Here is a 72,089-nt window from a genome sequence, read left to right as displayed (position 1 = left end):
AGGTCCCCCATATTGCAGACACGGTCTCACGTCCAGGTCCCCCATATTGCAGACACGGTCTCACGTCCAGGTCCCCCATATTGCAGACACGGTCCCCCATCCAGCAGACATGGTCTCCCATATTGCAGACATGGTCCCCCATCCAGGTCCCCCATATTGCAGACATGGTCCCCCTTCCAGGTCTCCCATATTGCAGACATGGTCCCCCATCGAGGTCCCCCATATTGCAGACATGGTCCCCCATCCTGGTCCTTATGTTGCAGACATGTCCCCCACCCAGGTCCCCCCCCCCATACTGTGCTCAGGGTCCCGGTCCCCCCCATACTGAGCTCAGGGTCCCCCCCCATACTGCGCTCAGGGTCCCCCCCCCATACGGCGCTCAAGGTCCGTCATCCCCCCCCCATACTGCGCTCAGGGTCCCCGTCCTCCCCCATACAGCGCACAGTGCCCACCCCTATACTGAGCACAGGTCCCCTGTGCTGTATTTCACATGACAGAAAAATAAATAAATAAAGATTCTCACCTGTCCTCCGTTCCCTCGGCGTCCTTTCTGCACCTGTGGCCCGCAGGCACAGACCCCGTAACAATCGCGGCTCTCTCCAGCAGCCGCGGACATCAGTGCTGTAATGCAGAGTATTGCCGCGCAGAGACCGGCTCTCTGCACAGCAATATCAGTGTCAGCCGCCGGCCTATCAGAGGCCAGCAGCTGACATCTGCACATGGCAGTGACGTCATACGCAACTGCGCTGGGATTCAGAGGTCAGCTGCTGGCCTCTGATAGGCCGGCGGCTGACACTGGTATTGCTGTGCAGAGAGCCAGTCTCTGCGCGTCAATACACTGCATTACAGCGCTGATGTCGGCGGCTGCTGGAGAGCCGCGATAGTTACGGGGTCTGTGCCTGCGGGCTGCAAGAAGCAGCCGGAGGGGCAACATGCGGCCCGCGGGCCGCGTGTTAGAAACCCCTGGTTTAGAAAGTGGAAGTTCATCAGTGGATATAGCAAGCCCTAATATCCCAAAGATCTTAGATTTTTTGCAAGCGGGGTTCAACAGAGGTCTAAGGCCAAGTACTCTAAGAGTTTAGATTTCAGCCCTAAGTGCAATTTTTGACACCCACCTAACTTCTCATCCTTGGATAGCCAGGTTTGCAAAGGTGGTTCAGAGACTAAAGCCTTGGGATCTTAATTTAGTGCTTAATAGGCACTATAAGCTAGATGTCCTGGCAGGGCAGGGAGTAGTGTTTGGCAGGAAGGTTCTCCATGCGGTAGTCCCAACCTAGGGAAATACTTTGGTATTCTCTAGGTTGCTGTCAGGGGGACGTCCTGGAAAGCGGTAATTAGACTTACCGGTAATTGTATTTCCAGGAGTTCATCCTGACCGCACAGTTAGTTTCCCTCCCTCGTTAATTTCTATGCATTGTGAAGTAACATTTGTATGTAGAGATTAATAAATGTGTTGCATCCATCCTGGTGTGCTACTTAGAAAAACACTGGAGGGTGGAGGGGGGGAGGGCTTTTAACCTCTCGTGTTTCCTGTCCCTGAAAGGTTTAGGAGGACCTCCTCCATGGTGCTGTAAGGATGGATGGTTGCCCGATACATTCCTGACAAGTCTCCCAGATCTGATATGTCATGTAATGCCACTGTCAATAATGTCAATGTCAAGCATAATAAAAATGTGTGTTGTGGTAAAGGGGAACTCAGCCACCTCACCCCGCAGGGTGATGCTGCTGAGGATCCCTCAAAGCGAGCCAGCATAAGTCCTATGGGCAAAGGGAGCAGGCACAGACACCAGGACGCAAGTCGTCCCGTCAGATGGTGACATGGTCAATGGTAGCTGCCCCATGACTCGCATGGCTCCAGAGGTGAGGAGCAGGGATGGGGAGAAACACAGGGATCATAGGGAAAGTGGTCATGTGCCGCTGACCAGTATCACGACGGACTGTGACATGGCCGGTCGTAGCTGTCCCATAGCTAGCCCGGCCCCCCAGGTAGCCATGAGGGGTAGAAGGGTAGCCCCCCAACCAGGCAAGGTAAGAGGGTGGTGTGTCCCCCTGTCTGTCAGGAGTATGGGAGGAAGGCACCCATAGCTGGTCAGAGGTGTGGGGAAAAGGTTTCCCAAACCTGTCAGGGTGAGCGGAAAGCTGAATCCCCAGTCGGTCAGAGTGGTGGGTGAGTTGGGTCCACGGCTTGCCGGATCAGCAGGAAGGGTGGGCCAGGAAGTGGTCTTAAAGGGTTGATCTGTAAATCACCCCTTACACCACCTCAAAGAGGGGGAGATGTCAGGGAGATATTAATGTCAGGGAGATGTTAAGAAAATATTAACCATTTCTCCCCCTGAAGCCCCCTCACCACTTGTCAGTGCAAAAGCTGTTTCCATGTAAATCTCAACACAAAAACCCACTTAACACAGTCATGAGTAAGGCCTTAAACGTTGGCAGCCAAGATGTGCCACCAAACTACTTTAAATGCGAGCATCCTTCTCCGTGGCAGACGCAGGAGGTGATTAGACACAGAGAGGTGGACGAAGCTCGTTAAGTTCAAAGGCACTCACAAACAATTCCCAGCCACCAGCCCCAGTCCGATCGGAGACGATATGAAATATGGAATAACTGAAGTTCCATAATTCTGATGATAACGGGACCCATATTTTTAGTGGCAGGGACAGCCAAGAAACAAGGTGCTCAGTTTTTCATAGCTGTAGGCCCCTCTGGGGGGCTGTGGCGCAAAAGTAACAAAATAGCAAATTGTAACTGTGCAATGTGTGGTCTCTAAACGAAGGTAAAATTGTAATAGAAAATATGGTACCACCTTTGGGCTTCTGGGATCACTCAGCGATTAGTTATCTCAAAAAACAGATTTTTAATACAAACATGAATGGTGGAGCCGAGCCCACATGATGTCATCACAGTCTCTCCCTTCAGCATAAGATAGTTTGCTGAGGCTTGAGCTGTGTTCTTTGTCCAGGAGTGTATGTTCATCATAGCAAAGGACCCTGTTCGATAACAGCTTAAGCGGAGCGTCTCCCCTCCACCTATATTGAATCGTCTCAGCGATCTGTATAGAGTAAGTCTTCTTTAATCCTGTTTATTTTATGTAACTGCTTATGTATTTTAATGTCTTTTTTGTAAAATCCTTTAATATATTTTTCCTAAACACTGCCTCCCTTTTGGATTAAATATAAAATTTAATAGTTCTGTTTCTTTTGTCCTCTAATCGTTCCCTCCCCCGAAGCCATATACGCTACCAGAACGCAGGCGTCCGCCCAGGCCTGTATTATATTTCATATATGTACAGTGGTGGCAGCGAATAATAATATTAATTGGGCTATCGTGAAGCTGACAGTGACCGTACGAAGGGCGTAAACACGTATTCCATGCATTGGAATCCAGAGGTGTGACGCCATACGCCCAGTGAGTAGTCTGGATCGTGTGCTCTCGATTCCGGACGAAATCTGTGACACAGTGACGGCACTGTGAGATATTGCGTGATCTCCCCGGTGTCGTCACTGAGGAATCCTTGACAACAACTATGAAGAAAACATCAAAAAAGTTTTGTCTATTGGAATAGATAGGGAAAAAAATTCTGGTTATTATGGCTAAAATTAACTTAGCCATTAAGGAGTGACAAGAAAAGAACTTTAAGGAAATCTGTTCCTCACCATTCTCCGGTTTCCTCCCATACTCCAAAGATGTACTGATAGGGAATCTAGATCGTGAGATCCAATGGGGACAGTGATGTCTGTAAAGTGCCGTGGAATTTGATGGCGCTGTATAAGTGAGTAAAATAAAGTTATTGTCTTGACTGAATAATTTCTACAAGTTTTTCACCCTTTTAGTTCTTTAAGCACAACCTATTAGGAGACGTGCAGATGAGCGTATTTTAGGTCTGCGTGTGATCTGACAAAACACTGAATTGCCAACGGACCAATATAAGTCTATGGGGCAGTGCACATGTCAGATTTTTGCCTCGGAGAGAGCTGGTCCGCAAAAAAATTGCTGCATGACTGAGCTTGATCCAAAATTCGTATCGCACTCTGCCATGCAAGTCAATGAATCCATGGAATTTCCAATGTCCAACGAGAATTTTTTTTCTCCATCTACTGATCAGGAAAAATCAGATCACACGGTGATCAAACTCAGCCCGATAATCTCAGATGAGAGACTATACGCTTGTCTATACCTGCCTTAGGGCTCGCTCACACATGCGATTAAATCAAACCAATGCAATCTGATTAAAAATCGGATTGCATTCGTACCAATTTAATCCTATGCTTGTATTCTCAATGGCATTTATTTTCCTGCTCTGATCAGATCGTGATCGGACGGAAAAAAAACGCTGCATGCTGCGATTGCATGTGTAGCGCCCCGAGGGTTCGGTTGCTACAGGGGTATTGCACCTCAACCAGATGTGTGGTATTCCACTCCCAGGTAAGGATGGAGTATGGACCAGGGCTCAGTTAGCTGCATACACCACACACACCCCATTTCTGGGGTACAGCTCTACGGTGCTCCCATTTATATATATATGTAGGCACATCTGACTATGTCCCTGGCTGGAGTGGGGAGGGGGGAGGAAAACCCAGTGGTGTAGGAGCAGAAGGGGACGGTTTCTGGAGCATAGGAAGGAGCTCATTGGTTGCAGGTCACCTGAGCTCAGACACAGTGAAGCAGATAAAAAGGTGGGGGCCATCTTAGGAGGGAGTTCAGTGTTCTGTGAGAGGAGAAGGCAGGGAGCAGAGCTGCTGCATGGGCTCTGCTCCCTGGGTAGGCCTAGCACAGAGGCCGGAGCCTGAGAGAAGAGGAGAAGGAGAAGGAAGGAAGAAAGGTGGAGAGAAAGAGGAGTAGAAAGGCTCCAGAAACAAGAAGGCAGAAGGGACCCTAAGAACCCACGAGATAACAGGTGAAGGGTCGGGCAGAATAAGGGTACCGGATTCCCAAGTTGGTGGAGGTAAATCATCCCTCAGCCAAAGACCGGAGGTCGTGATCATCTATTGGTGCGACCCCCTGTTACACCCACTAGGAAGGCACCACATAGGGTCAGGGAAACCGGCGACAGGTTTCACCAAGAGAAGGCCCGAGGCAGCTGGACAGAAGTGTGGTCACTGGTGCGGCACGAGAGGCCAGAGAAAGGACAGAAGGGGGTCCTGTGCCATACTCCTGAATTGCCTGGGGGTTGACCGAGCTCCTCACCTGGTGGACGCAGCTCGGCTCGGGCAGTCATTCCCTGCAGAAGTGACTCGGATAACAACTGTGAGTAAAAGACCCTGGACTGCATCACTGACTCTGTGTAATTTATGCTGCGCCTGCACCATCACCCCCAGCATCCTACTACACTGCCCTGAGGCTACACTCTTCCCGTGGGGAGTTATACTATCTCAGCTGCACACACCATCAGCCTCAGTGGACTGCCTTGCAGCGCCGGTTCATAATAGCCGCAATCCACGGGTGGCGTAGTCGGACATTAAATCATTTCAAAACCTACAAATACACTGCCGCAGCATTTGGTCTGACCACCCCGAGCCACGGGACCGGGTTGCCACTACTACCCCCAGCATAGCACAGAAGCCCGGTCCCGGGTACCCCACGGCCCAGGGGGCAAGTCAGCTTTGACGTAGTCGGCAGGATTGTGACCAACCCGCCACAAACGGGTATTGCGTGCCTGAAAAGACTGTATACGAACCTTAAAAAGAGATTTCCCGCCATCCGGAGCCGTTTCCCGCCATCTTCAGCCGTTTTCCCGCCATCGGACGCCATCTTCGGGATGCCGCGTGGGAAGAAGAGGGGCGTGGACGTCAAAAACGTGCGAAGTCCAAAGCCCCGCCCCACACGCTGACGCCGCACAAGGTCCTGGAAGGAGCCCAGCGAGCGCTGACGTCAGCAGCGCGCGACGCCAGGTCCTCAACGCAGACCATCGTCAGCGGACCTGCGGCCTACAGAAGAGGATCGCTGGAAGGTAGGCCACGGTTAACCAGGGGGGAGGAAGACATCAGGAACGGAGAGCAAGATGGCGGACAGGCAGCAGACTAAGCTGCCCAGCATCGGCAGTGCCCCAGCCGTCGCGGGCCCCGACCAGCGCCAGGAGAAGACGCGTGACACAGGAGCGGTCGCGGGAGCAGGTAAGAGGAGTCTCCCTGTCCCGGACGCTGCCAGCGTCAGCCTACTCCCGGGCCCCCTGGTGGAGCCGCCGATCCCGGGCGTCATCAACAGCGGCCCTCTCCAGGCCCCGCCGCAAGGCCTACTGCACCGCGTCGCAAGGGGCGGGTATGCCGTCAACATCCACCGGGTGGGCGTAGAGAGTCACACTGCTGAGGACCCGGACGGGTCTGAAGACCACCACTATGAGGAACAAGGTGCGTATGGAGGGTATCGCTACCAGTGAACAGTAGCATACCATTGTATATAGTTACCCGTCAGGGTAAAAGGAACTGTTTGTGTGATATAAAGTTGATGTGTGGTGCAAAGTTGATCCTGATTGAACTGTCACCTGGCTGAGGACTGAGAGCAGCCATCCCGTTCCCAAACTGGCCGAGGACTGAGAACGGCCGTCCCTGTAAATAGTTGCGCTTCTTAAAGCGCCCCCTACTGGTTTTATAAAAGAACTGCAACATCTACCTCGGGACGAAGTGTCCCGCAAGTTTGAAGTTTTGCACTTAATAGGAAGATGGACACCTGGTCGCAAGTTGCACAGTGGCCAGTGAAGAAGAGAATTTACTAAAATGTTTTATATGAAAAGTTTTATATGCTGCTAAAATAATAATATGATAGTAAAAATGTTTTATATAGTATATGACAAAAGAGTTCCGGTAGTGTTCAAAATATTTTATAAAGTCTAGTAAAAGAGAAGTGTTGAAAAAGAGAAAAATGTTTCTCATAAAGGGAATTGAATAATGTCGGTCGTTTTCTAATTGTAAAACGTTATTGAAAAAGTTTTGCATGTCTTGTAAATCAAATGTTTTTGCTCTTTTCCAGCCCGAGGACATGCTGTGGTTTACCAGGGGGGAATGTAGCGCCCCGAGGGTTCGGTTGCTACAGGGGTATTGCACCTCAACCAGAGGTGTGGTATTCCACTCCCAGGTAAGGATGGAGTATGGACCAGGGCTCAGTTAGCTGCATACACCACACACACACCATTTCCAGGGGACAGCTCTACGGTGCTCCCATTTATATATATATGCAGGCACATCTGACTATGTCCCTGGCTGGAGTGGGGAGGGGGGAGGAAAACCCAGTGGTGTAGGAGCAGAAGGGGACGGTTTCTGGAGCATAGGAAGGAGCTCATTGGTTGCAGGTCACCGGAGCTCAGACACAGTGAAGCAGATAAAAAGGTGGGGGCCATCTTAGGAGGGAGTTCAATGTTCTGTGAGAGGAGAAGGCAGGGAGCAGAGCTGCTGCATGGGCTCTGCTCCCTGGGCAGGCCTAGCACAGAGGCCGGAGCCTGAGAGAAGAGGAGAAGGAGAAGGAAGAAAGGTGGAGAGAAAGAGGAGTAGAAAGGCTCCAGAAACAAGAAGGCAGAAGGGACCCTAAGAACCCAAGAGATAACGGGTGAAGGGTCGGGCAGAATAAGGGTACCGGATTCCCAAGTTGGTGGAGGTAGATCATCCCTCAGCCAAAGACCGGAGGTCGTGATCATCTATTGGTGCGACCCCCTGCTACACCCACTAGGAAGGCACCACATAGGGTCAGGGAAACCGGCGACAGGTTTCACCAAGAGAAGGCCCGAGGCAGCTGGACAGAAGTGTGGTCACTGGTGGGGCACGAGAGGCCAGAGAAAGGACAGAAGGGGGTTCTGTGCCATACTCCTGAATTGCCTGGGGGTTGACCGAGCTCCTCACCTGGTGGACGCAGCTCGGCTCGGGCAGTCATTCCCTGCAGAAAGTGACTCGGATAACAACTGTGAGTAAAAGACCCTGGACTGCATCACTGACTCTGTGTAATTTATGCTGCGCCTGCACCATCACCCCCAGCATCCTACTACACTGCCCTGAGGCTACACTCTTCCCGTGGGGAGTTATACTATCTCAGCTGCACACACCATCAGCCTCAGTGGACTGCCTTGCAGTGGCGGGTCATAATAGCCGCAATCCATTATTAGATGATGAAGCAAACTCCTGTAGCACACATTGTAACTGAAAGCTATGTTTTCTGAATACTCAAACACATGGCGGCATGAGCCGGCCTTAAAAGGCCTTGGGTGATGTCAGATTTGCCGGATTGCCACAATAACCTGGCACAGACTAGTACGAAGAGAGGCGGCTATAGAGGAAGGAAGCAAAGGCCGGTGTCTGAGCTGGGACAGGAAACAGAAAGGTCCCTGAAAAAAAGTGTTTATTCATAATTATTTTAGGCATAGAATACTTTTAAGGTGGAAAATGAGAAAATATGGGTAATCTATCCTAAGGTAGATTACTTTTTAGAAAAGAAAAAAAGGAAAACCATACTTTGCCATTTGAGAGCATAGAAGAAAAAGTAGATTCTTCCATGAGAAAGACTTCCACGTTAGAGGGGCACAGCTTGACCACAGCAGTAAGTAATGCGGAAAGAAGAGTCTTTTGGCTTAGGAATCATGGTCACATTATAGAGGAACTAAGGATCACCAGGTTATGACTTGCCTACTGTGGACACATCATACGAAGACAGCACTAACTGGAGAAGGACATCATGGTGGGAAGACTAGAAGGAACCTGATGGCTTGATACTATCAAGATAACGACGGAGAAGACCCTGGTGGACCTATCTAGGCTTGCACAAGATCAATCTTCCTCGTATAGACAGGAAAAGTTGTTCATCCATCAAGTCGCCAGTGCTGAAGATCGAGCCGAAGGCCGTTAAATAAGTAAATTAATCACTATTGTGATTCTCCTGATGGCTTATTCTCAATGCATTACATTGGTTGAAAAAAGACCTAGGTCCATCAATTTAACATTCCTCCACCAATTGTTCATTTTGTCACTAAATTATCTATAACCCACAATGTTATGTGTATCGAGGAAATCATCCAGCCATTTTATAAAAGCTGTTATAGTGTGTGCTATTACTACCTTTTGTGGTAGGACATTCCACAGTCTGACTGCTCTAACTGTAAAGAACCCTTTCTTATTTAGCTGCTGGAATCGCCTTTCTTCCACCCGTAATGAGTGCCCCCTGATCCTTAGTATGGTCTTTGGAAGGAATAAGTCACGTGCAAGTCCTTTGTACCGACCACACATTTATTCTAGGGCAGCACGGTGGCTCGGCGGTTAGCACTGTATTCTTGCAGTGCTGGGGTCCTGGGGTCCCACCAAGGACAACATCTGCAAGGAGTTTGTATGTTCTCCCTGTGTTTGCATGGGTTTCCTCCGGGTTCTCCGGTTTCCGCCCACAGTCCAAAGACATACTGATAGGGAATGTAGATTGTGAGCCTCAATGGGGACATCGCCCATAATGTTTGTAAATTGTCTGAATTGTAAAGCGCTGCGGAATATTATTATACATGTAAATGAGATCTCATCTGAGGCATCTTTTTTCTAAACTAAACAAGCCCAACTTTTCCAACCTTTCATCATATAAGAGGCCTACCATCCCTTGTAACAATTAAGTTGCCCCCCTTTGAACTGACTCTAATTTCTGAATATCCTTTTTAAAATGTGGGGCCCAAAACTGGATCCCATCTTCTAGATTTTGCCTCACCAGTGATTTATAAAGGGGTAACAATACGTTGGGATTGCAAAATTTTATCTCTTTTTATACATCCTAAATTCGTGTTTGCTTTTGTGGCTGCTGCTTGACATTGAGTACTGCTGCTCAGCTTACTTGTAACCAGAATACCCAAGTCCTTCTCCTGTTCTGTAGTCCCGAGTATACTCCCATTTAATGTATATGCGGCAATAGGATTACTCCGTCCTAGGTGCATTACTCTACATTAAACCTCATTTGCCAAGTGTTTGCCCATTCACTCATCGTATCCAGATCGTTTTGCAATATTGTAATGTCAAGATCAGGTTTTAACATCTTACAGTAGTGTTCAAAATAATAGCAGTGTGTTCAAAAACATGAGTTAAGCACAAAATCTTTATACTGGTTTTTATTTCAATGCATTGGGAACATTGCACACTGTTTTCTAATTCAAAACATGAAGAGAAATGTATATAATTTTTAACTACTTTACCGAAAATAACAAAACATTAACATTGGGCTGCTCTAAAAAATATCAGTGTCTGCATTTGTCTTTACAAACTCACAATATGTACTCTATTTTTGAGGATTTTGCATTCCTGTGAATCACTAACCTAATATTTAGTTGTATACCCACAGTTTTTTTTTTAGAACTGCTGCACATCTATGTTGCATAGAGCAACCAACTTCTGGCACCTGTCAACTGTTATTCCAGCCCAGGATGCTTTGACTAAGTCCCACAATGTTTTGCCATTTGTTGGCTTTGCCTCAGAAATGGCATTTTTGATGTCACCCCACAAGTGTTCTCTCAGGCTTTCAAGGAGAAATGCATGTACAACATGTGCTGGCTTCACCTGTAAATAAGGGCCACCTGATTCACACCTGTTTCTTCACAGAATGATTGACCTCACTAATTGAACTCCACACTGCTATTATTTTGAACACACTCCCTTTAATTAATTATTCAAATACACAGACTCAAAAACCTGCAGATCATGAATGTTGAGTTTGTTGGTTTTCTCAGAATCTACGGCACCAACTGGTAAATTGTTTGACATGTGGTAATATAATTTATACCAAAATCAGTGATTAATCTGGTTAGTCATACTGGACTGCTATTATTTTGAACACTACTGTACATAGTTTGGTGTCATCAGCAAAGACTGATACTTTCATTCCCATCCACAAGGTCATTAATAAAGAGGATAAAACTAATCGGTCCTAGCACAGATCCCTTTGGCACCCCACTGCTGACTATATCCCATTTAGAGAATGTACAATTTGTGATGACGGTTTATTTCCTATCTTTTAGCCAGTTCCTTACCCTTCTGCATATAGTTTCCCCCAAGTCCTTGCTTCTGTAGTGTCATTATAAGGCTGTTATATGTTACGGTATCAAATGCCTTTGCAGGGTCCAGGTAAATCACATCAGCCACATTACCAACATCCAGATTTGCACTTACCTCCTCATACAAACCCAACATGTTGGTTAGCCACGACTTATTCTTCAAGAATCCATGTGTTCCAAAGTTGGACTAACTTCATCAGAACCACGATAATACACTGCTCAAAAAAATAAAGGGAACACTAAAATACTACATCCTAGATATCACTGAATGAAATATTCCAGTTGCAAATAGGGTTGAGCGAGTATGTTCTGTCCGAGTATGCTCGGGTAAAGATTTGCAACTAGTGTTGAGCGAGTATGTTCTATTAACCCTTTCGCCGAGTATGCTCGGGCCGAGTATTTATAGCTGCTTGGTGATCAGGTTAAATCGCTCCCGTGTGCATGATTTGCAACTGTTTGACAGCTTTATTACATGTGAGGAATGTGTAAGAAATAGCCATTCCTCACATGTAGTAAAACTGTGAAACAGTTGCAAATCATGCACACGGGGAGCGATTTAACCTTATCACCGAGCAGCTATAAATACTCGGAGCTCGGCCCGAGCGTACTCGGCGAAAGGGTTAATAGAACATACTCGCTCAACACTAGTTGCAAATCTTTATTCATCACATAGTGAAATGCGTTGAGAAGAATAAAACATAAAAATGATCAATGTAAATCAAAATTAATATCCCATGGAGGTCTGGATTTGGAATGATACTCAAAATCAAATTACAGGCTGATCCAACTTCAGTGGAAATGCCTCAAGGCATTATTGTGGTTCTCCTGGTGGTTTATTCTCAACGCATTTCGAAGTTGGACTAACTTCTTCATCAGGAAAACCACAACAATTATTGTAGCTCTCCTGATGGATTATTCTCCACACGTTACGAAGATGGACTAATTTCTTCATCAGGAGAACTATGATAATCATTACTGTGGTTCTTCTGGCGGTCTATTCTCAACTCAATTCAGAGTTGTACTAATTTCTCCTGATGAAGTTGGTCAAACTTTGAACCGCGTTGAGAATAAACGGCATTGTTCTTCTTATACCACGTCCTCTCGATTATTTGGGGGGAGGGGGTAATACCTCATCGCCAGTGTAGATCACCACTCCTATCCTCCCTTTCCCCCAAAATAATGGCATTATCAGAAACTGCCGGTGTCTGTATTCCCCCTGTGGTATTCCACTACATGATGGGGCACGACCGCTTCTGCCTCTCCTATATACCCCATTTTCAGTCACAGCATTCTGAGGGAAAAAAAGTTCTCCCTAAACAGCCTGTGCTGGAAGAAACTATCCCACAGGAGTTTACATGCGCCATCACTTTTTACCAAAGGGTCAATAATGATCATTTGCCGCCATTTTCCCCACATAAACGCGTCTATAAAGAGACGAGAAAAGCCCTCACACACTTTGCAAAATGGCGGCGATAGGCCGGGCGAGAGAAACACATGCACGCAGAGCTAGCGGGCAGCGAGTGAGGAAGCGAGCGCGCGTTTCAGGAAGGAGGCGTGTCCCGCGCTGTGATAGGCCAGGATGCGATATATTACCACGCCTCCTTCTTTTTTTCTCACAGCTCTTTCTTCCAGCACCTGCAGCTGATTGGCTTATTCACTGTCCTATCACAGCGCGTTATTTACGTCACGTCCTTTTCTTCAGACAAGAGGCAAGCCTTAGCCATCCAATCACAGAAGCCGTCTTACTAACCAATGAACGCTGTAAGTTTTTTTTTAGTGGGCGGAGTAACCAAGCTTATAAAAAGTCCGGCTGGTAACGCAAGCGCGCAGTCATCTTGGATGAAGGGAGGCTAGTGGTGACCGGGAAATGGGTAAGGGAGAGGCCTAGTGTGCACGACGTTTACGACTTGCTGACCTTTACTGCTGAACGCTTTCCTGCAGCTGATAATCTCGTATAAGTGATGGAGAACGACTTGGTTCTGGCAGTTGCAGGCCCTGGTGTGGCTGAAAGCAGCTGTGGCGCCTCCAGACGGGCTCAGCAGTGATACTTACACGTGTGCTGCTCCTTATGTGGTCAGGCATACAATAAAGCCTGCTGTTATGTTGTATTTCTTGTCTCTTGTTGCCATGGGAACTCTAAAAAGCTGATAAAGTAGGGACCGTCGTTACCACCGTCCAACTAGTGATTGTGTAGTCGCTTTGTGTTTTTGATGGCGAAGTGGATGGATGTTTGCGGTGCAACTTGAGGGTCTTCTTGTTGGACCAGTGGTTTGCATTGTCAGTCCATACGGTGATGCAGAACTGGTTGCAAAATCTTAATTTATTTTTAATTTTTTTTTTTTTGTTTTAAAGTGATTGTCCATTAAACTTGGTTCAAATTCAGTCATTTGACCCAGTTCTGCGACTTTGGAGCTTTCACATTGCATTTAGTCACACACTAAGGCTTACGGCTGAACGGGGGACATAACGGGATTCTGACATATGCCCTGATGGGGCGATAGACTATAATGATGCGGTCAGAGCGACCTTGCGCTCTGCCATGCATAATTTTCGAGCGTATACTCCTAGAGGTGGACATTCAGAAGTAGTGGGTGTCCGTCTTCACTAGAGGTATACGCCCAAAAATGATGCATGGCACAATAGACGTTCGCGCTGTCTGCACCGTTAGTCTATGACCTTATAGGCGCGTATGCCCGAATCCCGTTTTGCGGAGGGCTCAGACGTAAGCCCCGACAAGGCCACCAATCGTGTCCCTAGATGCAATGTGAAAGCCCCAAAGTCAATCTCCTGCCATAAGGGCAGCTTCCTACCTTCCGGTGTCTGCAGCTCTTCTTTTTCTTACCCATTGTCATGACGTGACTAATGGGTATTGTCGTGCCAGGTCGGCTAATCTAAAGAGCCGCAGATGCCGAGAGGTAGGTGGCAATTCTCAAGACTCCCATCTGAGGGCCCAAATTGATCGGGTCTTGTGAATCGATTTGCATCAACTATATTGTCCAAACGTACTATAAAATGAGTAAATTTGTTAATCCTGGTATGACAATTCCTTGTCTCATCGTGTGTCATACGTGGGATGTGAACGCTGCAGACAATATACTGACTGTAGCGGTGATGTATTGATGCCGCTGAAGGCATCGCTGTAAGCATTGATTACAGTGCTCCCATTTGTTGAACAAAAACCAGCATGGACATGTCAGTCCTGCAAATTGCCTCTTCAGAGAGGAAGATGACTAGAACTTAAGTGTCACCTATTGGAAGTAGCATTTCTAAAAGCCAATATCGACCCTTTAACGAGCGTTGCCATATGACTTGGGATAAAAGCCAAACAAATATCTCAATTTGCAGACATTGTGTTTTGGGGTGTTACCCCTCATTAGTGCAAAGTGTGAGATCTAGTTTGGCTGGGTGAGCTGTCTGACCGGCATCCAAGGGGTAATGTTTCTCCTTGTGGAGAGTGACGTGCCAAGGCTGTCATGCCAACATCAACCCTGGAACAGCAGAGCATACTAAGCTATTACTGCTTGTTAAAGGTACATTTAAACTTGCTAATTGTGCTCATTAAAGGGAATTTGTCATCATGGTGCTCCCCTTCGCAACTAGCTATACGGTTAGGTAGCTTTTATAACATCTGTGGCTCCTATATTGATAACATGTTTTTCCTTCACCCATGACAGAACACCTAATATATGGGTGCTTTCATGGGTTCTGGAAAACCCAGCTACCGGTAAGTAACCTTGGTGTTTTCCTTTCACCCATGACAGCACCCATATATGAGGTGTGCTGTCATGGGTTCTGGAAAAACCGGATACCTGTAAGTAACCTTGGTGTTTTTTTATCAATAAGCAAATAAGGCTGCAAGTGCTCTGGGCGTGCTTCTGGACTTATGTTGAGTAGACAGAGGCTTGGGAAGTGCATACTTACAGCACTTGTGGCCTGATTTGCATTTTAATATAACTGGATAATTTGATTGAGGTTCACATTTTTTTAAAAAGGTGTGGATTCACTACCTGATCATATAGGCAGTTTGGGTAGGTAGGGGAGCATAAATTACTGTTAAACTATTACTGTTCAGCTACATACAAAGCTGATGGTCAATTAATAACCTTTTTATAGACAGGCCGACTGCACTTCCATGTGCATAGAATATCATTATTTTTTGGCAGCACTTGTCCTGTTTGCCCAGGGCAATGTGCTGCCGAGAAAGGCACAAAGATCATTTCATAAGATGAACGAGCATATTGCATGTTCGTCAGTCAATTGGTAGCCTGTTTCGACAAGACGATTATTTGGTAATGAGCATTCCTAGGAACTCCTTTAGCCCATTTTCAACAAGTGTAAATACACTTCAATCGTCTAGCTTTTTAAATTGTATTTAATTAAAATGTTAAGGGTTATTCCTTTCACTATTCTCATCTTTATGTATAAGTTACTAATACACTTCTGGCTCATGCTCAGCATAGGAATATTTTGTGTAAAGTCTTAAAGGGGTTGTCTACTAATCGGACATCCCCTTCTCAATCCCTATGTTTCCCCCCTGAAAAATAACACTTCTACTCACCTCCATTGCAGGCTTTTGCGGCTCACTGAAACATAGGAATTCAGAAGGGATTGTCAGAGTAGTGGCCAACCCTGTTAATTGTAGTTTGCAAACCACTCAATACACGGTTGTGCCCATCTAGTCTGCATGTGACCGCATGTATGCAAATCACATACTTGCAGTCTTTGTTCCGGCACCAGAGAATCCTCACAACGTTCAGTAAGCGTTCTGTGAGGATACACAAGTCTGCAGACAGTGACTGCAGACTTGTAGCCTACAGCCAGACAACCCCTTTTTAAGACTGTTAACCATTTACCCTCTTACATTACACCATGAAAATTAGTGACATTGACCCCTACACTTCCTTCTTCCTCTTATTGCTTTCAAATATTTTTTTCCTCTATTTTCTCTTAAGCTTTTGGTTGGAATCTGGAGAAAAATAGTAAAACATGTTTCTATGTTCCCAGACTTTTCTCGGAAAAGAAAACGCAGTCGCTGGAACTATGAAACTCAAGACCAAAAGATGATCATTCCCGGGATGCCAACAGTAATACCGCCAGGCCTCAGTCGTGAACAGGAGCGAGCATATATAGGTAATGTCAGGTTTCCTCTTTCACCTTGATTGATTTTCAAAGTGTTAATCTTTATATGACAACAAGTGTTTTAGTGTTTAGTTTTCAGATATTCTCATAAGCATAATTCCATTCAAGAACAGGTTTCGTTTTAGTAACCAAATGTTTTGTTTTTGTTTTTTTTATAAGGTGATACCTTGTAATTTCTTGACTGTTTGAAAACACACAAGTTTAGTTTACGATTATTTTAGTTGGTCATGTGAGAATATGAAGGCAAATGTGAATTTAAACTAGAATCCAACACCAGAATGGTTATCATATATTCCTATAACTTGATGAGATTCACAAAAACTGTGGGTAAATTATACAGAAATTCTGTGTAGTAAAGGTACCGTGCAAGTAGCCATCAAGTGAATTGCCGACTGTGTACGAAGTGATCTTACGGATCAGAGCAAGACCTTCTCTTAGGGTATGTGCCCACGAAGCATTTTCCAAGCATTTATGCTGCGGAATTTACGCAGCGTAAACGCTTGGGAAACGCTTGGTAATCCGTCCCCAATGACAAGCCGCAATGTCGATGCCCATGCTGCGGATTTTTCCGCAGCATTTATGCTGCGCTCAAAAATCCGCAGCATGTCAATTTTGCGGACACGCAGCGTAATCGCCGCCATTGACTTGCATTGGACCGCGTGACAGCCGCATCACTGCATCTGCACAAGCGGATATCACACGGTTAATGTGCGGATGGTACCCAGGTCTGGAAGAGAGGAGACTCTCATCCTCACCTGGGTACCATAGAAACTTTAAAAAAAGAATAAAAAAAAAAAAGATTATACTTGCCTTCCGATGTCCTCCCGGTGTTTTCTCCCCTCCGTCTGGTCTGCTCTATGGGTCGCGGTGGTGTGAAGGACCTGCCATGACGTCATTGAGTCATGTGACCTGTCACATGACTCAATGACGTCACCGCAGTGCAAGAGACCGGACGCGGCGGAGAAAACACCGGGAGGACATCGGAAGGTAAGTATAATCTGTTTTTTATTTTTTACCACTCTTATTCATTTTTTTTTTTTTTTAATAAGTAACTTGGTCAAACTACTATAAATCCATGTCGGCTGCATGGATTTATATAGTGTGAACAAGTTGTCAAGCACTTTTCCAAGTGATGCTAAAATCGCTTGGTAAAGTGCTTGATAACCCTCATGCAGAAATGCATGCAAAAACGCTTGACAAACGCTTCTGCCTGGTGGGAAAAACGCATGTAAAAACTGCATGCGTTTTTCCTACCAGGGAGAAGCGGAAAAAATATGCAGCATTTCTGCATCGTGGGCACATAGCCTTAGCCCTGCTCTTCCCTTTGGACTTTGAGTTTTCATCTTTTTAAATGAGTAAGGGTATGTGCACACGGTGTGGATTTGCTGCGGTTTTGACGCTGCTGAATTTCTGCACCATTTCCGCACCTAATATGCAAATTAGGTTACTGTGGTTTTTGGTGTGGTTCTGCCGCATGCAGATTTTGATCCGTTTTTTATGCATGCATTTTTCATGTTGAAATTAGAGAATAGGTTTTTTTTTTTTTAAGCAAACTTTATTGACCGCTGCGGAAACGCACACAAAACACACCTGCGGCTTTTACGCATGTGGATTTTCCTTATCTAATGCCAGTCTATTGGGAAAATCTGCATGCGTTTCCACAAGAGAGAAATAGACATACTGCGGATCTGAACAATGCACCTCATTTCAGTTTCCGCAGGTGCACAAAAACGCATAGTGGGCATGGGATTTCTAGAAATCCCATCCACTATGCTGTAACATCTGGCCGCTGCAGTTTTGATGCAGCATAAAAACGCAGCGGCAAATCCGCACCGTGTGCACATACCCTTAGAGTGATTGTTTAAAGAAGCAACTTTGCAATTTACAGCTTATTAAAATTCCTCTCAATTCCCAAGAATTGATTCTGCAGTCTGAGATTGCAAGCTCTTTGCTTTAAAGGGGATAGCTACTACTAGGACAACCCCTTCTCAATCTGAGTGTTTCCCCTTTTTAATATTAAAACCCTTATACTCACCTCCGGAACCTTTCCAGCAGTGTCGGGACTAGACCAAGGCTCACGTGAGGTTATGTACCTTGTACTCAATCAGCGCTGGATTCACTGTCCCCGCCTTCGGACGTATAAGTAATCAAGAGAAAGGCAGGGCTGGCTGCTCACGATGTATTGACTAATTATACATCTAAAGGCGACTTTGAAGCCGGTGCTGATTGGGCGCTGAGCTTGCGTGACGTAACGTAACAACCTCACATGAGCCTCGGCAGAACAGTGCCGGCACAGGAGATGAGTATAAGGGTTTTTATATTAACGGGGGCAAACAGAGATGGAGGAAGGGGTTGTTCTAGTAGTGAACATCTCCTTTTATAGCTTGCAAGTGCTTCTCTGGAGCTGAATGAATCTGGCTTGCTTTAGTCCCCCTGAGATCCTCAGATGGTGCTAAGCTGCGTTTGCTTTCAGCATGGGAGAGCGCACAATTTTAACCAGCAGTTCAACCTTGCCATTGATTTGATCAGTCAGTCTTCAGGAGCACACTGACCCATTACAAGCAGGAAGTGGGGGAAACCTGTGCCCCTGAACACAAAACTCGAGACAGAGCCCCTTCATGGGGGAAACCTGTTTGGAAACAATTCTTTTTCAAAAATAAGTTAGCACAGTGATCCCCTGATCACTTCGGGTTCAGCATTTTCATCTCCCCAAGTTTTAAAGTCAGTAGATTTTAAAGGGATTTTTGACCCCTATAAACTTTTGCGAGTGGTTATGTAAGAAGCCACACTCGTACTCTTCTAATTTTTCACATTTTAGTATTATTTAGTAGGACTGCAGAACCACCGAATCACAATTGAGCTCTATGGGCTGTCAGGATAATGCACAAAAAGAACCTTTCACTGTATTTTATTTATTTAAGCAGAGAACCTATTTCAATTGACTCTGCATTACATGCATATTGCTGCATGTAAATTTCAGATTTGGAACACAATTACACAGGCAGTATTTAAAATAGTAGGCAGGTGACTGAAGGCACAGTGACCTATCAGAAGGTAGACATAGGAATACATAAGCAGAGTACAAGATAAAGGCTGCCCGAAGCATGAGCATATCATTATCTCAGAAATGAAAATAAAGATTATACAAGAACCACGAGACTGATTTAATCAAGCAAGGTATCATATTAATCAGTGTAACGGCGCCCACCTGACAGTGTATGTGGTTTACTAAGCACAATCCTGCTGACAGGTGCGCTTTAAAGACTTAAATGGGTATTCTGGTTGCAAGAAGCCCTACCCATTCACAGGAGATTTAGGCTATGTGCCCACGTTGCGGAAATGAAGCATATTTTTTACGCTTCTCCCTGGCAGGAAAAACGTATGCGGATTTTACGTGCGTTTTTCCCGCCAGGTAGAAGCGTTTGTCAAGCGTTTTTGCATGCATTTCCGCATGCGGGTTAACAAGCGCCTTTCCAAGCGATTTTAGCATCACTTGGAAAAGTGCTTGACAACTTGTTCACACTATATAAATCCATGCAACCGGCATGGATTTATAGTAGTGTGACCAAGTTAGTTAAAAAAAAAAAAAGAATAAGAATGGTGAAAAATTTAAAAAAAAAAGTAGTTTATACTCCCCTTCCGATGTCTTCCCGGTGTTTTGTCTGCTCCGTCCGGTGTCTTGCACTGCTTGCGGTAGTGTGAAGGACCTGCGGTGACGTCATTAAGCCATGTGATGGGTCACATGACTCAGTGACGTCATGGCAGGTCCTTCACATCAACGCGAACATTGCAAGAGACCGTCCCGGAGCAGACAAAACACCGGGAGGACATCGGAAGGCGAGTATAAACTTTATTTTTTATTTTAAATTCTTTTTTTTTTTTTTTTTTTACAGTTTTCTATGGTACCCAGGTCTGTATGAGAGTCTTCTCTCCTCCAGACTTGGGTACCATCCGCACATAGAAACGCATATAATCCGTGAGTGCAAATGTACAGACACGGATTATATGTGTCTCAATGCAAGTCAATGGCGGCGATTACGCTGCGTGTCCGCAAAATTAATGGACATGCTGCGGATTTTTGAGCGCAGCATAAACGCTGCGGAAAAATCCGCAACATGGGCATTGAAAATGTGGCTTGTCATTGGGGACCACGGGGGGGCGGATTACCAAGCATTTCCCAAGCGTTTATGCTGCGGAAATTCCGCAGCATAAAGGCTTGTAAAACGCTACGTGGGCACCCAGCCTTATAGATCTCCGACTGATTAGAACGTCGCTGCTCGGCCAAAAGGGGAATGCTTGACCATCATTACTCATTCACTATGGGACTAACTGAGAACACAGTATGTCTCTTTACTTTCTGTTAGTCGAATAATTAAATGAGTATTCCCATGTCAGAGATCTTATTAGCTAATACCTCCAATTAGAAATTTAGTATAGTTCTTCTCATTGGTTATGTTACTTACCCACATAGTGACAGTTGTTAATGGTTGTAACCATGGATACCTAAGCTACTGCAATGCCCTGCACATGGGGTAAGTGACATAGCTAATGAGAAGAACTATACTACATTTCTAATTGGAGGTTTTTGCTAATATTACACCTGCTACATATTGGGATAGAGTCTTAGAGACGGGCAGTTGAGCATGAGCACTGCTGCTCCATTCAGGTGGGGACAAGTGACCAGTAATGCTGACTGGCAGTGCTAAGCCATCAGACCCCACCAATCTGGATGTTCTCACCTATATTTTAACATCCTGTACACACTAGAATAACATTGAACCGGGCTAACTGAGCATGGCAGCTTCCAAACTGATCACCTGATAGATAATGTTGGGGTAGTGAGATCAGGTTGGAATTTAAAGTTTCATTTCAAACACTTTTTTGTTCTCCCAGAAGATGAACAACTGATGACGGAGCCAAGTTATGGTGCCAATGCTTGGCTGAGCCTAATGTTAATTTTGGAGAGTACTTGTTTGGTCAATGGCAGTCTCCTGTACGGTCACGTTTATGCCGGGTTTACAAGGCCTTACCCAAACTTGGATCGGTCACATCAGTATTGCGGACCCGTGCAAGACCAAATTAGTCCCTGTTTTCATACCGACCGTCAGTCCTGATGATTGGTTATCGGTTCCGTGTGCCGTCCGTTGAGCGCGCACGCAGCATATTGACCACATCTGCTTGTGTGAAGGAGAAGCCCTTTACTCTGTTGCCGGCTGGTACATGATTACATTTTCTGGTGTTGGTATTCTTACGATTTGCTTATTATAAAGTTAGTAATATCTAATATTTTAATTAAATTGTGGCTACATTTTGGGATTGATCTTATACTAGATGTTATATTGCATAGTCTTCGTTATGGATCTTGTTATATGACAGCCCTTTTACTGTCTGGGGTGGAACCAGCCAAATTTTAGTTCTATTGGGGTAAAAATAAAATTCCTGTTGAGAATTTCCTGTTTATGGTTAAATGTGTGAAACAGGTAAAATAACCCTAACCAATTGACAGCCATGTATGAGATTTTTCAACTTTTAACACATTCTTTTCCGGTCATAACTTTGTATTGAATCAAAATGTTATGGGTTTGATTTTTCTCCTTTTTGGGTTTTGTAACAATTTTTTCCCGTTCCTTTTGTTTTCTAACCTGCTTTCTTCCAGTTCAACTACAAATTGAGGATCTGACTCGCAAGCTTCGCACGGGAGACCTGGGAATACCCCCTAACCCAGAAGACAGGTTGGGATACCCCCTCCGCTCGCTTGTCACCTGACAGTAACCGTTTCTTCTTCTCTTGGGCTTGTTAATATAGTAATCTGTATATTTTGTGATCTATGGCATGTGAGCAGGGTTTCCATTTTTCACTTAGTGGAATTATCTTGTGCTCTCCAAACATTGGAAATATTACATTTCTATTGAATAGTCATAGTAAAATTAGAAACAAAGTGTGCACAGAGCCTGATAACATTGAGGTTAATTTCTTCATGGATAACCTATGGTATGTTAGCCTTGGGGTTGCAAATGTGGTATTTGTTTTGTCTGCGAGAGATGTGACTCTTCCAGCGCTGCTCCCTGCTTTGCTCCGGGTGATTGACATGTGAATCACCTGGCGCGAAGCAAGGAAAAGCTGACGTCGGGGTAGTCGCTTTGCTCCCTATAGTCCCCAGGTGGCTTTTCAAACTGTTTTCTCTAGTACGCCCGAACATTTCAGAGAAATGCAGACCTGGCTGCAATCGCGTAGGCAGGCTCTAATTTATGCTGCCTGTGGTTTGGTCCGTATGAACAGATTTGACCGCCTTTTAAAAGGGAGTGGTCATCCTAAAATTGCAGTCCAGGCTGCAGGCAGAATGTTTATAGCGTTAGTGGGAGGTGAGTAAATGTATAGTTTTCAGTATAACATATTTTTTCTTCATTTAAACCTGTTCTTTGTGGGATTTGTGGTCCTGTGGGCAGTCCTATAATTGACTGACAGCTATCTCTATATGTACATTTATGCAAAGAGTGCTGTCACTGCTAGGACCGGCCACTGGATTGAAAACCCCAGAAATAGCAAAGGTATAAATGATGGAAAAACAGGTTATGCTGAATCTTTTCCCACAAAACGATATATCAATCTGCTCAGTTCCCCCTGCTCTATAACTAAATGTGCCTGCAGAAAGGACTGCATTTTCATGATGGTCAGTTCACTTTAGGCTGTGTATCCGGGATACCCAGAAACGAGGATTTTTATTTTTTTTTTGCTGATTGTCTTCAAAATGTATCACCATTTCCTTGAGACATTTTGAAGACCAAGTACATGGATTCCTTTTAATGAGAAATTCTTATAATGCAGTACTTGATTCCAGCTCTGTACCCTGCCAAGATAGTTTTTTACCTTTCTATGGTTATCCCAAATGTTTCATGAGAATCCAGCACCAATCAGGTCTAACTAAATTCAGATTAAAGAAATTTTAATAAATTGTGGAAAATGTGCATGTCTTCATTAAAGAAAAAATTAACTTGCGTAAAAAAACAAAAATTGTTAGTTTACAAAGTCATTTTTAAAAATTGATTAAAACTGCCATTTAGAGGATGGGATTCACAATTTCTCATTTTAATAGTCTATAAATCGCTGACGTACCCACTTAGCAGAATTCATGTTGAAATAAGCAGTGCTGCATGAGTTAGTCTGTCACCACAGAATGACTGTACAAACCAAGCTCAAGTGTGTGTGCCTTCCAGCAGGTCAGATACTAATTTTAACATGACAGGGTCCCTTTCAGAACCATCTAACGAACCCCAGTTTCCAATTGGACATTTATATCGTCAAGTTTTCGGTTTTGTTTTTATCATATGCACCGCTGTCAAAGTGGAATTGTTTTCTACAGATTCACGCTAGGGTCTAAGTGGTTGACTTTCTTCTTTCTCCAAACTGGAATAGAGATTTACAGGCCATGCAATGCCCCCTGTGAAATAAAATGTTACCTCTTCAGAGAGGAAAAGGTCGGTGTCTCTAGTGCCTCTATCCCCATTAGGGGTCTGCTTTGTCCTATTCATATAAGGTAAGGCTCTTATAGGGTTGAGATTAACCTTTAGGATTTCTGTCTCCAGACTCCGTTCTTCCTCTGTAACGAGGAGATTTGTTTTGAGTCTGTAACAAGCAACCAGATATCTGCATATAGCTGTAAGGCTGTGTGCCCACGTAGCGTTTTTCAAGCGTTTACGCTGCGGAATTTCCGCAGCGTAAACGCTTGTTAAACGCTAGGTAATCCGCTCCCCATGGTCCCCAAGGGGATTCCGCAAGTTCTATGCCCACGCTGCAGATTTTTCCGCAGCGTTTATGCTGCGTCCAAAAATCCGCAGCATGTTCATTAATTTTGCGTTTCCGCAAGCGGAATTGCCTTATGCAATGCATTAAAAACGCAAGGCAATTCCGCATGCGTTTTTCTGGGAGAGGACATGCGGAAATGAAGCAGAAATAGCCTAAGGCTATGTGCCCACGTAGCGGATTTGATGCAGAGCGTTTTTGCCTCTCTGGCTGAAAAAAAACGCATGCAGATTTACATGCGTTTTTTCTGCCAGAGAAGCGTTTTTACATGTGTTTTCGCATGCGTTGTTTTTACGTGTGTTTTCGCATGCGTTGTTTTTACGTGTGTTTTCGCATGCGTTGTTTTTACGTGTGTTTTCGCATGCGTTGTTTTTACGTGTGTTTTCGCATGCGTTGTTTTTACGTGTGTTTTCGCATGCGTTGTTTGTACGTGCGATTTCGCATGCGTTGTTTGTACGTGCGTTTTCGCATGCGTTGTTTGTACGTGCGTTTTCGCATGCGTTGTTTGTACGTGCGTTTTCGCATGCGTTGTTTGTACGTGCGTTTTCGCATGCGTTGTTTGTACGTGCGTTTTCGCATGCGGCGTTTGTACGTGCGTTTTCGCATGCGGCGTTTGTACGTGCGTTTTCGCATGCGGCGTTTGTACGTGCGTTTTCGCATGCGGCGTTTGTACGTGCGTTTTCGCATGCGGCGTTTGTACGTGCGTTTTCGCATGCGGCGTTTGTACGTGCGTTTTCGCATGCGGCGTTTGTACGTGCGTTTTCGCATGCGGCGTTTGTACGTGCGTTTTCGCATGCGGCGTTTGTACGTGCGTTTTCGCATGCGGCGTTTGTACGTGCGTTTTCGCATGCGGCGTTTGTACGTGCGTTTTCGCATGCGGCGTTTTTAACACTTTTCCAAGCGATTTTGAGCATCACTTGGAAAAGTGCTTGACAAGTTGATCACACAATATGAATCCATGCAACCGGCATGGATTTATAATGTGTGAACAACTTAGATGCTTTAAATGCTGCATCTATAGTAAAAAAAAACAAACAAAAAAAAAACAAACTGTATATTCACCTCTCCGGGGCCGCCGGAGAGGTGAACATACCGGTTTTGTTTATTTTTAACTTTATTTCTTTTTTTCACCGCATGGTAGCCAGTATGAAGAGGAGTTGTAGTCTCCTCTTCATCCCAGGTAGCACACGCACTGCGATTACGCTGCGAATCGCGGTAGAAATGGTCATGCTGCATTTTGCAAAGCAATGCGAATTCGGCGTGCAAATTAGCGCATCATGTGCACATCCGAATTCACATTGCTTTGCATGGCAGACTGTTTTACAAGCGTTTTCGCGGACGTAAAAATGCGGCAAAAACGCTACGTGGGTACATAGCCTAAGCGTCTTATCTCCCCTGAGAACAAAAGGAACAGGCGTATAGATCCGTACTACATAGTAACATAGTTTTTAAGGTTGAAGGAGGACTAAGTCCATCTAGTTCAACCCATAGCCTAACATGTTGATCCAGAGGAAGGCAAAAAAAAACATGTGGCAAACACCAAGCTCCACATTGGGGAAAAAATTCCCTTCCCGACTCCATACGACAGACTAGTTCCCTGGATCAACGCCCTATCAAGGAATCTAGTATATATAACCTGTAATATGCTTTTCAAGAAAGGCATCCATGCCCTTCTTAAATTTTAACAGTGAATCACTCATTACAACATCATGCGGCAGAGAGTTCCATAGTCTCACTGATCTTACAGTAAAGAATCTGCGTCTGTGATTATGATTAAACCTTCTTTACTCCAGACGTAGAAGATGCCCCCTTGTCCCCGTCTCAGGCCTCATAGTAAAAAGATCAGTAGAAAGGTCTTTGTACTGTCCCCTCATATACTTGTACATAGTAATAAGACCCCTAAGCCTTCTTTTTTCCACAGTAAATAACCCCAAGTGTAATAACCTGTCTTGGTATTGCAGACCCCCCAGTCCTCTAATAACCTTGGTCGCTCTTCTCTGCACCCGCTCTAGTTCAGCTATGTCTTTCTTATACACCGGAGACCAGCACTGTACACAGTATTCTAAGTGTGGTCGCACTAATGACTTGTATAGAGGTAAAATTATCTTCTCCTCATGAGCATTTATGCATACTGCCTGGCCCTTCTCTTTATTGACATACTCTTGGGAAAGAGTCAAGAGGAGCATACAAGGTAAAAAAAAAAAACAAAAAAAAAAATCTGGAATAACAAAAGCAATAGGGAGACCGAATGCAATGGTACTCACCTGGTATGGTTGTGTGACCACAACCATTAAAAAGCTCAAGGCTACTGCAGATCCATGGCTAAGATAACTAAAATGGAGTGATATGGTTAATTCTGCGCTGCCGGTGGTCAGAGATGGAAGAGAAACGGTATCCAGGATTGCAGTTTGTCAACGCGTTTCGAAGTTCCAAACTTCTTCAAGACACATTGTGGTTTGTCCTGATGAAAAAGTTTGGAACTTCGAAACGCGTTGACAAATAAACCTCTTTCCTGGACACCGGCAGTGCAGAATTAACGGTCATTCCATTTCAGTCGAGAGGAGCCTATGCACATTGGATGGCTGCTTCGTTCATCTGACTTTAATAGCCTAGTCTTTTGTGCTTTTCTTTTTCTCCCATGGGAAAAAAAACAACTTTCCAGACATGAGTCTGGATAAATTAGTCTTTTATGGACAATATTTTTTTTTATATTTTTTTTGTCTTGTATTTTAGCCTAAAAATGTTTGTAATCCGGTTTTAATAATGAAAAAAATAGCTGTCTGGTACTTGCAGGCTTTTTTCCCTGCACATTGCTGGCTGCAGCTGTTAGTGAGCCGTTCTGACAAAGTTTAAAACTTTTTTTTTTCCCCACACTCCCCTGCTGACTTAGGCTAAGTGCCCACAATGCAGAAATGCTGCGGAGCGTTTCTGCATCTCCCTGGCAGAAAAAATGCATGCGGATTTTACATGTTTTTTTCTGCCAGGTAGAAGCGTTTTTCACATGCGATTTCGCATGCAGGTGTCAGGCGCTTTCCAAGCGATTTTAGCATTACTTGGAAAGTGCTTGACACCTTGGTCACACTATGTAAATCCATGCAACCGGCATGGATTTATATAGTGTGACCAAGTTACGATGCTGCAAATGCAGCATCAATATTAAAGTAAAAAAAAAAAAACAAAACATTATACTCACCTTCCAATGTCCCCGATCTCCTTCTCCGGTGCGTCCGGTGTCTTCGGCGGCTCGTGGTGGTGTAAAGGGACCCTTCCATGATGTCATTTAGTCATGTGACAGGTCACGCGGCCGCCGACGTCAGCGGTCGCGTAGCCTGTCACATGACTAAATGATGTCATGGAAGGGTCCTTTTACACCACCGCAAGACACCGACGCACCGGAAAATTTATTTTAATTATTTTTTTAACTACAGGTACTATGGTACCCAGGTCTGGAGGAGAGTCTCTTCTTCTCCAGACCCGGGTACCATCCACACATTGAATCGCATAATATTCGCATGTGCACATGTAGTCATGCGGATATTATGCGGTCCAATGCAATTCAATGGCGGCTAAAACGTAGCGATTCCGCAAAATTAATGGTAGTGCTGCAAATTTTTCCGCAATGATAATCCGCAGTGGAAATTTCCACAGCATGTGCACAGCACATGAGGATTATCATTGGGAAACATGGCAGACAGCTTAACATGCATTTTTAATGTGTTTCCGTGGCGGAAATGGTGCCTCGGAAACGCATTAAATCCGCATCGTGGGCGTGCAACCTCATGATCACTTGAAAGTGGAACGTTGGGCTGAATTTTTAATGTAGTCCTAAACCAACCGAGGGGCTCAGAAAGATAAGTTATGAACTCTGTCCGAACAAGCTCACTCACTGACTGTTAACTCATTCTTCAGCCAGTAATGTAGAAGCCAAATGAGTCAAAATTTTTAATGAAACCCAGTTGCAAAGTTTTATTTTTATCCCTAAGATACGTGCATCTAGGTAAAGGAAAAAAATGCCAGAAAGGGCAATAAAGTACAAAAGCTATGCTAAGTGTGCACAAGGCCAATAAATCTAAATTGTTCTGGAGAGCAAGCAGATTTCCACTAATTGAGTTATTTGTTATGTCAAAAGTATGAGAGTTTTGTTTTCACCGATGGTTGCCTGATCTGTTTTTTTTTTTTGACCCTCGACATATTTACTATCTTGTCACTTTAAGCAGCTTTGATTTAAACTGTTCAATACTGTTAAAAGGCAGAAAAATCTATGGACGAGTACAGCACAATGTTAAAAGCACTACAGGCCAAACCTGTACGTAGTTATGCGGAGTACATGGCCCGTGGGGGGCGGTGGATTCTCGACAGCACTTTTTGGATGTTTGTCATGCTCTCCCCTCTCAGCCTGTACTCTAGACTTCACACGATCAGTTTTGCCCGTAGCGTTCCTTTTATAATACAAGACTAGTAATCAGAGTTCTTACAACTTTAGTTTGTGATGGTTTAATCCGCGTGTTAAGATTTTCATGTAGGCTAGCGTACGAACATATTTTCTGAGCTTTGATTCCTTCGCCATAATGGAAAGGTCTTCACAAACTGCTCATCATTGGGTCACCGCTGACTATGGGTCCCACATGAGGGCAGCTCTTGGGATATTCCCTTGTTCTCCATTCACACCTTGGCATAAATAGAAAAAGTTAGCTAATTTGGGGTCTTTACAGATGGTCTTGTATGTTAACCCCATGACTCAAGGATGTATTGAAGCTCATTTACTGCCATTACCCAATATCTCGACATCAGTGGAGTCCTGTCCAGATGTTGTGGTAGATTGGTGCCACTCATTTATGGATTCAGTACCTTAACCAGTAACCATTTTCTTTATTTTTTTTTCCCCTAGTCCAATTTCTTCATTTCAGTGTCCTTTTCTTTTCATGGTCACTTATGTCATTAGTTGAGAAGTTTTCTAGGGCATATAATCCATATACAGCTGGTTTGTTATACCATCTTAAAGGGACTCTGTCACAAAGGTTTTTGCCACCTAATCTGAGAACCGCATAGTGTAGATTGTCAGAATCAATGTGTCACTTACTAAGCTGCTTATTACAGTTTTGATAAAATCACTGTTTTATCAGCTGAAGATTATCACAAGAGAATGAATAAACTTGCTGCTAGGTAGTCCAGCCACGCCCCCACCACTGATTGGCAGAGTACACAGAAAACTGCCAATCAGTGCTGTGGGCGGGGTTATACAGAGCTGCTAGAACTGCAACAGATAAAACGGGAATTTTATCAAAACTGTAGCAAGCAGCTCAGTAAGTGATACATTGCCGGAATCGGGGTCTCTGCTCCTACATCATGCTGCTCTCAGATGGGGTTGTAAAAAAAACAGGTGACACATTTCCTTTAACCTACCCTGTTCTTCTCAGCTCCTACTTAACTCACCATTGGTTTTGTTTTAAAAAAAAAAAAAAGAGAAAAAGCAGGTATTAGAGAGATCAACACTTGTCTGGTTAAAAGCCTTTACACTTTTTAAACAGGTTTTAAAACATTGGGCCCAACATAAAAAGGTTTGTGAGCAGATATGAATTAATGACTGTTTTTTTTTTTTCCTCAATGCAACCCTCAAAGAATTAGGCTGTGTGCCCACGTAGCATTTTTCAAGCGTATATGCTGCGGAATTTCCGCAGCGTAAACGCTTGAAAAACGCATGGTAATCCGCACCCCATGGTCCCCAATGGGATTCCGCAACTTCTATGCACATGCTGCGGATTTTTCCGCAGCGTTTATGCCGCGTTCAAAAATCCGCAGCATGTCATTTAATTTTGCGTTTCCGCAAGCGGAATTGCCTTAGTTCAATGCATAAAAAACGCAAGGCAATTCCGCATGTGGAAAACGTGTGAAAAACGCGCGAAAAATGCTCGAAAAATGCGCGATAAACGCGTGCGGAATTCTGCATGCGTTTTTCCGGGAGAGGACTTGCATTTATGCAGCAGAAATTTTCTGCTTCATAAATGCTACGTGGGCACATAGCCTTAGCATTTTCGGCTAAATATTTAACCATATTTACAGATTTACCCTGCAGACTTTCTCTCTAGTCAATAGTGACTTTTTTTTTTTTTTTTGCCCAAACGTTCTTTTTATCCCTTTCCTGCTCATCAGTGTCTGATCGTGTGCAGGCGCCATGGGATCATCTACCTGTAAAATCTCACAATATGTTGATTACCGTACTTTCAATATTTAAAAAAAGTGAAAATCGTTTCTTAAGGAAAAGTGATGGAAATGCTGGGACTTAATGAAGAAGTCTGTCAGTTTCCTTACAATTTTTTTTCCCAAATGCTTCAAACCCAGTTTTTGACCTGGATGTCTCCAATGTGCATACTGTGAAAGCAGCGTGCAGAGTTCACCTATAACTTAGAATAGAAGGCAGAGACTCCAGTAATAGCGCCAATAACTGACTGTTTTCCCAGGAAATTAGTAATCTATTATAATGTTCAGCGGATGTGGATACAGTGATTGAAGCCGTTTTTTTTTTTTTTGGGGTAATAGACCACAAAAAAACTTAGAATGTAAAAATACACTTAATTGGTTGGTTTTGGGTAGTGTTTTCAATCACTACCATATTTATGGAGTATACCCAATATATCTGCTGTTGACAATGTAGCGTGCCACGGTGGATTTTGGTACCTCTGCAATATTGGAAATGTATTTTATTTGTGCAATGTTAAAGAATCTTTAAATCATTCTTTGAATATTTTGTGCTTTGAGGCATTTTTTTTGATCCCTTGTTTTTTTGCTCGCTCCGTGCAGGTCGCCATCTCCTGAACCCATTTATAATAGCGAAGGGAAACGTCTTAACACACGAGAGTTCAGGACACGTAAGAAGCTGGAAGAGGAGCGACACCACCTTATTACTGAGATGGTTGGGTTGAACCCAGAGTTCAAACCACCGGCTGATTATAGGTAAGTTATTTAAGGTTTGTTAAACTTGCTATTGGTCAATCTTAAAAATAGAAGAGAAAAAACTCACTTACCAGATCACTGCAATTTCTTTATATTACTGCCTATCTCCTTACTTGACCACTGCTGCCAATCAGTAACCACTGACGGCTGCACTGACTTTGTCCGAGCTGGAAGCTCATGTCGAAGCACTTTGCAGTCAGTTAAGCAATGTTCTAATTAGATTTGATTAACCATTTTTTTCATCATTTTGCTGCTGCAGGATGTATTTAAGTCTTTTATGTCTAGATTTTCATGGCTTTCCTCCACCCCCCCCCCCATTCTTTCTCTTGGAGTGAGAGGAATTTACAAAAATGTAGTGAGTAGTGAAGAAAGCATGTAATGTCTCGAGGAGGGCAGAGAAAACAGGATATAGGTAAGGCTGAAAGCACATGAAGAGGTATTGAGGCAGGATAGAAGCTTTGCTGATATGAGCAGATGAAGACTGCTGGTTTCTCCCGGATACACGCAGACCTAGGGAGAGGGTAAAAATGAATAAAGGAATGAAAATTGCAGACTGAAATTTAAATAGAATTTTGTTTTTACATGTTAGTGGGTTAACTTTAGATGATAAAATTACATGTCAAAGGTGTCCATACACTTTAGAGGACCTGTCACTTGCTCAAAAATTGAGTGAAATACCTTGTAAAAAATCCCTGAGCTCCATTGATTTTGCCATTTTTTTTTATCCCCATTTTGTGCTGTCACTCCATTGTAGATATTTACATTTGTTCTGGAATGCATTATGTGAAATCTCTGCTTGTAGTCCAATTGGGAGTTTCTTCAGAGTCTTCTCTGGGGGCGTGTGCTTTCAACCCTACTTCCCCAGACCCTGCCAATCACAGCTCTGCACTGACTGAGACTGCTAGATCTGCTGCTGGGCTAAGCTGTGATTGGCTGCGTCTGGGAGGGAGGGGTGACTTCACACTCCCAAATAGGAAACTCTGAAGAAATGCCCAGTTAAACTGCAAGCAGAGATTTCACATGCTGTGCTCCAAAAGCAACAAATGTGAATATCTCTGCAACGGAGCGACGCCGCGCAAAACTGAAAAAAACCTGGCCGAATCGGGACAACTTGGGGATTTTTTTTTACAAGGTATTTAACTCAATTTTTTTTTGAGCAAGTGACAGGCTCTCTTTAGGGATTTGCCTTTTCCTTGAATCCTCAAGAGTGTTCTTATTGAAGGTGGTCACAATACAATGACTGTCTTCATTTCTCATATTTGAGGATAGTGCACAGCTAATATCTCACATCTGAAAGAATTAAATGTCTAAACTGTGTTAGCGGCATCCTAACATTTAAGGAATATTATCTGCACCCCCCACGCAGCCTATTTTAATGTTTCATCTGCTTATGTTTTGCAGACCACCTGCTTCTCGTGTAAATGACAAGGTCATGATCCCACAGGATGAATATCCGGAGATTAACTTTGTTGGGTTACTCATCGGCCCCAGGTAATGCATTGATTTCTGTAGATTTGCTTTATTTTAGGTTATTTTTGGCTTAATTGCCTTTTTTTAAATTTAGGGGTAACACCCTAAAGAACATTGAGAAGGAGTGCAACGCAAAGATAATGATCCGCGGCAAAGGTTCAGTGAAAGAAGGCAAAGTGGGACGCAAAGATGGGCTGATGCTTCCAGGGGAAGATGAGCCACTACATGCTTTGGTAACTGCGAACAACATGGAGAATGTCAAGAAAGCAGTAGAACAGGTAAGTGTTACTCAAATACTGTTGTAATTGGGAACGTTCAATCATTTGCTGGACACCATTCACACTAAAGAAGGTAATCCCTTCTACTCCAGTCTGGGAAAACTATGGAGCCTCCTTTACATAGGGATAATTTGGGGTGTTGGTGTCAGCTCAATTTCTTACTGATTAAGCCTGTGATTAGCTGCAGCGGTCAGGTGACTAGAGGAGTGCTTCATCGGAAAACATCTAACAATGTGCTCTCATGGTGTGTATGGGTGATTGTACAAACTAGCTCATGCCTTAGAGTTTGTACGACATATTTTTGAGAACTGGGCTATGAGCTATATCTATCACTCTTTTTAAAACCTACTGCAGTAAAGTGAGAGTATTGTTGTTTTTGGCCACTAGATGTCAGTACAACACAATGCTTGATTAATGGCTGCTGTGAAGATGAAGGTTTTTAGTTACAGGGAGTCCAAATGTATCCGTGTCATTTACTGGCTTTTGGGGTTTATTTAAAATGTGTATTGCCCAAAAGAAAAAATTTTTTTTATTGTAATTGTTTTGTCAGTTATTTTGTGTCTGCGCATACCAATTATGCCAGTAAAGAAAAATACTATTGAGCTTTTTAGGCAGAAAAAAAAAACACTAATTGAGAATTGTGCTACTGCTGTGGCTCACTCTTTAGGTTTCTGCCTTCCATACTACAGGTCATGAGTTTAAGACCCTTCATTGACCATCTACAATAAGATGCTGCTCATTTAGTGTATTCATAGAGCCAAATTGTAAGATAAACGTCTCTTACCCAAAATGTGCTGTGACTGGGGTTCTACATCAGGATTGGAGAGCTTCAGCAGTGTACCTGATTGTAAATGGGAAGTGGTTTCCCGGGATAAAAGCGGCTTGTTTGGCTTGCTTCCACCGCGGCGGTCACGTGCTGCTTTTTTGTGGTCTCATCTGCGTTGTGCCGGGACTCGGACTCTTGTGCACATGTCGTACATGCAGAATATCCTGCTGCCTTTGTGGGTTAGGGAGGATCTCTTACATTTTCCACTACTGAAGTTACTCTGCTCTACGTGTAGCTGACATCACAAGTTACCTGAAAGTCAGTGATCGATAAGTAATTGAGCACCACCTTCACTCTCCGCCTGTACATTCATATGAGCTAATTTGCCTTTCATCCCTTTTTTCCTCCTAGATCAGAAGTATTCTCAAGCAAGGGATTGAAACGCCAGAAGATCAGAACGATCTCCGCAAAATGCAACTGCGAGAGCTCGCTCGGCTCAATGGTACTTTGTGTGACGATAACAGGTTTGTTCTGTCTTTTTTTTTTTTTTTTTTTTTTCTTTTCCCTTTTTTTTTTATGCAAGTTTTTTGCTTCTGTTTTATATTCATTATTTCCACTTCTAGGATCCTGCGGCCATGGCAGAATACAGAAACTAGAAGCATCACCAATACCACCCTGTGTACAAAGTGCGGAGGGGCCGGACACATCGCTTCAGACTGCAAATTTACAAGGTGAAACATGAAACATAACATAATACTGATCACTTTTATCAATCACTTATTAATGTTACAGATCGCACCACCTTTCTCCACCTGTAATATACGTGTATTTCTGTCTAGTGTCCAAGCCCGCCCTGGAGAGCCCCAGTCAGCACAAGATAAGGCAAGAATGGATAAAGAATACCTTTCCCTTATGGCAGAACTCGGAGAAGCCCCAATACCTTCTTCTATAGGGGGCGCAACTGGGCCAACACATAGTCCTATTCAAGGGTCACCAAGACCAACTGGCATGATGGCTAACCAGACACCCGTGGTATGTAGACACTATGGAAGTTGTCAGTCCGTTGAACACTCTCTAAAACTTTTTATGAATTCATATGTGATTGTTCATGCTGATTCTTAACATCGTACATGGTAATTGATCTGAGGATCAGCGGTGTAGAACTGACTGGCTTGTTTTATACAGGAAACTTGTAGATGCCCAATGTTATAGGGATTTTCCTAAAAGAGAACCTATTACAGACCTGTTTAAGTTGGCACATGCTAAATAGTAGGATATTTTCTGTAGTAACATGGATATGAAACCAGGAAGATAAAGAAACAAGACAGAAGAAGGATCAGCACCTTCAAAATGTGGTGCTGGAGAAGGATGTTATCAATACCATGGATGGCAAGAAGAACAAACAAATCAATTTTGTAACAAATCAAGCCAGACATGTCACTCGAAGCACTTGCCTACTTTGGACACATCATACGAAGAAGGCAATCACTGGAGAAGGACTTCATGGCCGGAAGAATAGACGGAACAAGGCGATGAGGAAGACCAGCAACCTGATAGTATCAAGATAACTGCAGAGAATACCCTGGTGGACCTATCTAGGCTGCACAAGATCGATCTTCCTACAGAACATTCATCCAAGTCGCCATTGCTAGAGATTGAGTTGAAGGCTGTTGTTGTTTAATAATATTTAGTAGGAAGATGTGCGATGTACAAATCCTTGAAACCTTAGAGATGGACTTGCGTGGCAAAAACGACCACCCACTGGGAGACCTACTCCAACCTATAGCTTTAAGGAGCAGTTAATAAAAAAAAAATTTAAAGGCTACCTATTTTACTTAATATCCAGTTTCCTCCTAACATATGCAGCAGATGGGTGGAGGTCTCAGCATGCTAGATCCCCTCCATCAATCATTCAAAGGTCATGGGGTATTGTAGAGTGCTGCTCATCTGACAGAACCACCGAGCTTCTGCATGAGTGTGCATAGTGGTGTATGGGGTCAAGAGTATGAGCTGCAGAATTTTAATATTTTGTTTTACCAATAGGCAGGGATTTAAAAAAAAAACAAAAAACTAAAACTCCATTGATTGGCAGAACATGTTAAAAAATGACTGCATATTAAATAAAACAAAATAGGTACTCCTTAAAGGGGTTGTCCAGGCTTGGGGTTCGTCTACAGTTACTCTGACTGCAGACTTATGAATCTGCATACTGCGCGCTGTCCCGATTCTTTGGGAGCGTGTGTCCTTAAGCAGGGCTGTGGAGTTGGTAAGCCAAACCACCGACTCCTCAGTTTCCAGAACACCGACTCCACGACTCCCTCATACATGATAAATTTACTGTAGCACAGATTCATCTCAGCTAAAAGTCTAGACCCTTAGATCAGGAATAGGGAGACATTTATAGGACATTTCATAACTTTCCCAAATTCTTATGAAAAAATATTCCCCACAAACTGCATTGAACTACTGTACGCAATTTATTATATATTTTAGGAGTTGGAGTTGGTCCATTTTATACAGACTCCACCAAAATGGACACGGACTCCGACTCCTCAGCCCTGTCCTTAAGTATGCAATTCACATGTGTGCAGTCAAGTGTATTGAGCCAGGCTGGACTCGCCTAGTAGGAATGTGGCGCATTCCCGTATGTAATCTCATTGGAGAATCCTGACAGCATGTATTGTGCACGCTGTGAGGAATTGCAAGTCTGCAGTCACATAGTAACTGCAGACTAACCCCAAGCCTGGACAACTCCTTTAAAGTAGGTTCACCATAGTAGTAGAAATAATGCACCAAAAGTAAATACAAGTTTATAAAAAAAACTGGATTAAATCTAAATTTCTATCACGCAAGCAATTGAAACCACGAAGATTAGAATTACATTGCCTTTAAAGTTACAATGTCGCCTTGTGGTTCTTGCATTATCAGCATCTTTCCTGGTGAAGGCTGTAAGATGTATATCTTCTTACAATGCCTTCTGTAGGAATTATGACGATAACTGACTTATAGTGAATTAATGGTTTTGATATTACGTTGTGTTGAACCCCCCGGTGATCTATTCTCTGGATGGGGTGCGGATTTCTGTTACGACATATCATATTTAGGTACATATGTTTGTTTTCTCTTAGCAGAGCCGACTGTCTTGGCTGGCAACTGATCGACCCTTCCCGTCCCTTCATGGTGCCCCTCATTCCTTTCCTCACCAGATGGGTGGTACAGGAAACGGTCCTCTACAGCACAACCCTGCAGGACCGCACCCCCACTGGATGCAGCCTCACCCAGGAGCACATCCACATGGTCCTCATCCTATGGGTAAGGACTTGATTGAGAACATGAAAAAACAGTTCTAGAAGATAGTCCTACATTAATCTAATCGATTTTCGTTCACCTCCAGGTCTCTTGCACTCTCACCCTATGGGTTTGATGGCGCCTCCACCCCCGCCACCTCCAAGTGGTTCTGCACACTCTTTACCTCCTTGGCAGCAGCAACAAAATACAGGTGCACCACCCCAACCTGGAGCTCCTCTACCTTGGCAGCAAAGTAAGTAATGGTTGAGTCAGTTTATTACAAATGTTACACCATTGGCTTTTACAGGATTTGTTTCCATGCATATTCCTGGCTGCAGAATGAACGGAGACTCCGTCAGTGAGCTTATTCTGACGGAGAGTTTGTAACTTTTTTATTTTAAACACTAAAGTATATGGGGAAAAATACAGATTGGGTCATCTGTTATGTCATCCATTAACTGATCCATTTGCAAAATGATCTGTAGTCATACATTTGAAGGGGTTTTCTGGTTTTGAAAAGTTCTGTTCCCAGTTGCAGATTTAAAAAAAAAAAAAAATTGCTTTACAAACCGTCCCTGAGCGAAGCACAGCCTACACCGCTGCTCCAGTCTGTCTGCAGTTTTGATGTTCTATCAACAGTGCTGCAGACAATCTGTGAGCTCAGCAGCTTGTGCAGTTTACAGTCAAGAAATCTGCTAAGCTCAATGATTAGCTACAACGCTGTCGTTTTGGCCGAGACTCTGCGTTGGATCCGGAGGGCTTTTTTTGTTTTTTTTACAATCTGCAGGGCTGATTCTTTCTAAAACCAGTGTAAAATAAATCTGACTTTACAATTACTTGTTATTTAAGTTGTCCCCATTTTATAAATTTTTATTAAATTAGACTTTTTTTTTTTTTTTTTTTTAGGTTCTCAAAACAACGCCACTGGCTCAGCGTCCCTTCCTCTCTGGCAGCAGCAACAAGGCGCTGCCTCTGCTTCATCTAACAACGCCATCCAGTCAAATGCCTCCCTTGTGCCGCCTCCTCCCGGCGTTCAACCGCCCCTTCCTCCAAGTGCTCCGCCGCCTCCACCACCTCCTCCCCCTGGATCCTCTGGCTTTCTCTATGCTCCTCCGCCTCCTCCCCCTCCACCCATAGATCACTCCAACTATGTGACTATGATGGGGATGGGGGTCCCCGGGATCCCCCAGTTTTCTTTGCCTCCTGCCCCTCCACCACCTCCTCCTCAAAACTAAATTTACCCCCTTCAATTGATAAGTTGCCGGGCACTTTGCCTCACATATTAGAACTCTGCACAGTGGACAAATGTCTCCACTGAAAGAAAGCGGCTGAGGGTCGGCATATATAACTTCTCGAATTTACGAACATGTGTTTGTCAGGTCATCAATTATTTTGTAGTAGATTAAAGGAAACGTCAAAGGTTTTCTACGTCACATTAAGATATTAAATTCAGATCAATGTTGCATTCTGATTTCAGCCGCTCCGAACGGTAAATGTGAAAAGTGCGCAGATTAACAGCACAAATACCATAAGTTTAGATAGAAATCCCGACTACTTTTCTAGCTGGTCCCACCCTGTGGAAATGTCACTAACCTTCATTTCTCCACTGCCCAAAAGTGCTTTACCGTGATCTTCAGTCCTTTCTCTCTAGACATATTGGTTAATGCTCTAGTGATGACGAAAATCGTCTAGTTGTGTCCGTGGTGTCGAAGCACCTAGCGTCTGTCCTTTTTTCCCCGATGTGATTTGCAAGTGGATGCAGAGTTCTGTCTGTCTCTAAAAGGCAGAGGCTGTTGCATATAGATAAAGGGTCTATTTTGCACCCTCTTGCTTTTTTTTTTTTTTTTTCTTTTTCCTTGTCTGACTCTGTATAAAGCTTATCTTGTATTAAAAACCTTTTTTTAAAAAACAAAAACAAAATGTCCTCAAGGTTAATTACAGTACTGATTTGTTATTCAAAATGTTTTGTAAAATCTAAGAACTTGCAGCTAGAAGCATTAACCCCTTTCTGACGTGAGACATATCCATACTTCCCTGTGGCCTGGTATTTATTGACCAGGGACATATGGCTACGTCTCAGCGATTTTGTGCTCGCGGAGGCCCTTCGTGCTCGATTGCTGCTGGGTGTCAGCTGATTTTGACAGCTGACACCCAGCACTCAGTGCCAGGTGTGGTGCCCGCACTGCTCCCATCACTTTAACCCGATAAACGCTGCGATCGCAGCATTTAGTGTGCAGGCAGAGGGAATAAAGCCCCTCTGCCTTAGAAACGGAGACCCTGCGACGTCATCGCGGGGTCCCGATCGGTGCCATGGTGACCCCATGTTGTCATGACGACATCCAGGTCACCAGAGCTAGGAAGTTTGGTGGATCATGCGCAGTACATGATCTAACAAGTTTGCCCGTCAGTGCAGCACTTTCTGTATAGTATAGGAATGCTCCTGCATCCCTATACTATACAAGCGATCAGCCTGCAATTAGTGAAAGTCCCATAGTGGGACACAGTGTAAAAGTAAGAAAGTGAAAAAAACGTAAAAATATTTTGGTTTGTTCATTCTGCTTCCCAAAGATCGCAGTAAGGCACGGCTCACATTTATTCTGCGCTGAGCGCTTACACCGGGTTCTCCGTGTAAATCTCTGAAATGCGTGATTCAGACGCAACCCCCGGCAGAAGATTTCCTATAATGAGGCAGATAAAGGCACTGTGCATGCCGTCTGGCCTATGATCTGTCTGTCCGTCTTTTTATTAGGCATGCATAAAAGTGCTGTCGCCTAGTTTTGTGTACTTCTGACAAGGACAACGCTGAACAGAGGCCAGATGGGGTCCAGAGTAACTCTGCTGCCTTATTATAGTGAATGGATACTTCGGGGGTTCATCTGAATCACATCACTCTGAGATTTAGATGGAAACCCTGATATAAGTGCTCAGCATAAAGTGCAGGGTAAATGTGATCCCAAATGTTACGTAAAATGTCCCCAACAAAATCTTCTACTCAATCCACGAAAAAAAAGCAAGTCCCCATTCAGGTCTGTCATCAGTTATCCGAAATATAGGGGCGTCCACATTACTGATGGCACAAAGGCTCTGGAAAAGCACCATGGTTCATCGACCCCCAAAAGAAATTGAGCAAATTCTGTGTTCCCAAATCAAAATGCCCCCCTCCCTTCTGAGCTCCAGTGTGTGCCTAAACCGCAGTTAGCGTTCACATGTTTTGCATTTCTGTAGCGATGAGAGCCTGCCTAATTTACGGGTGCATATCTCCAGAAGCATGAGCTGGTCACTACAATGTACTGGTCACTACAACAGCAATTTGCAATTTTCACTCAGCAACATCCACTTCTGCTTGTTTCTGGAAAACACCCATAGAGTCAAAATCGTCACTACATCTGTAGATTCCCAAAAGGGTATAATTTCCAAAATGGGGTGACTTGAGGGGGGATTCTGCTATTCTAGCTTTTAGGGGCTCTGTATATGGAGTCCACATACTATTCTAGAAAAACCTGCGCTCCAGGTGGCAAATAGCGCTCCGTCCCTCCCGTGTCTCGCCATATGGCTAAGTAGTACTGTATAGCCACATATGGGATATTTCTACATTCAGCAGAAATTGTGGAACAATTTTTGGAGCCATTTTTACCCATTTCCCAGTGTTAACATGTACAATCTGGGGCTAAAACTAAATTTTGGCGGTAAAAATAAAATTATTTTTTTCTTACCTGCCCAATAGTATAAAATTCTGTGATCCACCTGTTGTGTCAATATGCTCACTGCACCCCTAGATTAATTCATTGACAGGTGTAGTTTGTAAAATGGGGTCTGTTATGGGGAAAAGGGGTCTGCCAATGTGACATGGCACCCTCAAACCGGTACAGCAAAATCTGAACTACAATATGGTGCTTCTTCCCTTCTGAACTTTGCTCTGTGCATCAAAAGTAGTTTTTGACCACATATCTGTGTACACAGGAAAAATTGCACAACAAAGTTTGGGGTCCACTTTCTCCTGCTATCCTTGTGCAAATGAAAAAAAATGGGGCTAAAACATTTTTGTGGGAAAAATATATTACTCTGTCGCCTCATTTGGGGACACAGGACCTTGGGTGTTATGCTGCTGTCCACTAGGAGGCGACACTATGCATAATCTGAAAAAGATTAACTGTGGCTCCTCCCCTGCAGTATACACCCCTAGACGGCGTCAGCCATCTTCAGTTTTTGCTTAGTGTCGCAAGGAGGCACACCTCAGACCTTCACTCGTCGCTCGCTTCAGCACGGGATTACAGATGAAGAAAAGAGGGTGTCTTAAGAGACCCCCGGCATGGCTTCCTCCTCTGCCCCCTACTATGGGGTGCACAGTTGAAGTTGAGATGGCGTAGCCACCATGCTGCTCCTTCTCTGGCCCCTCGGGTCAGGCTCGAAGTTGAGAACCCCCCTCCTTCCCCAATTCCCTCGGTCTTGGTCCGAAGTTGAGGCGAGGACAAAGCCCCCTGATGGTGACAGCGGCACCCTCCCTAATCCCCCCTGGGGGTATTAGGTTGAGACATCATCAGGTAGGGCCTGGACGGCAGCATCTTCAGCTCTCACCAGCCAGGACACCGCAGCCGAGGACCAGCAGCAATACAGGAGCCCCAGTCTGTTTGTGGGATCCTGTAGGAGCTGGGGGGAGTGCAGGCAGCCATGGCACACACAGGCACAGGCCTTCACAGGCTCTGCACCTGCGGCAGCTTTCTCCCTAAAAGCGCCTAAGGGGGACTCTCTTCAGAGCCCCCCTTCCATTTATGCCCCCAACGCCATTCTGCCTTTCAATCCCGGGGGTTCCGGTTCTGATCTGCCCCCCCCCCCCCCCCCCCCCCCGGACTAGCGTGCCGGCCTGGAGCCCTTTTGGGCATAGAAAATAAATTTAGACCTTGGCTTCGGCCTAGCTGAAGCTACCGCCCATTCTCCGCCCCCCCGGCCCGCCCCCCGGATGACTATTTTGACACTGCGGTGTCACACAGGGGGCAGATCTAGGCTGCAGGGCGCGCATCCCCATAGAAACTGCCGCCCTTGCAGCGCTCCGCCCCCCTTCTCCTTCGCCTCAGGATACAGGAGAAGTTACGGCGGCCATTACTGCTGCAGGACATTCACAGGCCAGCCAGGTCTCCGGGGAGGCACAGGACCAGGCTTTCAGCAGCAGAAGGGAAGGAAGGGAGACACAGATCCATTACTAGTGGGTAGGCGGAGCCCCACAGGATAGTTCACCTCAGATTAGAAAAAGTGACGACCGGCCCCTCCAGCTTAGGCTCCTCCTACTCCCATGTCCTTCAGTCTAAAATTTGAGGTCGCAGAGGATAGTCGCTGCCTTTGCAGCTCCTCAGAAGAATTTATTTTAACATTTCCGGAGACCTGGACCCCCCGTGGTCTAGAGGTCTCAGGGGGTATCGGCGCTGCTGGGACCCCTGACCCTCCCATGGCAGATCTGCGTACCCCCTAAGGAGGTCCCCGCTGAAGCCTGCCGGCCCCGGGGGATACAGGGCGCTCCCTGGCGGAGATGCACACCGCTTCTGTGGGGTCCCTGGGCGCTCCGCCGTGGGGGGGAGCAAAGGACCACGGCGCCACACATCCCTGGGGGTCCCTGTGGCGCTCAGCTGGGTAAGTGCTCTCAGGGTCTGAGTTTTTCAGCGGCTGCGGCGGCAGCCGCTGTTACTGCACAAGTGGTAACTGCTGTTTTGTCCTTGCAGGAAGGATATCTCCACTGCATACGGCGTTTGTGTTAGCAGGGGAGCAGGGACGGAGGAGCCGCGGGCTCCGTTAGTATGCGGCGGGGGGCGTGGCTTCGCGCCTCTCTGCTGCCTGTCATCTTAGCCTCAGGCAGGAAGCGCCCGGAAAGTGGGCGCTGGAGCTGTCCCAGCCCCTTCTTCCGGGTCCTTCTGCCGGCATCCATTACCACGTGCAGCGCCTCCTGCTCCCCGCTCTCTACACCACCAGACCGGGAAGAGCAGTCACCGCGGCCAGCTGGTGAGTCACTTCTGCCTATTAAGGCAGAAGATTCATTTTTCTCACTTTTGCAGCGCAGAGCACCTTACTGCTGGCCTGTTAAGGCAGACAGGGTGTGCTATATCCGGCGCTGCTACCTCTCTGCTCAGGAGGCTCTGGGACTCGCACACCTCTGTCCTTTTAAGGCAAAGGTGTATTGCTTGGTCAGCAGCATTAACCCCTTCTGAACGGGGTCTGGCCTCATCAGGGCAGTTAACCCTTTCTGGATGTGCATGCTTCTGAGTGCATCACCCTAGTCTGTTAGGTTAACTTTTGCTCTGCAGGCAGCTGGGGTAGCTCTTCTCCCTCTAAGGAGGAGCTTTAACCCTTCAGTGCTTGGTGATTTTTTGCATACGAACAGGATGTGGTAGCGGAATCACTCATCCTCGGTTACTGTACCCATTGTAAGGGGTTATTACCGCCTTATCCGCGACGCTCGCAACTGTGTGGGGGCATGTCGGATCAGGGGGCGCGGACCTCTCTCCCGGTCCGCTTCAGGATCGGTCACGCGCTTCTGATACGCTGGGGTCTTCGACGGCGTCAGGTTCGACACCGGTCGGGGGTCTCAGTGATGTTAAAGTGGAGGCGCTCACTCGCTCCATTGACAGTCTGTCTGACCTGGGTCATTGGGTATCAGCTAAGTCCCAACCGACATCACGAGGCAAGAAGTGCCACAGGCCTGTGGTGGCACTGTCTCCTCCGCGCAGTGCGTCGGAGGCTTCGGAATCACCGACAGACTCTGCTGGTGAGATCTCCGATTCTGATGAAGAGGATCGGCAGTGTCGCTCTGCTTCGCTTTCGGGCCGCGTGGATGCTTTTATTGGGGCTATGCGGAAGGCGTTACAGCTGTCTGAAGAGGTGACGAGGCGCCCTGGCAAGTTGGCCCGGCTGTATCAGGAGTTGCGTCGGGCTCTTTCGACGCTGCCGGCGCACGATGAACTTAACGAGGCGGTGGAGAAAGAACGCCTGTGTCCGGATAAACGCTTCCAGGGGATGCGGTTTTTTGATGCCCTGTATCCCTGCTCCACGGAGACGATCGCTAATTGAGTCCCCTCTCCTGAAGTGGACGTGCCATTGTCTCAGCTGAGCAAATCCTCTTTGCTTCCTGTTAAAGGGAAGGCGAGTCTACAGGATCCGCTGGACAGAAGGACGGAGTTAGCGGCGAAGTCCATCTACGAGGCCGCGGGTCATGGATTCTGAGCGGCCTTGGGGGCCATGTGGGCTGGTGAGGCTTCTCTGCGGTGGTTGGATCAGCTGCGGACGGCGTGGCATGATGGGACTCCGCTGTCTGATGTGGAAAGGCTCTTCCAGCTGTTGGAAGAGGCGGCCCGATATGGCAGGGACGCAGTGCTGGATACTACTTCGGTTCTGTCCAGGGCTCAATCCTCGGCCATCAGTCAGGAGAGCACTGTGGCTTAAACAGTGGACTGGGGACGCAGTATCCAAACAAGGTTTGCGGAGTCTGGCGTACAAGGGCGGTCAGCTTTTTGGTTCGGACCTCACGGAGCTGATTGCTAAGGCCAAGGATACGGCTTTGCCGCAGCGGAAAGCAGCGGCTTCTACGTCTGGCAAGTCAAGTGCCGGTAGTGGTCGTCGGTCCTTTCGGCCCAGGGTGCGGTTCGGTCAGCCCTCTTGGAGATCGAGTCGTCCCTCGTCTTCCGGAAAGACCACCCAGAAATCCCGTCAGGACAAAAGGGAGGTTGACAAAAAGCCCGCTAAAGCGGACTGACGCCAGGAACCCCCTCGAGGGCTCTCGGGTGGGAGGTCGTCTGCTACAATTCGGGTCGATTTGGGCGTCCCACGTATCGGACGCCTGGGTGACGTGGGTAATGTCGGCAGGCTATTTCATAGTTTCATTCTCGACCCCCGGACAGGTTTCGTCAGTCACGCATCCCGTCCGAGCCCAAGCTGGCTGCCGCACTGCTGCGGGAGGTTGACTCTCTTCTGCAGCAGGGTGTGGTGGTTCAGTTTCCGCCGGAGGACCGGGGAAGGGGGTTTTACTCCAACCTTTTTGTGGTCCCCAAAAAGGAGGACAAGTTTCGCCCCACTCTGGACCCCAAAGAATTGAATTTTCATGTCCGGACCCGGAAATTCCGTATGGAGTCTCTTTGCTCTGTCGTGGCGGCCCTGTCGCAGTACGATTTCTTGGTGTCGATCGACATCCGCGGCGCCTATTTGCATGTCCCTATCGGCAGGGCTCACGAGCGCTTCCTGCGTTTCGCCATTTCGCCATAGGTCAGGCCCATTACCCGTTTGTGGCCCTACCATTCGGGTTGGCCTCGGCGCCCAGGGTTTTTACAAAGATTCTGGCGCCGCTCATGGCGCTCCTTCGAAGGCAAGGAGTTACGATTCTCCCCTACCTGGACGACCTGTTAATTGTGTCGCCCACAGCGGAGGAGGCGGTGACAGCTCGCGATCTCTCCCTTCAGCACCTGGAGGACTTCGGGTGGCTGGTCAATTGGAAGAAGTTGTCATTGGAGCCGTCGCAGTCAATCCTGTTCTTGGGGATGCATTTCGACACGGTACGGGCAGTGGTGTCCCTGCCTCCGGACAAACAAGCGAATCTTCGTCACCATGTCCAGGCTATGAGGTCGGCGATGGCGATGTCCCTTCGGAAGTGTATGCGCCTTCTGGGTCTGATGGTGGCGGCAATGGAAGCGGTACCGTTTGCGCAATTTCATTCCCAGGGTCTCCAAGATCTTATTCTGACCCGTTGGGATCGATCGCCGGCTTTGCTGGATCGCTGTGTCGGTATCTCCCGCAGGGTGCGAGAGTCTCTTGGATGGTGGTTACGTCCGGAGGCTTTATCCCTGGGGAAATCCTTCCTCCTCCCACGGTGGTCAGTCATTACGACCGATGCCAGCCTGACTGGCTGGGGGGGGGTTTGGAACTATCTCTGGGTTCAGGGGGTCTCGTCGTCAGAGGAGTCGTCTCTGCCGATCAACATCCTGGAGTTGAGAGCGATATTTCTCTGCCTCCGACATTGGACGGTCCCTTTGAGCGGTCTGCTGGTCCGGATTCAGACGAACAATGCGACAGCTGTCGCGTATATCAACCATCAGGGCGGGACGAGGAGTTCCAGACTCATGATGGAGGTCTCTCGGATCCTGGTATGGGCCGAGTCCAGGGTTCCAGCCATCTCCGCGATTCACATCCCAGGAGTGCTGAATATCACGGCAGACTTCCTCAGTCGCGAGCAGGTGGATCCCGGAGAATGGAGTCTTCATCCGGAAGTTTTTGCACTGCTGTGCTCCCGTTGGGGGACTCCCAAAGTGGACTTGATGGCATCCAGGCTGAACGCCAGGATTCCGACGTTCATGTCCAGGTACAGGGACCCGGAGGCTGTGGCGATAGATGCTCTAGTGGCCCCGTGGGACCAGTTCGAGCTGATCTACGTGTTTCCGCCGGTATCCTTACTTCCTCTGGTGATCCGGCAGATCAAGCTCGAACGAATTTAGGCGATTTTGGTGGCGCCGGATTGGCCGCGGAGGGCATGGTATTCAACGCTGGTGTCTCTTCTGGCGGCGCCTCCGTTTCCACTGCCTCTTCGCCCGGACCTGTTAACCCAAGGGCCCATTCGCCATCCGGACGTGAAGTCACTTCGTTTGACGGCGTGGCACTTGAGACCGAGATCTTGACCCGTCGTGGGTTTTCGGCCGAGGTCATTGCCACCTTGCGGGCGGCCAGAGGTCCAGCTACAACTAGGATTTATCACAGAACTTGGGAGGCCTTCTATTCATGGTGTTCTGGATCGTCAAGGAACCCGAGGGTTTTTTCCATTCCCAATTTCTTGGCTTTTCTGCAATGTGGTTTGGCCAAGGGTCTGGCGGTTGGTACCTTGCGGGGTCAGGTATCTGCACTATCCGTGCTTTTTCGGAAGGCTATTACCTCGCGCAGGGATGTGCGTTCGTTTTTTCGCGGGGTTGCACGTCCGTTTCCGCCTCGGAGGGCGTTTGTGGCTCCTTGGCGGCTCAATCTAGTCTTGGAGGCTCTTCAGCATGGGCCGTTTGAGCCTATGGATTCAGCTACGCTTTACTTGCTTTCTTGGAAGGTGGCCTTCCTGGTGGCGGTCACCTCCTTGAGAAGGGTTTCTGAGTTGGCGGCACTGTCTTGCTCGCCCCCTTTTCTGGAGTTCCACTCGGATCGCGTGGTGCTTCGTACCCGTTGCGATTTTCTGCCTAAAGTGGTGTCGCATTTCCACGTCAATCAGGACATCGTCTTGCCCTCCCTCTGTCCGAAACCGAAGAGTCCAAAGAAGTGGGCCTTGCACTTGTTGGATTTGGTGCGGGCTTTGAAGTTCTATCTTACAATCACGCAAGGGTTTCGGAAGTCGGACTCTTTTTGTGATTCCTGCTGGTCGTTGGCGTGGTCAGCGGGCTTCCAAGGACACTATAGCTCGGTGGATACGTTAGGCTATCCTGGAGGCATACCGGCTCAAGGGCGAGCCTTGTCCGGTTAAGGTTTGAGCTCATTCCACGAGAGCTGTTGGTTCGTCGTGGGCTTTTCGTCAGGGGGCCTCGGCAGCGCAGCTCTGCCGGGCGGCTACCTGGCGCTCCGTTCACACTTTTACTAAATTTTATAAAGTGGACGTGAGTGCTTCCGCCAATGCGGCCTTGGGACGCAGGGTCCTGCAGGCGGCGGTGGTTTAGGTTATTTCTTTATCTCGTTTTTGGCACTTGTTGCGCGCTTGCCTAAGTTGTTGGGGTGTTGGCGATTCTGCCACTGTTTCCTACCCTTGAGTTCTGGACTGCTTTGGGACGTCCCACTAGTAATGGATCTGTGTCTCCCTTCCTTCCCTTCTGCTGCTGAAAGACCTTACCTGTAAAATCCTTTTCAGCGAAGGAAGGAAGGGAGACACAGCACCCTCCCATGGCTGAAGTGTATTATTGTTTTCCAGATGCTGCGCGACTCCTCTCTGATGGCGGTCATCTGGGCTGGGGTCGGCGCGCTAGGGATCTGTTCCAGCATTGCCAGCTCATCGCAGTTGTCAGGTCCAGTGAGTAGTGCCTGGGACTGTGTGTTTTTTCTGTTATATGCATAACCTGTTCTCTCGCATTTCTGAATTTTCGGAAGGGGTTGTGTTGTTCCGCTGGTGTTGTCTGCTCTTCCTTAGCTTGTGTACGGACTGAAGGACATGGGAGTAGGAGGAGCCTAAGCTGGAGGGGCCGGTCGTCACTTTTTCTAATCTGAGGTGAACTATCCTGTGGGGCTCCGTCTACCCACTAGTAATGGATCTGTGTCTCCCTTCCTTCACTGAAAAGGATTTTACAGGTAAGGTCTTACCAAAATCCGTCTTTTTCAGCGCTGCTCACATGGGCACATTGGTGGGGTAAGTCCTCAGCTTGAGTTACCCCTCAGCTTTTTTTTAATACTCTGTATCCTCCTCTGCACAGTTAGCCCCCCTGCATAGCCACTCCAGGTGCACTATGCCAGGCTCAAAGTCTAAGAAAACCAGGCAGGACTGCTTTTCCAGAGTGGTGAGAAGCCTGCAGTAATGCTCTTCGCAGCGGCATTTCCGCATTGCAAGGATTGTACGCAGACTACTGTGCCAGAGTCCCAAGCAGCCCCTACTACCCTTCAGTGGAATGGGCCACTCAAATGTCACAATCTATGACACAGTTAATAGATAACATGACCGACAATTGATTCAGGCTCTGCAAAGCCATACCTCAGCTATGAATGCTACCCAGCAAAGGGAAAGTCTGACTCAGTCACATACTGACCCAGGCACATCCAGGTCAGGGTCAGGACGCAAGCGCACCCATAGGACACGCTCATCTGCGTCATCACACAGCACACGGTCATCCCTGTCTAGGGACAGATACCGTAGTCCCAGGTCATCTAGACAGTCCCCTACCAGGGACAGGGATTATATTTCTCCCCTCCATTCCCCGTCCAGAGAAATACTCCATTCTGATTCACCTAGGAGACACCTTAGTGACACACAGGAGTCAGAAGATTCCGACTCAGACAAAGAAACTGATGGATCCCTAACTCTAAGCCCACCTAGCAATACAGCGCTAGTTGAGGACATAATCTCGTCCATACATCGGGTGCTGGATATCTCTGATCCGACCCCGGACGCACCACAAGATAACATTTCATTTGAAGGAGCCCTGAAGCCGCCTAAGTTTTTCTTGAATCATTCAGAATTTAAAATCTATCCTCAAAGAATGGACAGACCCACCAGCTGTGGACCCCCCACAGTCTCCAGGCTGGCAGCACAGATACTTCTTTCACTGCCAGATAGCTCAACCCTCAGGAATGTAGCAGACCGGCAGGTAGAAAGTATGGCTCGTTCAATTTGCGAAATCACAGGAGACTCCCTAGCTCCCGCGTTCGCTTCAGTCTGGGCAGCCAAGGCCATACTGGCTTGGGCAAAAAATTTACAAACTGGCCTTCAAGTTTCTGCCCCTGAACTGTCGGAACAAGCAGTTCAAATACCAGTTGTGGCAGACTACTTGCTTCATACAGCTCTGGATTCTGCAAGAGGTGCAGCGGGGGCAATATCACACGCCATCACTATTCGGCGTATCCTTTGGCTGTGTGAATGTAAAGCGGACGCAGCCTCTAAGAAGTCCCTCACGCAGCTTCCATACCTCAGCGGTCGGCTTTTCGGTGAAAGGTTGGACACAATGATATCCAGCGCCACCGGGGGTAAGAGTACCTCTCTTCCCCAACTGAAACCCAAACGCAATTATAACAAGCGTAACCAAGCTAGATTCCGATCCTTTCGGAACTCTTCCGGCTGGTCTGTCTCTCGGCCAGCACAAAATAACAGCCGCTTCACACGCAGGGAAGACTCGAGATCGACACAAAAGTCGGGCAAGACCTGGCAGTCAAATGCAGGCCAATCAAAATCAAAAAGAGGGAAATCCAAAAAATGTCTTCTCATCATGACTCACGGACTCAAAAAGACACTCCACCTGTAGGCGGCCGACTTTTACTCTTTCATCAAGTCTGGCCACCTATTACAGAAGACAGGTGGGTCAGGGAACTAGTATCTTCAGGATACAAAATAAAATTGACTTCCAACCCACCAAACAGATTCTTTATATCTGTTCCCCCAAAACCGCTAGAAAAAGCTTTTCACCAAGCGGTCTCCTCGCTCCTTCAAGCACGTGTCATAATACGTGTCCCAACAGCCGAGCGCTTCCAGGAGTTCTACTCCAATCTATTCGTAGTCCCCAAGAAAGGAGGTGGGGTACGGCCCATACTAGATCTAAAATAGCTCAACAAATATGTAAGAGTACGTCACTTCCGTATGGAGTCTCTTCATTCCATCATCGCATCCATGGAAAAAGGAGAATATAGACATACAAGATGCATACCTGCATATACCGATTGCACCTGCCCATCAGAGATTTCTCAGGTTCGCAATCGACCAGGACCACTACCAGTTCGTGGCTCTCCCATTCGGACTCGCCACGACCCCCAGAGTGTTTACCAAAGTCATGGCAGCCACCATGCACGTCCTACACTCCAAAGGCATAGTGGTCATTCCATACCTAGACAATCTCCTCGTCAAGGCTCCCACCTTCAAGGACTGCGAGCTCAGTGTCTCAATCACGATCGACACTCTGAGTCGCCTGGGCTGGTTAGTCAACCTACAAAAGTCGTCACCAGCCCCGAACCAGTCTCTGACATTCCTGGGAATGCTATTCAATACCTCCAGGGGTCTAATACTCCTTCCCAAGGACAAGGCACTGCCTCTCCTTTTAGGAGTTCGCACCCTTCTCAGCAAATCCCATCGATCTCTCCGGTTTACCATGAGAGTCCTTGGCAGGATGGTGGCGGCAATAGAAGCGGTTCCATTTGTCCAACTTCACCTCAGACCTCTCCAATTAGACATTCTCAAGTCATGGGACAGGAACCCTTCTTCTCTCGACAGGAAGTTCCAGCTGACGTTGTCAACCAGGAAGTCCCTTCACTGGTGGATCAACCGGACCTCTCTAACAAAAGGGAAATCTTTTCTCCCAGGTCAATGGAAGGTCCTGACCACCGCCGCAAGCCTGACAGGTTGGGGTGCAGTACAGCTACACCACAGAGCACAGGGCAAGTGGTCCCCAGCAGAAGCAACCTTGTCCATCAACATTCTGGAAATTCGTGCCATCCTCCTGGCGTTAAGTGCCTTCCATCACTTACTGGCAGCCTCTCACATCAGGGTACAGTCGGACAATGCGACAGCCGTGGCATATGTCAATCACCAAGGGGGGGCCCGCAGTGTCCGGGCGATGCGAGAAGTGACACGCATTCTTCACTGGGCGGAAAAAAAAAAACGGACTCCATTATCTCTGCAGTCCCCATTCTGGGTGTAGACAACTGGGAAGCAGACTTCCTCAGCCAGCAAGGAATAGACTCGGGAGAGTGGGCTCTCCATCCCGAAATCTTTCAACAGATCTGCCATCGTTGGGGTACTCCGGACGTGGACCTAATGGCGTCTCGCCTCCATGCCAAAGTCTCCAACTTCATGGCCAGATCACGCGACCCGCGAGCGATAGCGGAGGACGCCCTGGTTCAGGACTGGACCCAGTTCCAGCTCCTGTATATTTTTCCACCTCTCTCCCTGATTTCCAGAGTGGTGAGAAAGATCAAACAGGAGGGAGTACCAACCATCCTAATTGCGCTGGACTGGCCCAGGCGTACATGGTACGCCGACATCGTACGACTCACAGCAGACGTTCCCTGGCGTCTTCCCGACCGCCCGGATCTTCTATCACAAGGCCCCTTCTACCACCAGAACGTAGAGGCCCTCAATTTGACGGCGTGGCCATTGAGACCTGGATTCTAGCCCAGGCAGGTTTTTCGCCAGATGTCATTGGAACCATGATCAGAGCACGAAAACCAACCTCGGCCAAGATTTACTACCGTACCTGGAAAGCCTTCTCTACCTGGTGCGAATCTCGTAACCAAACCCCACTACCCTATTCCCTACCCAGGGTACTCTGTTTTCTCCAATCGGGCCTGGAAGCCAGACTATCCCTGGCCTCCCTTAAGAGCCAGGTGTCAGCTCTTTCAGTGCTTTCAAAAGTGCATTGCTCACAAACCGCAAGTAAGAACATTCTTCAGGGGGTTTCCCGATTGGTTCCCCCCTACAGACGACCACTAGAAACGTGGGACCTCAACCTGGTGCTGACTGCATTGCAGGAATCACCCTTTGAATCCCTTAGGGAAGTCCCACTCCGTCTTCTATCACAGAAAGTGTTTTTTTTCCTCGTGGTAATCACCTCGCTACGCCGGGTGTCTGAACTCACAGCACTCTCCTGCACACAGCTCTTCCTGATTTTTTTCCAGGACAAGGTAGTCCTCCGTACGGTTCCATCCTTCCTTCCGAAGGTTGTGTCCAACTTCCATCTCAATGAAGAAATTTCACTACCATCCCTCTGTCCGGTTCCGGTTCATAGAGTGGAAAAAGCATTCCATACGCTTGACCTTGTCAGGGCATTGCGTATCTATGTGTCTAGCACTGCGCCCTTCCGGAAATCTGATTCTCTTTTCCTCCTTCTGGAAGGTGGCCTCAAGGGTCTGCCAGCTTCTAAAGCTACCCTTGCCAGGTGGATCAGATCCACCATACAAGAGGCCTACCGCCTCAAAAATTCTCCTCTTCCAGTAGGTATTATGGCACATTCGACACGTGCGGTAAGGGCCTCCTGGGCCATTCGGCACCAGGCTTCGGCACAACAAGTGTGTAAGGCAGCCACCTGGACCAGCCTGAACACGTCTACCAATCACTATAGCGTTCATACCCAGTCCTCAGTAGATGCAAGCCTGGGCAGACGTGTTCTATAGGCGGCAGTACCCTAATTATAGGGACCCGTCTACACAATATTCATCCATTGCTTCCCACCCAGGGACTGCTTTGGGACGTCCCAAGGTCCTGTGTCCCCCAATGAGGCGACAGAGTAAAGGAGATTTTTGTGTACTCACCGTAAAATCTCTTTCTCTTAGCCTCCAATTGGGGGACACAGCTCCCACCCTGTTGCCCTTCCGGGCCGTTAAGTTGAGTTCTCATATTGGTTTTCCTTTGAGTTCTTATATACTTGCCTTTTCATAGGCATGACTATGTTATCTATGTTACGTTCCTCCTACTGCTTTTGCACAAAACTGAAGATGGCTGATGCCGTCTAGGGGTGTATACTGCAGGGGAGGAGCCACAGTTAATCTTTTTCAGATTATGCATAGTGACAGCAGCATAACACCCAAGGTCCTGTGTCCCCAAGGTCCTGTGTCCTCCAATTAGAGGCTAAGAGAAAGAGATTTTACGGTGAGTACACAAAAATCTCTTTTTATTTTTACAGATCCACGTTGTAAAATTCTGTGAAGCACCTGTGGGTTCAAGGTGCTCACCACACATCTAAATAAATTCCTGAGGGAACTTATTTAGATGTGAGGTGCGCACCTTGAACCTCCCCAGGTGCTTCACAGAAGTTTATAACATTGAGCTGTTTAACATTTTTCCCCACAAAAATGTTTTTCATCCCCCAATTTTGCTTTTTCACAAGGGTAACAGGAGATATTGCACCATACCATTTGTTGTGCAAGTTCTCCCGAGTAAGCAGATACCCCATATGTGGGGGAAAACCACTGTTAAGGCACATGGTAGGGCTCGGAAGGGAAGGAGCACCATTAGACTTTTTGAATGTAAAATTTGCTTGAATAATTAGCGGACGCCATGTCACGCTTGGAGAGCCCCTGATGTGCCTGAACAGTGGAAATCCCCCACAAGTAAGACCATTTTGGAAACTAGACCCCTCAAGGGGTTAATATGTAAGGTGCCCCAGCAACTTAGTCGTGGGCGAGTTGTGGCCCCTGCTCGCTTTGGAACCTTACAGACAATTCGTGTCCTCCCTCTGATCTGTGGCTGTGCATGTGACATTCTTCACTTACTTCACACCGTCCGGTCACGGCTGTCTCCAGACATTGCTCTTCTGGGACCAGGGCAGTAATAATTTCAGGGGACACAAAGTTATTTACCATAACTGTGGTTTTACTTGGGTGAAAGGAGCAATTACAATATTTACTGTCTGGTAGATTGGAAAAGGTTCTTGTCTCCTATACAGGTGCTAAAATCGTCTTCAGCCCTGGTGCCCTCTTTAGGTGAAGCATCTCTGTTTCTATACTTTAGCCTAAGAGATGGTTCCTCACCGGCGACAGTGTGCCCAGATCCTTTATCTCCCTCACGACTTACCCTGGAGTCCAATTTTCCTCTGCTAACTTCCGCCTAGAAGTGCCCCGGGTCCTCAATACCTCTGTTGAGTTTCTCCGGCCGGCTAATGGGACTCCTGCATGAGGAGATATTCACACTACGGATTCACTGTCTGAGGGTAGAGAGCCCCCGTCTACCCTAGCAGCCAATTTCCCTGGATGTCCGCACGTAAGAGTTCCTGTCATGTCCCTGACAGGGTTTCAACTGACCCAAAAATAAGGGCTGCAGCTATCTTTAGCACACCCAGAGGCTCCACCCACTAAGCCATCTGCTTAGCAACTACCTTGCCTCTCACTGACAACTGTGCCCAGCAGTGGGATCTTGTGGCAGATAAAAAGTACTGCAGCCTCACAAGGAATTATATCTAAGCTCTAGACATGCCCAATGTCTATCCCTGTCACTACGTTTCCCCCTTCACTGACTGCGCCACTGAAATTAACCCAGTAACTTGACCTAATAGCAGTTCAGAGAGTGCCTAACTATGGGGATATGTAATTCTAACTACTTCAGTCCCAGGGGAAGGTTACACCCTTCCTCACTATTACATTGCCCCTCTTTAATGATGGTCGTCCTCGACCGTACCAGGCAACAAACCACAATTAACATACTTAACATATATTAAATTACTAAACATTTTAGCACTCGACGATTCTTGAAATCTTCCTTTCAGGTGGATACCGGCCCTTCTTGGTTAAGGGCCCTGGAACAGCAACTTAGTCCATTGTTATAGCCTTCAACAGTATTCACGAGTACCGGTCCTTCTTGGTAAGGACCCTGGAAGCACAGTGTCAATATCTTTAAAACGGGTCAAACACCAATAGACCTCAATCGCCTTCAAGGGCTACATTCTGAGGCACACGGTCACAGGGAAACACCCCATGAGTTTTTCTTCCTGGCCCTAGCGGGGGTCACCGGTTCTTCCCTCTAGGCCGCAAATTTCTTAGTAGCAGAGGACATCAATCCTCCAGGTATGCCTCAGCGTTGCAAATTCCAGCAGAAAAAGGCGCAACAAAAATAAACAATAAAAATAGAAATAAAGAGAGCAGCTCCTATTGGCACACAACTTGGTGCTACTTATGGCCTCCTCGGCCTGGGAGATAGGGAAACAGTCCTATTTTTCTGGTCCTTAGGCTAATATAGGGCGATCCGCCCTCATTAGGAAACAGTCCCTGGTAGGAACCACCACCAGTGGGTCCTATATTTAAAGCAACAGGAAGGTCAAAGGACCTTTTGGGTAGAAGTGCTCACCTCTTCCAGGAACCCGTAGCCTTTTACCAAGTTGAACTCCGTCACCTGCCCCTGGGTCTGGGAAGCTTCTACCAACTCCCTCCGCGCCGCGTTGGACCCTTCCAGCCAGCCTTGCAAGAAAGTAATCGGTCCACTGCCGGTGCTCCTTTGGCGTCATTGGGGGATTGCGCGTTTTCAACAGTATGTGACTAGGCTCGGAGTGGCACTTCTTGGAGTTGTGTTTAGGGCCTCCATCGCCATCTGCCACCAGTTGATGCATTCTACTTTTCTCTTTGGGGGCCTCGCCTCCGTCGCAGCACCTGCATGAGGAGATATTCACACTACGGATTCACTGTCTGAGGGTAGAGAGCCTCCGTCTACCCTAGCAGCCAATTTCCCTGGAAGTCCGCACGTAAGAGTTCCTGTCACGTCTCTGACAGGGCTTCAACTGACCCAAAAATAAGGGCTGCAGCTATCATTAGCACACCCAGAGGCTCCACCCACTAAGCCATCTGCTTAGCAACTGCCTTGCCGCTCACTGACAACTGTGCCCAGCAGTGGCATCTTGTGGCTGATTAAAAGTACTGCAGCCCCACAAGGAATTATATCTAACCTCTAGACATGCCCAATGTCTATCCCTGTCACTGTTTCCCCCTTACTCCACTGACTGCGCCACTGAAATTAACCCCGTAACTTGACCTAATAGCAGTTCAGAGAGTGCCTAACTATGGGGATTTGTAATTCTATCTACTTCAGTCCCAGAAGAAGGTTACACCCTTCCTCACTATTACAAATAAACTTCTTGAATGTGATTTTGAGCACCTTGAGAAGTGCAGTTTTTAGAATGGGTGTCATTTGGGTATTTTCTGTCATAAAGGCCCCTCAAAGTAACTTCAAGTGTGGTCCCTAAAAAATGGTTTTGTACATTTTGTTGGAAAAATTAGAAATCGCTGGTCAATTTTTAACCCTTATAACTTCCTACCAAAAAATATTTTGGTTCCAAAATTGTCCTGATATAAAGTAGACATGTGGGAAATGTTATTTATTAACTATTTTGTGTGACATAGCTCTTTGATTTAAGGGCATGAAAATTTTACAATTGTCAAAATGTTCACCAAATTTCTGAGTTTTTTCACAAATAAATGCCAGTCATATCAAATTTTACCACTATCATGAAGTACAAGATGTCATGAAAAAAAACATCTCAGAATCAGTGGGATCTGTTGAAACGTTCCAGAGTTCTTACCTCATAAAGTGACAGTGGTCAGAATTGTAAAAATTGGCCTGGTCATTAACGTGCAAACAGCCTTCGGGGGTAAATGGGTTAAAGAGGATCTGTCGTCAGAACAGAAAATTACCTTCTGTTTCAATCAAGTTTTATTAAACCTAAAGAATATTTTAATTGTTCCATACATAAAAAAAAAAAAAATTCTGCTAGTTTTCTTTCTGGACACACTCTTTTCTGTAGAGATGACTTTTTCAGCTGTCATCTCAATATCTTCACAGCAGGGGGCCGCACATAGCCATCTATACCCAGCGGGAGGCCGCACGGCGCCATCTATAAATAATGGGAGGCCGCACGTAGCCATCTATACACAGCGGGAGGCCGCACGTAGCCATCTATACACAGCAGGAGGCCGCACATAGCCATCTATACACAGCAGGAGGCCACACATAGCATTCTATACTCACCAGAGGCCACACGTAGCCATCTATACACAGCAGGGGGCTGCATGGCGCCATCTATACACAGCGGGAGGCCGCACTGTGCCATCTATACAGAGCGGGAGGCCGCACTGTGCCATCTATACACAGCGGGAGGCCGGACGGCGCCATCTATAAATAACGGGAGGCCGCACGTAGCCATCTATACACAGCAGGAGGCCGCACGTAGCCATCTGTACACAGCAGGAGGCCACACATAGCCATCTATACTCAGCAGGGGCCACATGGCGCCATCTATGCACAGCAGGAGGCCGTACTGTGCCACCTATACAGAGCGGGAGGCCGCACTGTGCCATCTATACACAGAAGGGGGCAGCACGTAGCCATCTATATACAGCGGGAGGCGGCACGCAGCCATCTATACACAGCGGGAGACGGCACGTAGCCATCTATACACAGCGGGAGGCGGCACGTAGCCATCTATACACAGCGGGAGGCTACACGGTGCCATCTATACACAGCGGGAGGACGCACGGCGCCATCTATACACAGCGGGAGGCCACACGGCACTATCTATACACAGCGGGAGGCCGCATGGCTCCATCTATACACAGCGGGAGGCCGCACGTAGCCATCTATACACAGCAGGAGGCCGCACGTCGCCCCCCCCTAGAGACAGCGAGAGGCCGCACGCAGTCACGCACACACAAACACATTTGAAATACAAAAATACATATAAACAGACATCACACAATGATATCTGCCTGCACACACACACTCTCACTCACCATCCCCCGGCTCGGCTCCCGTCGTCCAGCTCCTCTCCTGTGCAGCAGTGCAGGGCGCACACTGCATGACGTCACACTAGGAGACACGGCCGCGCACAGGGCCGTGTCTCCTAGCTGTGGCGCGGCTGGGCCAGCACACAGGGAAGTTAACAGGTGCAGTGCTAGCCCGGCCGAAGGAGAAGCAGCGGCCGTGCGCAGCTGCTGGGGGAGCGGTCCAGGGGCCCCCCGCCGCTGACTGCCAGTATGTACCGCGGCGCCGCACATATTGTAATGAGGGCAAGCTGGCCGTGGGAGCCCCGGGGCCCCGGGCGGTAGCCCAGATTGCCCTCATTATAATCCGCCTATGCTCATGTTTATTTTGTTCCTGCACTTTTCTGGTCAGTTTACATCATGTATTCATCCCCTAAGAAAAATTCATGTAAAATGTTTTTTTTTTCTTGCTATTAAGCTATACTTCATTGTTAAAGGGAAAGTGTCCTTTTTTTAACTTCAAGTTTTTACGCTAAATGCATTTTTTTTTTAAATCTTATGATCTGTATTAAAAAAAAAAGAAATCTGAAATCTTACAATTTTTAACCCTGTGCTCTATGCCTAACATTAGATGTGTTGTACATTGGATATAGGTGACAACTGACTGACGCAGAACTTTTTTAGTTGTAAAGCTAGTTTCTGCTTATCCTGTGATCTCTGCAAAGGAAGGTGGAGGAGGTGAACTGTGACAATCACGTCTTATCTACTCTATATAGAGGTGTCATTGGTCACTAATTTGGTCTGTGATGATAAAGACACTGCTGAAAAGTCTTTGGAAAGAAATATATTTTTTAATATCTCTAATGTGAATTTATCACAAACCCTCTAAGAGCTGGATTAAACAATAAAGCATTTTCTGTTGGCACATTCTCTTTAATATTTTATATCCGGTTGCCCAAGTCTCAGTAAAATGCTGCTTCTGGATACAAGCACTTACTAAAACCTGGCACATACTGGTAGCGCTTATGGACCAGTACAAAGGCTAAAAAGGTTGTAGTTCTTAGGCTTAAACCAGCATTGGTAAGTATGTTGTAGTTTCCCTTTAATTTCCTTCGCTGATTATTCTAAGCTTTTTCCTTTCACTGCAAAAAGCCCTAATACTTCTGTCATTTCAGGCTTGACCGTAAGATAAAGTTTGGGCGAAGTATTCCTAAAGGAAGTGCACTCTCTGCACTAAGTAATAGAGCGACCCACTAGTTCTCTGTACTTTCCATTAACTACCATAAATATATTTTTTCCTTTTACCTACTTGTTTTTTTTTTTTTATGGTGTTCAGTGGGTTCCTGATTTCAATGCTATCTGAGTAATTTAAGTTCACATTAGTGTTTTCCTTTTAGATGGATGCAATCAGATATTTAAAGGGAATTGGTCAGCTAGTTTTTTGCTATTTAATCTGCAAGCAGCATAATGTAGCGACGGAGACCCTGACTATAGGGATGTGTCTCTTATTAGGCTGTGTGCTGTAGTTTCTATACAATCAGTGTTTTATCAACAGGAGATTATCACTGCAGGACTAGGTCTCACATGCAAGCCAGTCCAGCTAATCTGTGTAACACTGCCCCCCACTACTGATTGGCTGTATGCACCTTAAATAGTCAGCAAGCTGCCAATCAGGGTTGTGGGTGGGGTTATACACAGCTCAGCATTCTGACCACTGACAACAGAGAAAATGGGTTCTATCAAGACTGCACCAGGCAGCCCAGTAAGTGACTGGACTGTCCTGCACTTGACACCTATTCTGGCTGTGATAATCTCCTGGTGATAAAACGCTGATTGTATTAAAACAGCACACAGCCTAATAAGTGATATATCGCTGGAACCAGGAAGCTCTCAAATTCTCTTTAAAATCCATTTGCTGTAGACTTCAAGAACATTAAAAAATTGCAAATTAATTGGGTTAAAAAAATGAAAGAGCATAGCCAGCCTTTCATTGGGGGTGAAGGATGGAGCATAACTACGTATTGAGCAAAATTTTTTGGAATTTTTTTTTTTTTTAAATAAAAAAAGTTTTGAAACATTGTCTTGTTTGCAGCCATTTAAAACAACTGTAACATTGTATTGAAGTGAGAAACTACAAACGACAAAAGTCTGATGCACTATATACACTGCTCAAAAAAATAAAGGGAACACTTAAACAACAGAATATAACTCCAAGTAAATCAAACTTCTGTGAAATCAAACTGTCCGCTTAGGAAGCAACACTGATTGACAATCAATTTCACATGCTGTTGTGCAAATGGAATAGACAATAGATGGAAATTATTAGCAATTATCAAGACAATTAGCAACAATGTGGGAGTGTAAGGCTAACACTCAAAACCAATTTATCACAATGTAAAGGATAATTGGACAGCAAAATTGTGACTTCTAAAACATAACTTTTAATATAATATATAAAATGTCAAAGGTGCCACTCACAAAAAACATGAAGCGAGTCACCGGGCCAAACTGATAATTACCAGAAATATAGCTCAGAGACCGCCTCAGTATGTGATAAAAACTCAGGTTTGTTGATCAACCCTGCAGTATGGAGATCAAAAACCTCTTGGATAGATTCTATAACAGAGGGACAGTGAATAAACAGGGCTCAATATAAAAACCCGGATCAAACAGATACCCTCTAAAGTATAGATTTTTAATAAAAATAGTTAATCATTATCATCACTAATCATTAGTGTTGAGCGAGCACTAAAATGCTTGAGTGTTCGAAGCTCGGGCCGAGCAACGAGCCCAATGTTAGTCTATGGGAGACCCGAGCATTTTTGTGGCGGCACCCCCGGCAGTCTGTAGAAAGCCTAAAAAGTGCCCAAAACGATAGTGACAATGCTCAAATTACATGGGGACAGCATGGGCATCGCCCCAGGAAGCATTTCTGACCCCCAGGTCACTGCTGTCAACAACGTGGTCAGAGGTATTAAGCCACTTTTACGGACTCACAATAATAGGGCAGTGTTCAATTGTACCTCCCCCATTTCTTGCAATGCAAGTGCAAGTATGCAGCCTGCCACCCACCCACCACCTGGCTGCAATATCATACTGCTTGCTTGCTTGCACTTGAAATTGGGCATTTTAGGCATGTGGAGGCGGAATCTGGCCACCACGTCATGGCTGCGTCGGCGGCCTGGTATCCATACTCAGTCCCCAGCCGCCCGGCGGCCGGGTGTCCATAAGCGTTCCCCAGCCGCCCCTATTTGAAGGACAGCCTAACCACAAACACGTGGACAAGTGAATGTGGCCAGGGATGGTCCATCTCACTGACGCCTTCACACTGAGTTAATATTGTGGAAGCCGGGACACAGTTGGACACTGAGATGCAACACGTCCTCCAGACATAGAGGATTGCGGGTCCTGGGTCAATCAGGCTTCAACACAAAGTTCAGAAGGTAGACAGCAGCAGTGGTCGGCCTCCCACACAACGAGTAAATTATTCATGATCATGAGACCATCCATCTCCTTAGCTTTCTGTTCCTTGGAATGCAAGTGTGTCACCCTGGCCTGGATGCCACAAGTGTAATTAAAGCTGTGTCTGAGAGCAAGAACTCAATTTGTGCGTCGTCTGTCTATTAATGTTTTATTGTTATGCATATTGTCTTTATTTACTGTTTAGTCCCGAAGTACTAAATTTCACTAGGGGGGAATGTGTCACCCTGGCCTGGATGCCACAAGTGTAATTAAAGCTGTGTCTGAGAGCAAGGGGGAGGTTCTCTAGTCAGGGGAACATTAGCATGCAATGCCTCCTGTCTCAGGCCAGTAGGGGGAACTGGCTGCCCCTATAAAAGCTGGTACTGGGGGCAGGGTTAGGGAGAACTGGATGGCCTGTCTCAGCACTGAGACGTGTCCCAGAGTGGAGCAGGGACAGAAAGTTGATTGCACCTAAGAGGAAGTGTGGCAGGAGGAGAGCCACAAGCCAGAGACAAGAGGCGAAGCAAGCCTGTCTTGGCAGATAAGAGACTGACTTTACCAGACTTTGGTGTCTGAGGCTGGGAGGATTCTACATCCTCCAGCAGAGAACCAGTCCGCAAGGGACTGTATATTCCTTGGCCTAAGAAGCCTGGAGGCCCTGCCACAACCGAAGGGACCAGTAAAGCCGTACAAGGCTGGGAGCAGAAAGGAACCCACGTCGCAGGCCATACAGGCGAGAATACACGGAAAGCTCGGAAACGTGGGCTGTTACCCTATAAGGAGGAGATAGCCAGAAGGAGCGCAGAAAGCACGGTAGGCCTACACCCTCACCCTGACCAGGGCCAATTTCCCCGTTGCTCTCAGACATCCAGGTCCCCTCCTAGCTGGGACTGTTTGTGGGTCAATTTACCTGTTCTAGTAAAGACCCTGGACTGCAACCTGTTGTCTGCGTGCTCCTTGCTCCTCCAGCACTATCAGCACTGTGACTCTCACTACCATCACTCCCACCATCCATTATACTGCCCTGGGGCCGCACGTAACGGACTACCACTGGCCTGACCACCCTGAGCCACGGAACCGGGTTGCCACTACTACTCCCATCGTTCCCCCTATTGCCCGGATCTGAGTGCCCCACGGCCCAGGGGGCGAGTCAGCTTTGGCGTAGTCGGCAGGATTTCGTGCCCGCAACCACCGGGTACTGCGTGCCTGAAAAAAGACTTTTGTAACTTACCTGTGGCGAAGTTTCCCGCCGTCCGGAGTTGTTTCCCGCCATCCGGAGCCGATTCCCGCCATCAGATGCCATCTTGGACCGTTTCCCACCGTCTTCTGCCGTCTTCCCGCCATCCGCAGCTGTTTCCCGCCATCGGACGCCATCTTCAGGACGCCGCGCGGGAAGAAGAGGGGCGTGGACGTCAAAACTGCGCGAGATCCGAAGCTCCGCCCCACGCACCGACGCTGCGCAAGGTCCTGGAAGGGAGAGAGAGCGACGCTGACGTCATCAGGACGCGACGCCAGGTCCTCGTCCATAGCAGCAGCAGCGGAGCCGCGGCCTACAGTAGAGGATCGTCGGAAGGTAGGCCACGCTTAACTAGGGGGGAGGAAGATGTTGGACACAGAGGCGCCCACTACCACCAACGCGGCTGCAGCAGCGGTGATGCCCTTTTCCCTGCCCTACATCCCTGGAGCGGCCTGGCTGCCCAAATACTCAGGGGAGCCCCATGCCCTAACTGACTTCAAGGAAAGGCTATACAGTTTGTTCCACGTTTACCCCCTGACAGAGGAACAGAAGGTCAGCATATTAACAGGGCAGTTAACTGGCGCAGCCCAAAGGGAGGTAAAATCATGGCCCACTGAGGAGAAAAGGACTGTGAAGGGTATTCTGGCCCGGCTGCGGGGTACCTTTGACACATGCACCTCCGCTGAGATTAAAATGAGGTTCTATGGATGTAAGCAGCGGGCACAGGACAGCATCAGAGACTATGCCCTAAATCTGCAGGAAGCCTTGAGGGCTATTCAACAAACTGACCCTGGCAGTGTGCAGGAAACGGATAAGCTGCTAACAGAACAATTCATAGAAGGACTGCTGTCTAGCGCCCACAGGGCCCAACTGCGCCTCATGTTCTTTCAGAACCCCGACCTGACCTTTGCCCAATTTAAGGACAGGGCCATAAGGGTGCTCCGTGAATCTGCAACCAGTGGCGCTATAAACCCCCGGCGCCCTGCTATCACCTACCACCAGGAGGCGGCGCCCTCCTCTATGGACTGATGCACAGGCCCTGAACCAAGCCCCGTCGAAAGACCTGCACCACCAAGTCCAGGAGCTGACCAGGAGCGTCGCGGCGTTGACCAGGACCGTCCAGGCGTTGCAAGTGGACCCGTCAAGACCCATCGAGCTGGCTTCAAGTCCGGAGGATGTCCCGTGGCGTCGACAGAGGAGGATCCCGTCGTTCCGAGGGAGGCCCACAGACCGCTACGCAGAGGATGGACAGCCCATTTGCCGTCGATGCAACCAGCCCGGACACATTTCCAGGTACTGTAATTTAAACGGGTCCAACCTGGGGCAGAGGGCCAACCCCCCAGGCATAAGATCACCAGGCCCTTACAAGTGGCGTAATAAGTACGTTGAGGGGCGCCCGGTTTTACCCGTGGTGCTGGACGGTATCCCCATGAGCGCCTTGCTGGATACTGGGTCACAAGTAACCACTATCCCTTATGTACTTTTTAAGCAGTATTGGACTGATGCTGATATCACACGGTATCCAGACAGTAACTTGAGCATCATCGCCAGTAATGGCTTACCCGTGCCGCAGATGGGGTTCAAGGAGATGACCATTAAAATTGGTAAAGTTGAACTGCCGGCACAGGGAGTGATTATTGTGGACATTGACCGTCGTGAAAGTCACCCTAAAATAACTGTGGGTACTAACGTAATTGAAAATTGTCTTTCAGAGGTAATTGTAATTCTACAACAGGTGGCGGTGAATGCTAGTTCCAGCCAACAGAGAGTCCTCAACAAGGAGATAAAAGCCCTGATGAGACGGCAGCAGGTAGAACTGTCTGGTGGTGAGATCGGTAGCGTAAGACTGAGTGACCCATTCCCCATTTCCATGCCTCCCAAAAGTGAAATGATGATCTGGTGTCGGACTGCAATCGGGTTGAGAGTTAGAGACTACCAAGCCATGGTAGAACCCGTGTACTCAGACAGCAGGCCCACCATTTTGACAGCCCGGGGGGTGGTTGATGTCCGTCATGGGAGGGTGCCCGTCCGCATCCTCAACATTGGGGAGAGGGAAGTACACTTACCCAGGTACGCTACACTCGCCAAACTGTTTGTTGTCGAACACAAAGCTATCAGGGCCGTGGAACCCTTGCCTCCATCTCCACAGGCGGAGGGTAATGGCTCCCAGAAACAAAAGGAGGACTGGTGCCAGAAACTCCATGTGGGTGCTGACTCCACTCCCCTGCACCAAAAACAAGGAGTCTACCGGGTGGTACAGGAGTACGAGAGAGTCTTTAGTAAGCACCCGCTAGACTTCGGCAGAGTAAAAGGGATAGAACACCACATCCCCACAGGGAGCCACCCACCAATAAAAGAGAGGCACAGACCTGTACCCCCTGCACATTATCAGAACGCAAAGGGCATGCTAAGAGAGATGAAAGAAGCTGGGGTTATTAGAGACAGCTGTAGCCCCTGGGCAGCCCCCTTGGTTCTGGTGAAAAAGAAAGACGGCACCATGAGAATGTGCGTCGACTATAGACAAATCAACCGTATCACTCATAAAGACGCATATCCGCTGCCTAGAATAGAGGAGTCTTTAGCCGCACTAAAATCAGCTAACTTCTTTTCTACTTTGGACCTTACTAGCGGGTACTGGCAGGTTCCTGTGGCAGAGGCTGACAAGGAGAAGACCGCCTTCACCACCCCGATGGGACTGAGCGAATTCAACTGTATGCCTTTCGGGCTCTGCAACGCACCAGGGACCTTCCAGCGGCTGATGGAATGCTGTCTAGGGCACCGAAACTTCGAGACGGTCCTCCTTTACCTAGACGACGTGATCGTCTATTCGAAGACCTACGAGGACCACCTAAAGCACCTGGCCGAGGTGTTCGAAGCCCTGGCAGGCTATGGCCTGAAGGTAAAACCATCGAAGTGTCACCTGCTGAAACCAAAGGTCCAGTACCTAGGGCACGTGGTAAGCGCGGAAGGAGTGGCCCCCGACCCTGACAAGGTCACGGCAATCAAGAGCTGGCCAAGCCCCTCGAACATCAAAGAGGTGAGACAGTTTCTCGGGTTGGTAGGCTACTACCGAAGGTTCATCCCCAGGTTCACTAAGATGGCAGCTCCTATGCAGGACCTCCTGATCGGACAGTCTAAGTCCAGAAGTCAAAATCCGCCCTTCAAGTGGGATAAACCGGAAGAGGAGTCCTCCCGCCAGCTAAAGATGGCCCTCACAGGGGACGAGATCCTGGCCTACCCTGATTATGGCCAGCCTTTCATTCTCCACACAGATGCCAGTAATGTGGGACTGGGAGCCGTACTGTCCCAAAACCAACAGGGCAGAGAACGGGTGATCGCGTACGCCAGCCGGAAGCTGAGACCCACTGAGAGGAACCCAGAGAATTACAGTTCCTTCAAGCTAGAATTCTTGGCAGTGGTGTGGGCCGTGACGGAACGCTTCAAGCATTACCTGGCCTCCGCAAAGTTCACCGTGTACACGGACAACAACCCGTTGACACACCTGGACAATGCAAGACTGGGTGCCCTAGAACAGCGGCGGATGGCCCGTCTCTCCAACTATGACTTCGTGATCAAGTACCGGGCCGGCAAAACCAATGCCAACGCAGACGCCCTGTCGAGGATGCCTCACTTACCTGAAGGTGACGAAGACCCAGAAGAGCTGGAGGAGGTAGAACTCCCCGCGTTTCACCGGCATGGAGCCGCTCAAAACTCCCACCGCGTGAAAGAGGAGGATCTAACAACCGTGATGATCAATCCCCTACCTCACCACAGCTGGGCCGAGACCCAAGATAGTGACCCTGCCATCCGTCTGGTGAAAGAACTGCTGACCCAGGAAGACGCCCGCATGGATCCGGATGCTCCAGAGGAAGCCAAGCAGCTGTGGAAGGAGAAGAGCAAGCTGTTCCTCTACGAAGGCAAGTTGTGCAGAAGGATTGTCAACCACCGGACGCACGAGCTGACCTGGCAAGTCGTGGTTCCAAGGCGGGATGCAGCTATGGTCCTGGGAGCTTACCATGACAGAGCGGGACACTTCGGTTGGAAGAAACTGGAGTTCCTGCTAAGAGGAAGGTTCTTTTGGGTCGGCATGAGAGGAGCTGTAGAAAAGTGGTGCAGAGACTGTGGCCCTTGTCACCTGAGGAGGAAGGACCGCACCAGCCAGAAGACACCCTTGAGGCCCATCGTCACCACGCAGCGTCTTGAGCTGGTAGCTCTGGACCACGTCAAATTGGCTCCAAGCCAGTCTGGATACATCTATGCCCTGACAATCGTGGACCACTATTCCCATTTTCTAGTGGTGGTCCCGGTAAAGGACTTGACAGCCCAAACAGCGGCCAGAGCCTTCCAGCAATATTTCTGCCGTCCACACGGGTATCCGGAACAGGTCCTGACAGACCAGGGTCCAGCGTTCGAGGCTGAAATCTTCCAGGAGTTCTGCAACCTCTATGGCTGTAAGAAGATTCGTACAACGCCTTACCACCCCCAAACCAACGGGATGTGTGAGAAGATGAACAATATAGTCATTGATCTCCTGAAGACGTTGCCCCTGGAGGAACGCAGCCTGTGGCCAGAAAAACTGCCGGACCTGATAGACCTATACAACAATATCCCGGTGAATGCTACAAACTGCACCCCGGCTTACCTGATGCGAGCTAGACCAGGTAAGCTGCCCGTAGACCTGGAGATGGGAGTCCTAATACCTGAAGACACCTCCCCAGATGCGGACTGGGATACGGAAAGGCAACTGCAGTACAAGAAGGTACAGGAGAGTGTGGAGAAGAGCCTGGCCCAGGTGAGAGAGAGGCAAGAAAAACTCTTCAATCAACACGCCCCTGCTGGTCCCCTAGAACCTGGTGAGCAAGTCCTGAAGCGGAAGAGAAGGCTACATAAGTTGGACGACCAGTGGGAAAGGGAACCCTACACCGTACTGCAGTCTGACCACGACAACCCAAAGGTGTGCGTAATCACCAAGGACGGAGGAGAAACCACTAGCACCGTCTCCAGAGACCACCTCAAAAGATGCCCCGAGCAACTCCGTAGTGCAGAAGAGGATCAGAGTGACCTTGAACCCGCAGAGGACAAGGAAGAAATGATCAGCACCGTTCTCGGAGAGTTCCCTCAGTCCTGTGTCCAATCCCCTGTTCAATGCAGGATTCACTAAATTATCTCAGACAGATGTCTGTCCAGCCTCTGTTTGAAGACGTCCATTGAAGGGGAACTCACCACCTCTCGTGGCCGCCTGTTCCACTCATTGATCACCCTAACTGTCAAAAAGTTTTTTCTAATATCTAATCTGTATCTTCTCCCTTTCAGTTTCATCCCATTGCTTCTAGTCTTTCCTTGTTCACATGAGAATAAAGATGTCTTCATGTCTTTTTTAAAATGTGGTGCCCAAAACTGGACACAGTATTCTAGATGAGGTCTGACCAAAAAGGAGTAGAGGAGATAATTAATTCACGTGATCTAGACTCTATGCTTCTGTTACTGCATCCCAGAATTGTGTTTGCCTTTTTTGCTGCTGCATCACACTGTTGACTCATGTTCAGTCTGTGACCTACTAGTATACCCAAGTCGTTCACATGTGCTGTTGTTTAGTTCTATTCCTCCCATTCTGTATAGGTTTTTTCATTTTTCTTGCCCACATGTAGGACTTTGCATTTCTCCCTGTTAAAAACCATTCTGTTAGTTGCTGCCCACAGTTCCAGTTTTTTTTTTAGATCTTTTTGAATCCTCTCTCTCTCTTCTCTAGTATTAGCTATCCCTCTTAGCTTTGTATCATCAGCAAATTTAATCAGTTTACCCTCAATTCCTTCATCTAAATCATCGATAAAGATGTTGAACAACACAGATCCCAGGACAGAGCCTTGTGGTACCCCACTTGAGAGATTCTTCCAACTGGATGTGCAACCATTTATGACCAGTCTTTGGGTCCTATCACTAAGCCAGTTATGAATCCACCTAACAGTTGCCTTGTCCATTCCATAGTTGGTCATTTTTTCAATAAGGATGGTATGAGATACTTTGTCAAATGCTTTGCTGAAGTCAACATATACAGTCATGGCCAAAAGTTTTGAGAATGACACCAAAATTATATTTTCACATGATCTGCTGGCCTCTGGTTTTTATTAGTGTTTGTCTGATGTCTATATCACATACAGAAATATAATTGCAATCATATTATGAGTACCAATAGGTTATATTGACAGTTAGAATGAGTTAATGCAGCAAGTCAATATTTGCCGTGTTGCCCCTTCTTCTTCAAGACCTCTGTAATTCTCCCTGGCATGCTCTCAATCAACTTTTGGACCAAATCCTGACTGATAGAAGTCCATTCTTACATAATCAATGCTTGCATTTTGCCAGAATTTGTTGGTTTTTGTTTGTCCACCCGTCTCTTGATGATTGACCACAAGTTCTCAATGGGATTAAGATCTGGGGAGTTTCCAGGCCATGGACCCAAAATCTCTATGTTTTGTTCCATGAGCCATTTAGTTATCACCTTTGCTTTATGGCAAGGTGCTCCATCATGCTGGAAAAGGCATTGTTGGGCGCCAAACTGCTCTTGGACGGTTGGGAGAAGTTGCTCTTGGAGGACATTCTGGTACCATTCTTTATTCATGGCTGTGTTTTTAGGCAAGACTGTGAGTGAGCCGATTCCCTTGGCTGAGAAGCAACCCCACACATGAATGGTTTCAGGATGCTTTACAGTTGGCATGAGACAAGACTGGTGGTAGCACTCACCTCTTCTTCTCCGAATAAGCTGTTTTCCAGATGTCCCAAACAATCGAAAAGGGGATTCATCAGAGAAAATGACTTTGCCCCAGTCCTCAGCAGTCCACTCCCTGTACCTTTTGCAGAATATCAGTTGGTCCCTGATGTTTTTTCTGGAGAGAAGTGGCTTCTTTGCTGCCCTCCTTGAAACCAGCCCTTGCTCAAAGAGTCTCCGCCTCACAGTGCGTGCAGAAGCACTCACACCAGCCTGCTGCCATTCCTGAGCAAGCTCGGCACTGCTGGTAGTCCGATCCCGCAGCTGAAACAGTTTTAAGATACGGTCCTGGCGCTTGCTGGTCTTTCTTGGGCGCCCTGGAGCCTTTTTGACAACAATGGAAGCTCTCTTCTTGAAGTTCTTGATGATGCGATAGATTGTTGACTGAGGTGCAATCTTTGTAGCTGCGATACTCTTCCCTGTTAGGCCATTTTTGTGCAGTGCAATGATGGCTGCACGTGTTTCTTTAGAGATAACCATGGTTAACTGAAGAGAAACAATGATACCAAGAACCAGCCTCCTTTTAAAGTGTCCAGTGATGTCATTCTTACTTAATCATGACTGATTGATCGCCAGCCCTGTCCTCATCAACACCCACACCAGTGTTAATGGATCAATCACTAAAACGATGTTAGCTGCTCCTTTTAAGGCAGGACTGCAATGATGTTGAAATGTGTTTTGGGGGTTAAAGTTCATTTTCTGGGCAAATATTGACTTTGCAAGTACAGTAATTGCTGTTAAGCTGATCACTCTTTGACATTCAGGAGTATATGCAAATTGCCATTACAAAAAATGAAGCAGTAAACTTTGGAAAAATTACTATTTGTCTCATTCTCAATACTTTTGGCCATGACTGTACTATATCTACTGTGTTTCCCTGATCCACCCAGTCAGTGATTCTGTCATAGAAGGAAATTAATTTAGTCTGACATGACTTATTAGTTATAAAACTATGCTGGCTCTGGTTAATCACTTCAATCTCATAAAGGTACTTTCATACATGTTGTTTAATAACTGGTTCAAAGATCTTTCCTGGTATAAAAGTAAGTCTCACAGGCCTATGTGGCACCCCTGAGGGTTCGGTCGCCACAGAGTTATTGCATCTCATCCAGAGACGTAGTACCTCACTCTCAGGTAAGGAAGGAGTATGGCTCAGGACCCTAACACTACATCCACTACACCACATTTCCGGGGGACAGGGCGATAATGCTCCTACAGTAGAGCACAAGGGTCCCTGATCCCTGGCTGGAGTGGGGAGGAACCACTTAGAGAGGGGGAACTAAGTAGTGGATGGGTGGAGGACGTAGATCCTGGGAGCACTGGAGTAGGAGGTATAAAAGGAAGGAACCATCTTGGTTCAGTAGTCAGTGTTGGAGAGTGAAAGTGTCAGGAGCAGAGGCTCTGCATGAGCTCTGCTCCAGAGGCGGGCCTAGCCCGGAGGCCTGAGCCTTGAAGGAGAAGAGAGGAGTGGGAGCAGGATGGCTCCAGGACGAGGAGAGAAGGGACTCCAGGGGTACGGGCTGTGCAGCAAGCCACCCGTATGCCCGCCGCTGCCAGGAGGTAGGGGGATCAGGCCAGAAGAGGGGAACCGGGTCCCCCAACCAGCAGAGACTACAGGGCTCAACTGGGAACCGGAGGCTGCAGCACTTCAAGTACAGCAGGCTGTCCACACCAGCCACTAGGAAGGTAGCCACATAGGGTCAGGGGACAGAACACACGTCGCTCGCCAAGGCCCGAGGACACTGTACAGAGGTGCTGCTAGGTGTGAGGTACAAGGAGAGAGGCCAGAGAGGACACATAGAAGGGGGTCCTGCTAAATGCTCCAGAGATACCTGAGGGTCGACCGAGCCCCTCGCTGCGTGAAAACAGGACGCCGTGGGCTCCTACACTGGCCCTGTATCTGGAACTGCTACAATCGTGAGTAAAAGACCTGGGACTGCACTATCTGACTCCGTGTCATTACTGACTACCTGCACCATAACCACCATCATCCATACACGCTGCCCTGAAGCTACACTCTTCCTGTGGGGAGTCACATCACCTTGCTGCACACACCATCAGTGGACTGCTCCGCAGCGGCGGTTCCCAATAACCGCATTCCACAGGTGGCGTAGTCAGACATTATAAATACTGCACATAGACTACCCCCCCCCCGGTTTGACCGCCCTGGGTCACGGACCGGGTCGCTGCCATGGTGACTACAACCCCCAGCATCTACCGGCCCGGCTCCGGGTACCCCACGGCCCAGGGGGCGAGTCAACTTTGGCGTAGTTGGCAGGATACGCAACCAGCCCGTTATCATCGGGTAATGTGTGCCTAAAGACTGTTTCACTGTACTGAATGTGGCGCCCACCCCAGAAGAACGGACGCCATTATGTGCCAGCCAAACAACAACCAAAGGTCACCTCCCATCGTGGGCCAGGTTCCAGAATGGCGCCAAAAGCGGAGCCCGCCCCAACCAGCAGTGATCATGTATGTGGATGTGTCCATCGACGTGGGGGGGGCTGCCCTTGGAGGTGACTGACAGCAAACTGCCCTGGAACCGCCCCCGAAAGGGGAGGGGAGGCAAGAAAACTGAGAGACGGTGTGGTCTGGACCAGTCCAGGCAGGCCACACCCGGAAAAGGAGATGGACCGTGGTAGCTCCGGAGACCTTGCCAGCGACATGCTGCTGGTCGAAGCGCCTTATACCCTGGAGGAGCTGGTGGCCAAGCTCCCCCGGGAGGATACCGAATTCCTCCGCGCTGGCATGGAAGATCTGGGCCGGAGGATGGCCAGGGCGCAGCGAGACACCATCGCGGACCGGAAGAGGGAGATGGAGCAAAGGATGGCGGCCCGGCAGCCAGCGACGCTGCCCAGTACCGGCGGCGCCTCAGCCTCCGAGGACCGGGATCGAGGTCAGGAGACCGCGCCTGACGCAGGAGCAGGTAGAAGTCCTCCGGTGCCGGACGCTGTAAGCGTCGACCTGCCCCTGGGCCCCCTGGTGGAGTCGCAGATCCCGGGCGTCACCGAAGCTGCCCCATTCCTGACGCCAGAGCCAGGCCCTTTAAACCAGGGTGAGACCGCCACTTGCCT

The 72,089-nt window shown here is 47.3% G+C and overlaps 1 protein-coding gene across 3 annotated transcripts; it reads left to right on the top strand.

The window, feature by feature from the left end:
• The first annotated feature begins 12,713 nt into the window (after positions 1–12,713).
• LOC141173853 (splicing factor 1-like) lies at positions 12,714–38,159 on the top strand. Of its 3 annotated transcripts, none has more exons than XM_073658350.1 (12): positions 12,714–12,867; positions 16,001–16,126; positions 21,792–21,867; positions 30,734–30,886; positions 32,288–32,377; positions 32,451–32,634; positions 33,812–33,924; positions 34,024–34,131; positions 34,240–34,432; positions 36,532–36,712; positions 36,795–36,941; positions 37,595–38,159. In XM_073658350.1, exons 1-12 carry the CDS (start codon positions 12,864–12,866, stop codon positions 37,921–37,923), a joined length of 1,704 nt encoding a protein of 567 aa, XP_073514451.1. In that variant the 5' UTR covers positions 12,714–12,863; the 3' UTR covers positions 37,924–38,159. The 3 variants fall into 3 exon arrangements, with proteins under 3 accessions (XP_073514451.1, XP_073514450.1, XP_073514452.1); XM_073658349.1 differs by having other exon boundaries at positions 36,529–36,712; XM_073658351.1 differs by lacking the exons at positions 12,714–12,867; positions 21,792–21,867 and having other exon boundaries at positions 15,999–16,126; positions 36,529–36,712.
• Positions 38,160–72,089: the final 33,930 nt, after the last annotated feature.

This window comes from Phyllobates terribilis, unplaced genomic scaffold (assembly GCF_046119375.1).
Source record: "Phyllobates terribilis strain yellow unplaced genomic scaffold, ASM4611937v1 Scaffold_13__5_contigs__length_258822181, whole genome shotgun sequence".
NCBI lineage: Eukaryota > Metazoa > Chordata > Amphibia > Anura > Dendrobatidae > Phyllobates > Phyllobates terribilis.
This window is presented reverse-complemented; position numbering and strand designations above follow the sequence as displayed.

What these genes read in the sequence shown, in the direction of transcription:
- LOC141173853 (XM_073658349.1), top strand. An exon ending in AAACCACCGGCTGATTATAG is followed by an intron (nt 30,887 to 32,287) that starts GTAAGTTATTTA and finishes TATGTTTTGCAG; the next exon opens with ACCACCTGCTTCTCGTGTAA. An exon ending in TGGCTAACCAGACACCCGTG is followed by an intron (nt 34,433 to 36,528) that starts GTATGTAGACAC and finishes GTTTTCTCTTAG; the next exon opens with CAGAGCCGACTGTCTTGGCT.